This window comes from Nelumbo lutea, chromosome 5 (genome assembly GCF_056320005.1).
Source record: "Nelumbo lutea isolate HS-2025 chromosome 5, American lotus-T2T, whole genome shotgun sequence".
Classification (NCBI taxonomy): domain Eukaryota; kingdom Viridiplantae; phylum Streptophyta; class Magnoliopsida; order Proteales; family Nelumbonaceae; genus Nelumbo; species Nelumbo lutea.
Window position 1 is genome coordinate 34,045,302 of NC_142688.1, and position 70,785 is coordinate 34,116,086.

General features: G+C 37.8%; 6 protein-coding genes and 1 long non-coding RNA gene across 9 annotated transcripts; 2 read left to right on the forward strand and 5 right to left on the reverse strand.

The window, feature by feature from the left end:
• The first annotated feature begins 9,245 nt into the window (after window positions 1-9,245).
• Window positions 9,246-14,550, forward strand: LOC148851595 (WAT1-related protein At5g64700-like). The gene is made up of 8 exons (XM_088942789.1): window positions 9,246-9,458; window positions 10,367-10,566; window positions 10,775-10,837; window positions 10,933-11,049; window positions 13,263-13,515; window positions 13,617-13,775; window positions 13,871-14,022; window positions 14,143-14,550. The coding sequence occupies exons 2-8, from the start codon at window positions 10,394-10,396 to the stop codon at window positions 14,303-14,305; spliced, it is 1,080 nt and encodes a 359-aa protein (XP_088798915.1). The 5' UTR covers window positions 9,246-9,458; window positions 10,367-10,393; the 3' UTR covers window positions 14,306-14,550.
• Window positions 14,551-20,845: 6,295 nt separating this feature from the next.
• LOC148851596 (thionin-like protein) lies at window positions 20,846-22,633 on the reverse strand. Its single transcript, XM_088947322.1, has 3 exons — window positions 21,747-22,633; window positions 21,376-21,432; window positions 20,846-21,101 (listed from the first exon to the last, which is right to left on the reverse strand). Exons 1-3 carry the CDS (start codon window positions 21,871-21,873, stop codon window positions 21,061-21,063), a joined length of 225 nt encoding a protein of 74 aa, XP_088803448.1. The 5' UTR covers window positions 21,874-22,633; the 3' UTR covers window positions 20,846-21,060.
• Window positions 22,634-24,303: 1,670 nt separating this feature from the next.
• Window positions 24,304-28,641, reverse strand: LOC148851597 (uncharacterized). The gene is made up of 6 exons (XM_088945694.1): window positions 28,453-28,641; window positions 27,901-28,110; window positions 26,779-27,207; window positions 25,841-26,487; window positions 25,028-25,175; window positions 24,304-24,834 (listed from the first exon to the last, which is right to left on the reverse strand). The coding sequence occupies exons 1-6, from the start codon at window positions 28,639-28,641 to the stop codon at window positions 24,304-24,306; spliced, it is 2,154 nt and encodes a 717-aa protein (XP_088801820.1).
• An 8,866-nt stretch (window positions 28,642-37,507) lies between these two features.
• On the reverse strand, window positions 37,508-40,531 carry LOC148851598 (WAT1-related protein At1g68170-like). 2 transcript variants are annotated; one of them, XM_088947488.1, is made up of 8 exons: window positions 40,201-40,531; window positions 39,985-40,056; window positions 39,600-39,662; window positions 39,264-39,380; window positions 38,901-39,156; window positions 38,657-38,815; window positions 38,427-38,578; window positions 37,508-38,172 (listed from the first exon to the last, which is right to left on the reverse strand). In XM_088947488.1, the coding sequence occupies exons 1-8, from the start codon at window positions 40,395-40,397 to the stop codon at window positions 37,881-37,883; spliced, it is 1,308 nt and encodes a 435-aa protein (XP_088803614.1). In that variant the 5' UTR covers window positions 40,398-40,531; the 3' UTR covers window positions 37,508-37,880. The 2 variants fall into 2 exon arrangements, with proteins under 2 accessions (XP_088803614.1, XP_088803615.1); XM_088947489.1 differs by lacking the exon at window positions 39,985-40,056 and having other exon boundaries at window positions 40,201-40,530.
• Window positions 40,532-47,281: 6,750 nt separating this feature from the next.
• On the reverse strand, window positions 47,282-51,324 carry UMAMIT22 (nodulin MtN21 /EamA-like transporter family protein). Its single transcript, XM_088947490.1, has 7 exons — window positions 51,116-51,324; window positions 50,947-51,009; window positions 50,662-50,778; window positions 50,301-50,553; window positions 49,757-49,915; window positions 48,394-48,545; window positions 47,282-47,730 (listed from the first exon to the last, which is right to left on the reverse strand). Exons 1-7 carry the CDS (start codon window positions 51,316-51,318, stop codon window positions 47,589-47,591), a joined length of 1,089 nt encoding a protein of 362 aa, XP_088803616.1. The 5' UTR covers window positions 51,319-51,324; the 3' UTR covers window positions 47,282-47,588.
• A 3,529-nt stretch (window positions 51,325-54,853) lies between these two features.
• Window positions 54,854-59,709, reverse strand: LOC148851600 (uncharacterized). Of its 2 annotated transcripts, none has more exons than XM_088942790.1 (2): window positions 59,151-59,709; window positions 54,854-55,590 (listed from the first exon to the last, which is right to left on the reverse strand). In XM_088942790.1, exons 1-2 carry the CDS (start codon window positions 59,382-59,384, stop codon window positions 55,192-55,194), a joined length of 633 nt encoding a protein of 210 aa, XP_088798916.1. In that variant the 5' UTR covers window positions 59,385-59,709; the 3' UTR covers window positions 54,854-55,191. The 2 variants fall into 2 exon arrangements, with proteins under 2 accessions (XP_088798916.1, XP_088798918.1); XM_088942792.1 differs by having other exon boundaries at window positions 54,854-55,587; window positions 59,151-59,571.
• A 5,665-nt stretch (window positions 59,710-65,374) lies between these two features.
• LOC148851601 (uncharacterized) lies at window positions 65,375-67,941 on the forward strand. The gene is made up of 3 exons (XR_016099723.1): window positions 65,375-65,520; window positions 65,657-65,826; window positions 65,920-67,941. It is a non-coding gene; the product is annotated as an uncharacterized LOC148851601 (long non-coding RNA).
• The last annotated feature ends 2,844 nt before the right edge of the window (window positions 67,942-70,785 follow it).

The window sequence follows — 70,785 nt, forward strand, 5'->3', positions numbered from 1 at the left end:
AAAAATGTAAATTCTTATTTAATTTTGCTTTGGATTTTATTTTTTTCTACTTATTCATGTCTTAATTTACTTTATTTGTACCGCAATTAAGCAAAATAAGTTAAAATTTGAACAAAAATAGGTCAGAATTTACACTCAAATCATTTGCACTGCCATGATTTTGCATCAACATAAATGTATTTGCCTTGCAACCAAACACAACCTAAATTGTAATTAAGGTGAACTTTCTGCTTGTAAATATCTTTCTTCAATGTAAATATATACAAAGAGCCTAAATCGAATAGGCTAGGTTGATTCATCGAAATTCTTGTTTCGTTATATGGTATCAGAGCCATGGTAAGAGAAGAATAACTCTTCTTCAAGATTATGGCATCTTCTTCTTCCTTTTCCTAGGTAGGAGTGACTATTTCTAGGCGGCTATTTGGCATCGTTGCTGTTTCCTAGAGCAACGATGCCACATCAACGCCACGTAGGAAAAAATGGTGCTCTAGGAAACAACCATCTGTTTGGAACTGTTTTTCCATAGAAAATGGTGCTCCAACCCATGCCTTGGAAATCGAGAAGGCATGGCTTGGAGCAAAGCCAAATTTGGCATTTCCTAGAGCTGCAGCTCGTTGCTGTCAATAGGGCAGTGATATGGCACTAGATAATGGGAAGAAGTATAGAAAATGTTTCCCGGAGCATTGATACAAAATAGAAAAAGTTGTTGTTGCTCTAGGAAACGTCCTTACCTGGCAGCAACGATTCCAAACAAAAAAATGCACCATTTTCTCAATTGCACCGTTTTCTCAACCCATACATCAGCAGCACCGTTTTCTCAAATGCAACGTTGATGCCAAACATATACTAGAGCTACCACTATCCTAAATTTGAATATGCCAACCACCATTTGTATCATAGCTGTGAAACTAATAGTAATTCATACCCATACTGAAAGGCTTTCAAATGGGCAATGGGTTTTGTCGATAAAACCATTTATCAATCAACCAGGTTCTCTACTGAAGGAAGCACTACTCAATCGTTGAACCCAAATTATGCTCTTTGGGAACAACAAGATCAACTCATTTTGAGTTGGATTCTCGCATCCTTAGGAGTAAGTGCTATACATCTAAATTTACTTGAAACACTCTAACTCGATTGTTTACTTCTAAGGCTCCATTCGTTATTCGATAAGTTACTTACCTGGGTAAATGCAATTATCTGGGTAAGTTTTTTCCTGGGAAACACTTGTATTGGTAAGTGTATTTATGCATGTTCTTTTATTTCCCAGGTAAATAAGGTAATGACCATTTTAGCCATAAAAATTCATTATTAAAAGGAGCATTGTTGTCCCTTTCAAGTGTTAACAACTTTCCGGGGTAAGTGATACCCAGGAAAATAAACTTTTCCTAGTCCCCACATAAATCTAAAAATGAACATGGGATTCTTGGTCAATGGGAACCAAAATCCTATTGACCAACTTTCCCCCCTCTCAAAATCCAAAAAAAGAACGCCCCCTAAATCTTGTGCTAGAATCATGAAATTGAGGTTTGATCTTTCTCACCTAAAGAAAGGAAATCAATGTATGGTTAACTAATAGAGTTGTAAATCGGGTCATGCCGCCTACGGCCTAGTGTGACAAGGCTGGGCCCGGCATAGCCCGCCACTGCATCATGCGGGCCGTATCGGGCACCACACAAAGGTGTGGGCCGTGTAGGGCTTGAATTTTCCATTTTATTATATTATTTTATTCCAATTATATTGTAATTTTTTAATTTCATTTTATTATTGCATATATAAACCATTGTATACATCAAAATTCATATAAACAAAAATTTTAAGATCTTTTTTTTATTTTTTGTATTTTTTTAAATATACCTCTCATGGCTTGGCCTGCGGACCAGCCTGACCCGTGGCATGGTATGGCCTAGGCCCACCTGGCCCATGCCATGGACCATGTTGGGTTGAACCTCTGAAACATCCCAGAGGTAGCAAGCACAGCCTGGCCTAGCCCGCCAACAGCATGGGCAGTTGCATGGCCCGATTTACACCTCTGTTGGTTAAATTCAGAAAGATAGGATGATCTCTAAGAATCTTATTACCATTGGTGAAGTTATTGGTGTTCAACCTGATGACTATTCTTTTGATGAGGTTTAGGCACTCTTAGTGAACCATGAACCAGAACTGAACACTAAACTTCTCTTTAATTTGATAGTTTTCAATCTGTGGTCAATGTTGCCTCCAGGAATGATATTAAGAATCAATGCAAAGTTCACTAACAATAAGAGTTTGAATCCAACAAGAGTAAGAACCAAATCCTTTTCAGGGAGTGAAGTGTCAAATCTACTACAAACTTAATCACACTATAGCTATATGTCGAGAAAGATTTGACAAAAATTTTAAACTAAAGTTGAAATCTCCACTAGCTTTTTCCGCATCTAACAACTCCTTTGTCCTTAATAGTAACTGGTACTAGTTATGTTAAGGCTCAGTTTGGAAGGAATATAAATACATACAAAATTACATACAAAATATATAGTTTTGCACTCTACATATTTGTATTTATACTTCTTCCAAATTGAGCCAATAAATTTTGTTATTATGGCTCAGTTTAGAAGAAGTAAAAATACAAATATATACAGTGCAAATGCATACAAAATACAAGGTTTTACATTCTACATACTCTTGGCATGCATGAAATCACTATGGAAAATTTTCTATCAGACCAAGCCAAAATACAACATGTTAAAGGTGTTTGGGGGTATGCCTACTCTCCTCTACTTGGGCGTTACAATCAAAATGAACAACAATATCCATCTATCAGATGTGTTTTTATTGGTTATCATGATAATTTCAAAGGCTACAAATGTTTGTATCTTGATTCTGGACATATTTATTTATCTCGTCATATTCATATTCAGTTCAATGAGAATTATTTTCCCTTCTCCATTGCGCGCCATAATTGCTTCACAGAACCCTTTCCCTCTGCCTCCTCTTCTCACACTCCTTTGTCTTCTATATCTGCACCTTCCTCACCACCTTCACCATTGCCACTGCCAACTCCACTACCACCACCTACCAACATTCACCCCATGATCACAAGAGCCAAAAGTGGTACCATTAAACCCAAGACCTTCTCTACCACTTCTCATCCTTTTTTCTCTTGAGGAGCCCACTTGTTACTTTGAGGCAATTAATTAAGGATCCCAATTGGCAGTTAGCTATGGCCAATGAGATGAATGCCCAATTAAATGGTAACACTTGACAATTAGTTTTTTTTTTATATGTCCATAAATCTTGTTGGTTGTAAGTGGGTGTTTCCCATTAAGCATAAACCAAATGGTTCAATTAAACTCTACAAGACAAGGCTTGTAGTCAAAGGGTTTCATCAATGTCTAGGGTTGGATTACAATGACATTGTTGTAGAAAAATTCAAGAAAACAAATTCGAATGACATTCTAAATGAAAGTAAAACAGAGATAAAGAGAAACAATCACAGAGAACACACATAGATTTATGCCGTTTGGCTTATAGCCTATGTCCATGGGCGAAGGAGGAACAAAAATTCACTATAAAGTTGGTAATGGAAAAGAAATATAGAATGTGCTTTCACATAAAACCCTAAGCCCCAAATACATCCAATGTCTCACTTGTCTCTCACAAGACTCAGACACTGTATACAAAAGAGAAACCCCCTGAAATGCATAACTCTTCTATTCGGTTCGGACCTATAAAATGAAAATGGGTCGGTTTTTTACCACAAACCACTATTAAAATTGCTTTCAGATTTTTCTCAAATTAATTCAGAATAGATTCATGAAACGGATCACCACAAAGAATTTAAGACACAAATAAAACACACACTTTCAGTCCTATAGTAAAATCAGCTATACTAGGGGTGCTTTTCTCAACTGTAGTTTCTCACAATTGGCCGATTCATCAGCTATATATTCAAAATACATTTTTGCATGGTACACTTCTGTTTACATGTGTCAAACTCAAGGCTTCATTCATCTAGATTATCTTGATAATATATGTAGGTTGTGCAAATAGGCTTAGACAAGCTCCTCGACCCTAATATGAAAAACTAAACTCCTTTTTATTTAATGCTGGTTTTCAAAGAGATAAAAGTGATTATTCTCTCTTCGTGCATGATGACACATCTGGACATCTATACATTCACCTATATGTTGATGAACATTATTGTTTTAGGATCTCAATTCTCTTTAATTAATTCTTTAACTACTGACATGAGTATTTAGTTTGTTGTGAAGGACCTTGTCCTTTGCATTTTTTTTGGCACTAAAGCCAATTGAACTACTTGTAGACTTTTCCTATCTCTACGCAAGTATGTGGCTGATTTACTTTGACAAGCCAGTTGTAAGTGTAGGGGTGTCAATTGATCGGTTTTGGATTGCATCCAATCCTATCCAAATTTTATTAAATTGGATTTGGATAAATCCGTTATAATTATTGGATTTGGACAAATCCGTTATAATTATTGGATTTGGACAATCCGTTATAATTATAATCCGATCCAAATCTTTTTGGCATTTTTATAAAAGTAATTTTATGAAAAATACTTTGACGAAAGTATTTTTATGAAAGCACTTCAAAAGGAACTTTTATGAAAGCATTTTTATACAAGCAGTTTTATAAAAGTGCTTTTATGAAAGCACTTTTATAAAAGTACTTTTACATTAAAGTACTTTTACAAAAGAACTTTTATGGAAGTACTTTTATACTTTTACAAAAAGCATTTTTATAAGAGCATTTTTACAAAAGTACTTTTATAAAAGCACTTCTACAAAAGTACTTTTATAAAAAAACTTTTATAAAGCACTTCTACAAAAGTATTTTATAAAAGAACTTTTATAGAAGTACTTTCGTTAAAGTGCTTTTACGAAAGCACTTTTACAAAAGTGTTTTTTCAATGCGTAAAGGGTATATTTTTGTATTTTTTATATAATTTTTTATATTTCATTCGGTTTGGATTGGATCCAATACAATCCATTTACATTTTAATGGATTGGATTGGATTTGGTTTGTATTGAATTTGGACTGGATTGGGTTTAGTCCATTTGTAAGCGGATTCACATCGGACTGGATCGGATTGGAGCAAATCCAATTCAATTGACACCTCTAGTTGTAAGCTAATCTCTACACCTATGACAACTGCATGCAAATTATCTAAAGATTTCGGTGATAATCTTCTTAACACCTCAAAATGAAAATATAAAAGCATTGTTGGAGCTCTCCACTATCTTAGTTTTACACGAGCACTTCTCAATGAATAAAGTTTGTCAGTTTCTTGATTGTCCTACAATTGAGCATTGGGCATCTCTAAAACACATACTGCATTTTTTGAAGCATACTATATTGCCATGGTCTTATGATTCGCCCCTCCAATTTCTAACTTCAAGCATTCTTTGATGCAATGCTGATTGGGTAAGACGCCCAAATGATCACAGATCTCAAGAGGTTTCTAGATTTTTCTTGGGTCGAATTTGGTCTCTAGGTCCTCTATGAAACAAACAATCGTTTCTAGGTCTAGTACAGAAAGTGAATAATGTAGTATAACTCTTGCATCAGTAGAAGTCATCTGGCTACACTCTCTTCTCAGTGAAATTGTTTTCCCTTAATCCTCTTCATGCATCCATTTTATGGTGTGATAATCTGGGTGCTTCCTACTTCGTATCCAACCATGTTTCTCATGTTCGGACAAAACACATCGAGATTTGTTTTGCAATATAGGCTAGCTACACTCTTCTCAGTGAAATTGTTTTCTCTTAATCCTTTTCATACATTTTATCTAGGTGCTACCTACCTCATAGCCAACCTTGTTTCTCATGCTCGAACAAAACACATCATGATTGGTTCACTTTGTTCAAATTTGATTGCGAGGAAAATTCTCCAAGGCCGGTTTATTGCTTCACAGGACGAGTAATTTGCTGATATTTTTACTAAACCACTATCCCGTAATAGGTTTCACATTCTTGGTACCAAATAAACCTTGGTCTTCTACCCAATTAGTTTGAAGGGTGCACCCATGCATGCAGCAATGAACAAAGAAGAAAGGCCATCCTTTCATTCTGAGGATTGAACTACTAAGGAAATTGGGTTCAATCAACTCAACCAAATATAAGAATTTCCTCTCGGAGTAATTGCCAATTCTAGAAGGATAATTGCGATTTAGAGTTCAGAATAGGGCCCACAGAGTGCACCCGACACGCACGTCTCCTAATACATTGGGAACATCTTCTATACTTGTCATGGTGTGAATGTGATACATACTTTCTGGGGTGCCGATGCAAATTCGCAGATTTATTTTTGTATATATTATTCTTTCCTAATTTCTTTATTTACTCTTTTATATTCTTACTTCAATTGTCACTTTCCACCTTTAAAGATCTTTCTTCAATCAATGGATGTTCTTGAGTCTTGACCCTAATCCAACTAGATTTCTTTATTTATTTTTGTTTGGCTATGCAAGCATTAAAAAAGACTAAGGTTGCATTTGGATATACAAGTCTTATATTAGGATCCATGCCTTGGGATTTAAAAGTGTTTGTGGCTTTAGATTGTTATGTTTGTAAAACTTACTCCTACCAAATACTCAAAACAATTAGCGCATGTTTGGCACCGATGTCCTTGCTCCAGAAAACAGTTGATGCATCAGTGCCACATTGAAAAAAAATGGTGCTTCAGGAAATGTCAATATGTTTGGAACCGTTTTTCTATAAAAAATGGTGCTCCAAGCCACGACTTAGAAATCGAGAAGGCATGATTTAGAGCAACGCCGAATTTGACATTTTCTCAGATTGGAGCTCGTTGCTGCCAATGAGGACATGATGTGGCAGTGGACGTAGAGTTCTCATAATGGGTACTGTTGCTGTATACATATATGGAGCACTAGTATCAAACAGAAAGTATTATTATTGTTCCAGGAAACGCCTTATCTAATAACAACGTTTCCAATAAAAAAAAAGCATAATTTTCTCAGAAAATGATACTTCCAACCCACACATCAGCAGCACCGATGCCGAACATACATTAATACTGTAGATACATCACCGCTTGTTTCCTGTATGGTGTCAATGCCAAACAGACTTTTAATTGGTTCGTTTTTGTTTACAATAGCCCAAAGCTCGAAAGGGAAAACCTTATCTAAACAGAGCCTAAATAAGCAAAAACAAAAATATTAGGCATCTATACAAGTATATAAGTCTAGAGACCACTGAGGCCAGCTGAGAACCTAATCAACAATAATGAGTTTAGCCTCCTAAAAGCTACCTTTCTAAACCGGAAGAACAAGTACCAAAGATGTCAAGCAATTATCAGCTGGTCTTTCTCTGGGCGTGGTTGAATCTGATAAAAGTGATTGGATCGGTCAGATTGGGTGTATTGAGCCAATTCCCAAACACATGCACAAATCTTGCACCCAAATTCAAGCAAGTTTGACATTGTATCATCAAACAATAGTAATAGGTCTCTCTTATTCCACTCATATGTACAAGGTGGTTTAGCAAGTTTCCCTACTAGGGTATTAACACAAAAGAATTTTCCACGTGGCAACTTAGTTTGGAGTTCATCAAAGGAAGCCTTCATGTTTGAAACTTCCAAGTTAGGTTATATGCACGATCGTTTTACATATAACATTTCCAACGTTTGAACATTCTGTACTGTATATGACTGTAAAAGTTTACAAGATTCAATGAATTCCTGACGGTGTGATTATTTCTGATGTGAATTCAATCTTTTTGGGTGCACTAGCAACAGAAACGGTGGTACTTTTACTGCAGTCTACTTAAACATATATAAGCTCCTTTTCTCGCATGCTGTCTAGCTCTGATTATTTTACAAGCTTACGTACAAGAATATATGGAAGCCACGCTCTTCCATTCCATCAAAACCCAAAGTGAAATTGCTTTGTGGGAGAATGCTTGGGACTCACCAATCACGATGGTCGGAAGAATCCCTCTACTTAATTTGCTGAGAAGAATCCCCGAACCATCAGTCTGAATATGCTTCTCCCACTTTTGGCGTGTTAGGAAAATTAAAGGCCATGTGTAAGCACATATAGTTTGTCTCCATTGCTTTTGCGTAAAACCGGACCTCAGCCTATCAATCATTTTGCTTATAATGGCCTAAAATGCAAGTGTGCAATCAACATCTCCTTCTCTGCTTTAAAGATCAAAGCAGTTCTGTAACATCAGAAAACCTGACCTCGTGAGAAAAGCATTATCGATGCGCTTGTCTCTTTTCTTGGGCATACAATGCAATGGCCTCTAATACAACTGGATTTCTTCTCCATTTTTATTTCTATCCAAAAAAGTTGATGGATGTGGTGAAGAATGAAGATCAGGAACGTCCTTTTGTGTGTAAAAGGCGAATCAACTTTTTGTTACAAGACTGCCCACAATGCCAAAGGTCCACTGGAGTCTGGTCGTAAGTAGCTCTTATAATTAATATCTGCGCTTCACAGATGTGCAATGGTATCTGGGTTTGGGTGTAAATGATTCTATATATATTACCATTAATGTGCACATAGTTCCATATTCATTAGCTAATTATGGCTGTGAATATATCTGGGTTGAGCTAATGCTAGAAAAATATAATGTTACAGAAAAGAAAACGTATGAGAATGATTCGGGTTTAAAACAATTTGGGTTCTAGAATTCGGAAGGAAATGGTTAAAAAAATAAAGAATAATGAACATGCTTCAAGCCAGAAATCATGTTGGATTATATGAATTATGAAACTTAAGTGCTTTGGCTTCAAACCCTCTCTCTCTTTCAAACAAGTATTATGTCTTCTAATATCTTACTCCCAGTTCCCAGCCTGTATGTCGCAACAAAGATTGGTCAATGGTTATCAACAAATTAAATTACTTTAAGTGAAAAGACAATTTGCTTCCGTAAACGGCCGAACTGCCTTTCTAAAGTAGTGCTTAATTGTTCTCAACAAATTTGCAAAAGTATTTTATCTTCTGTCATGTAAGCCAAGGGACCGAGGTAGCTGGAATATTGTTGTGCTAAACTGCTAATTAACTAATGGTTTGATTTGTCAATTGACGTATACAGATGAAAGACCCAAATAGCTTGCACTTAGTTTCTATATCAGATTAAGCACAGTTAAATGAAAGTGAAGTGAAGTTAATTACCTGAACTATCAGACAATTAATTTGTTTGAAAAAGCAGTTCAGTTTAAGCTTAAAGGTGGTCATAGTTATCAATATATTCAAGAACAAGTCGAGACCTATACCTGCTCTGCCTTTGGAAAGTTTACTTCTGCTACTTCATGGAAGGGAGGGAAGGAGGAAACCGCAGGCCACATAACCCATGTTGATCAGGTGAAGTTTTAGATTCATTGAAACATGGGCGGCGTAGCTTTGAGCTCCAGCTCTTCCTCCTTCCCAGAAGGAACCAGAGTTTTGTTCACGTTTGAACCCCTTAAACCATGATTAAGGGCTTGAGGAGGTATACTATACAGTTCCTATCTTCCTAGCTACATCCTACATTTTCCAGTCTTTAATTAACAATCAGTATTCAAAAGCCTAAAGTCCCAAACAGTTGTGTTTTCAATTAAAAAAGAGATTCATCATTTCACTTTTATCTGTGAAGCATGAATATTAAGTAATTTGAGTCTTTCCTACTCCGTATTTTATTGTCTTGTGGAGAATTTTTGGGAGGAATAAGTGAAGTGATATAACTCTTGTCTTTGAAGCCTCATGAATAAGGGATCAAACATGACTAAGAAAAATGCTTGGACAGTGTCCCAGCTGTGGCCTTTCACTTATTAAACTATATATCCCACTAAATTAAAGCTTTTATTGCAGAAATCAGCGATTTAGTGAACCGCAATTAAAACAAGCACCATGAAATATATACACATATATATATATATAAGTTAAAAGTAGACTTGTAAAGCATGCATTCATCAGATTAATGAAGCATCATTTCCATGTCAGCCATCACTAACCGTCCCTTTGTTTTTTCTTTTTCTTTTTTCCTTTCAGTAATGGATAGAACATGCTCAATAAGAACGTTTGGCTCTGATATATATCCCGTGATAAAACTAAAGTGGCAGTCGGCCATTTTGTCAAAAATATAGAAAGAATTTGCAATTCCTACATAGAACATGACTTGTGGGGAGGTGGTAGGGTTCTCACAATTTAATAACTCAATGAGACCCTTCCCATAAATTAATAGTCTTCAAGTTCAAGATATCGTAAACAACCCAAACACCTCCTATAATTAAACCATCTACCCTTAAAGAGGTTATGATCCTTACCATACACGTGACAGAAACAGTAGCTACGACTTTTCTCACGAGCTCACTAAGGGAACTTGTATAAATACCTCTAATTGTTTGATCTAATTTGCAGAAGCAGTTGAAACTTGATCCTATAACAATGGATGAAAGGAAGCCTTATCTGGCTGTGGTTCTGGTGCAAATCATATACGCTGGAATGTTCTTGATCTCAAAAGCTGCATTCAATACAGGCATGAACAACTTTGTGTTTGTCTTCTATAGACAGGCTGCTGCAACCATATTCTTACTCCCTTTCGCCATTTTCTTCGAAAGGTAGAAGCTCCCTCTTCCTCTTCTTCTTCCCCCTCTTCTAGTTGGTCGTAGTTTAGGGTCATGCTCATTTTCATGTATGGTTCCGTTATGAGTTGAAAAGTTCCAACCACAAACGAGAGAATTAATGGGCAGACCTGATGACTGACGACTTGTATTCAAGTTCCTCTACTACTAAGGGGTTATTCTTACTGATCTCTATGTTTCGTAGAAAAAGAGCACCTCCACTGTCATTCCCCATCTTCTGCAAGATTTTCATGCTCTCTCTATTTGGGTATGTCTGCTGATCAACTAGTGAACCTGGTTTCTTTATAGGTTTGATCTAAGACAAAAGTTTTCAGAATCTGAAGTTGGGTTTTTTGATTTCAGGATTACTTCCAGCCTGACTATTTATGGTGTCGCCTTAATTTATACATCTGCAACTTTGGCTTCTGCAACTTCAAACACCCTTCCTGTTATCACCTTCTTCTTGGCTGTTTTGCTCAGGTATTTTTTTTTTGGTTGGGTTCAATTATAACTTTTGTTTCATTGTTTCCAAATAACCCTAGAATAAAAACTCGTTGCATTTCTAGCTCGAGAATTTAAAATGAAAATGGAAATAAGAAGGAAAAGGAAAAAAAACAAATCAATGAGCCATAGTTGAGTTTGAACTTTGGTTCTAGCTCTTCGTTACGTTTTTGGTTTCGAAACTTCAAAGTCCAGTTTGACAAAAGGCTAGATGTTTTTTTCCTACAAATTACGGTACAAAGTAGAAACTTGGAGATGGAAGCAATTCCAAAAGAGGGTGGGGTTTCAAACTTGACCTCATGAAACACTATATGGGATATATGATGACCTCTTTCTATAATGGTCAAGTGGCTATGGCATCTACTCTATTCCATATTTCCATAAAGCAAATCAAAACCAGTTTTGATCCTGTAGCTAGAGTAGTTGCAGAAGGTTAATTAATTACATTTTTGCACCTAACAGACAATTTACCCATGTGACATTCGGTTGGTTCTAGAAATTACTAGGGCCTAAAAGAGAAAGAAACATAGTAGAAACACTGTGAAAGCTATAGAGTATGCTTCTTCCCTTTTTTTAGGTAAACAACTGTGATTCTTCCACGGGTATGAATATGATTGCAGAGGTTATCATTCACTCGTGCATGTTTAACAGTTTTAGAGGGAAAATATATTAATTAGCAACCAAGGATCGATAATGGAGTAAACGGGTATAGTACCCGGTTATCAATTACCAGGGTACCCGACCCATTAGTAAGTTTTGGGTCCAAGGTGAAATCACAGTTGCTGCAGATGCCCAATTGGGGACCAGCAAGTCTTAACTATGACCACGTTGATATCAATCAGAGAGTAGGCTCCAGTGATGATGATCGGACAGAATGTTCTCTTTGTGCAATACATGAAAACCCTACAGTCTAATAATCATTATTATTTACTTGGCTTTTAAAAAGCTACTTTAATAATATCTGTTACCTTAAATAAAGGTCATTACCCAACATTGGATTCAGCTATATCAAAGGGTGTTGGGAGGGGTGGACTGGATACGGTCCTACCTACAATTTATAAAGGATGACATAATGCCCCATATAAAGTTAATAAGATGGATTTTTATTTTTTCACATGATTAAAACTGTAACCAATAATCTCTAATAACGAATTAACAGAGTTTCTTTCCACCGTCATTAGTACTTATTAGAGGTGCAACTGTAATTTGGACTTAAAAAGAACAGAAAAAAAAAAGGAGCAAGAGGGAATAGGGTCATAATTAGGTTGTTCTAAGAATTATAAGTAGGCTTAGTTTTGTGAAGGCCAGGTACCCAATTTGAAGAAAAATCTTCATGTTTTCTAACATGTGCATTGAGCTAGAATGATTAATTTGGTGGTTGGTGCTAGACGATCATTATGGTTCCACACCAAATTGATTTAATTCATGATCATGAAATGGTCAGTAAATCCAATTAATGTTGCTATTTATGTAGCTATATGATCTGTACTTGACTTTGAATAATAACTATAATAACATTGAAGGCACTAGAGTGACCCGGTAGTTTGCTTCAACATGAAGGCTCTAAAAACGACAAAGAAAATGACAGAAGGAATTTGGGTTCAAATTGTGATAAAAGATTTGTAATGTGTCTTTTACAGGAGAGATGATCTCACATTGAACAAAAAGAAAAAAAGATAGAATGGAAAGGAAAAGATTTGTACTACATTGTCTCTAGGGTGTAATTCCAAGCTTCTCATCCCTATGAAGCTCTGCCACTACAAAATAGGTAATATGCATAATGCATGTATATATATAAGTCCATATCATATGTCATGCATATCACCCATCATCCAAGCCTTATCCCCACCATATATATATATATATATGTGTGTGTGTGTGGGATTCAGGCTAGGTCATCGTCCTACGCTTAGCGTGGGCCTAGTTCCAGACCAAACCCTAAGTACTAGGTAGAAATATTTGCCTAGCCATAAATTTGAGAACAAATAATTAAACTAGGATATGATTTACCCAAACAAGTAACAAAGCAAATGCATATTGAGTCGAGAAATGACAACAAATTACTCGGAAAAGTGGTTGCCACACATTAGTAGAAGTTCTTCAGTGAAACATCACTTGTTTTATGATCCATCGTCTAATTAATTAATTAATATCCTTAGTTATATATCTATATATATCTACTTCTGTGACAGGATGGAAACTGTCAAACTGAGGACCCTCTCAGGGAAAGCCAAGATTGTAGGTGTGACACTCTGTTTGGCTGGTGCCATGATTCTTGCCTTCTATAAGGGACCACATCTGAAACCCTTGATGAATCATCACCCTTTTGGAAAACGAAACAGTGAGGAAAATCTGGGCCTTGCACACACCACCAAGACATGGGTGAAGGGCTGTTTCCTCATGCTTACATCAAACACCTTGTGGGGTTTGTGGCTTGTATTCCAGGTACGCTAGTCATGATGTCTTTAACTCTTACTGTCTTACTTATATTTCTGTAAGCAAGGTTGGAAATGAGCGACCTTACTCTAAAATCTGATATTGGACAGGGACGGGTTTTGATGGCTTACCCATCAAAGCTTCTCCTCACAGCGCTTCAGTGCTTTTTCAGCACCATTCAGTCGTTTGTCATTGGCATTGCTTTTGAGAGAAACCTCAACCAATGGAAGCTGAGCTGGGATGTTGGGCTTCTTGCTGTGGCCTACTGTGTAATTACACTAGACACCCTTTTTGTTCTCTGAGATTGATACCGTTTTTCTTACGTATAAAGTTTGAGCTTGTTGTATTCATATATCAATGGTAGGGAGTCGTGGTTACAGGGATTACGTTCTACCTACAAGCATGGTGCGTTGAGAAGAAAGGGCCCGTCTTTCTAGCCATGTCAACCCCTCTTTCTTTTATCATCACCATTATCTGTTCGGCGTTTCTCCTAGGCGAACTAATTACTCTGGGGAGGTGATGATTCTTTCTAATTTTTGATAAAACCTTAGAGATTGAGTTTCAGTTAAGAAATCTAATCCACTTAGTTACGTTACCTAACGTATATAATTGGGTCGTTACTCTGCATGTTTGCAGTGTGCTAGGCGCAACTTTGTTGGCTGGAGGCCTTTACAGTGTCTTATGGGGAAAGAGTAGAGAAGCAGCAAATGGTCAGAGAAAGCCAACAATTGCCGATGAGAAAGAATATTGCCAAGACATGAAGGAATCAGACGGACAACATGACTCACTTTGTGTATAATTAAAGCATTAGTTGATCCAAGGGAGGGTGTTCGATAATTGATAATTCAAGAATAGATTCCTGGTTGAGCAATTTGGTCATTGAAATTAAAAGATAGTCATGAAGCTAGTGATTACATGACCGATATACACATTTCCATGGTAGCTATATATAGCTACTTGTGTAGGCTGCATATTTTGTACTTGGAATCTTGTTGCACCACTTACATTTAACATAAATTGAAAACTAGAGCTATTATTAATTAATTTGTTGGGTTTGGAGCGGATCAACTTCCCATACGATATGTAAATGTAGGCATCGTTCTTTTATATTGGAGTAGGGTGGGGAAATTAAAGTTGATCAATGGACATTTACTTTCTTTGTTTTTTTTTTTTTTGAATTTTGAAGATAAAAAATAAAAAAGTTGGAGCAGACCAACTATGTTTTTAAGCTCAACGAACCAACTTCCCCCGCGATGTTTTGCAAGCAGCTGTAGGGTTTACATAAAGTTGAGTTTTCCTATAGGAAACTTTTGGCAAGGGGAGGTTGGGGGTATTTTAAAAGACAGGTGTAAAAAAATTTTCAAGTGCTCATTTGACATGCTTACCATATCGTACTTACCTAATGTGCACGTAGAGAAAGTGAATAGGAAATCTTGATTCAGGTTTTGGACCATATTCCTAGGTAAGTATAACACCCTTATCTTATTTATTCAGGTTTCCTGTATAAATACAAAACTACACCGATGGAGTTTAACATCGATTAGATTTCTGAGTGTAAAAAGAAAAATGCCTTTATTCTCGTTTTACACTCTTGTGTGTTTCGACGATCGTTGTAAAATCTTCTCCCTTTGCCGCTGCCTTTCCGATAAGTGGTGTGTCTTCTCTGGCCAGTGGCCAGAGGCGATAAGAAGACGAACTCGCTTCCTTGTCGAGCCCCATCTTTTAACTGCACGAAAATGCAGCAGAAACTATGGGTTTGATGCTGCAAGATGGGAAACCCTAGCTGCTGTGATTCGGTTAAGAGAACGCGGCCCGGTTATGATTTCCCAGCCCCCACAGTGAATTGAGTTCGATGAGTGTGCTGGCAACGACTGATTGACGAGGACGATGATCGAGATCGTTGTTTGAGGCAGCCGCTGTTATCAATGATGGCGCTGATGGGAAGACACCGAGAGAGACAAGGTGAGAGAAAGTAGGAGATAAGAGAGATGGAGGCGGCGAGTTTGCTGTATGGAGGTGCAGCTGTCGTAAACAGTGATGGTACTGCAATATCAGGTGGTGCTCAGTGAAGTTGGGTGGTGGGTGGCCAGATGAAAGGAAACTAGAAGAAGAGGGGAAGGGGAGGGGAGGGGAGGGAAAGGAAGAAGGAAAGAAAGGGAGGATTGACTGGACTGTTTCTCAGGAGAAAGCAAGAAAGAAGGGAAGGGGGAAGTAGAAGGAGAAGAAGAAGAGGGCGGCTGATTGAGCTGGCTGCAAATAACGATGAATGCAACGGGTAGAGTAGATACCACATAATGTGAATAGAGTCAGGTAAGGAGATGCTTCCTTAAAACGAGTTCATCTTCACCGTGACTATTGATCTCCTCTGCTTCGGTTTACAGTAGGTCTTCAATGGCTGAATTTGCTCTGATAGAGACCACCAGCTGTTAAGAGAGAAGGAGAAGAGAGAGAGAGAGCGAGCGAGTGAGCGAGAGAGAAGGAGAAGAAGAAGAAGTGGAGAAGAGAGAGAGAGGTGTTTTGATGTATTTATTACGTCGATTATCGATGTAATTAAATGGTAAAATATAATTTCACACCGATTTTACCCCGGTTCCATTTTACACCTCTACCAAACGCAGCCAAAAGGAAAATTTTGACCATACTGTTGTTGTGAGATTAAAATGCCCTTTTTAATACAAAACATGCAATTGTTTTAGGCTTATTGTTAGAAATATGAATACAAATACAAATATATAGAACGCAAAGTCTTATATTTTGTATTATTATTTTATATGTATTTATATTTGTGCTCATTGGAAATAAATTGTCTTTATTTACCCGATTAACATTTTCTAACAAAAGAACACTATTAAATGAAATGTTTTCGGCAAATTAAAAGAGGAGGAGCATGATCAGAGATGGGGTCTTTACCAATGTTTAAGTATTGATTTACACTTTGAAATGTGGTGTGGACTATGGACTATGGATAAACATATACAATAGTAATCGATGAGCCATTTGCTAGCTTTAGGCCATTGAGGCAGCATCTTCTTCCTCTTCCCCAAGAGTTCAAAAGTTGGAATCTTTGGACATTGCAAAACTTTGAGACATCACTCGTCCCAAAGCTTTAATTAAGCAAAATACAAAAATACAGTTATGGCATACTTGCAAAACCATCAATGACTTCACGACACCGACACGGATGCAATAGCGTCTGAACAAAGCCGAGGCGCGCACCTGCATCATCTCTGCTCAAATTATTCTTGCAAGAACCCTTGCTTTTTAATGAAAAAAAACTAAGTCCAAAGAAATTAAGATTTCGAACTCTCTGAACTGAAAGTGGTACGTGCATGTTAATTTCTATGTGAGCTACGTGTGACTACTGTAACCTGTTAATTAAAGCGGCCCTGTGCATGAGTCTTGAAGTTTCAAAAGGGGAGTATTTAATTTAAATGTTAGTTGAAATTGTTGTTAGTGGGTATGTTATATTAGATTTTTCTTTTTTGTACTAATTAGAATTATATCGCCTCATATCCTATAGATTTAGTTCACGAAAACAGTACTGAGACAAGGAGGCTCCATGAAGCTGGTCCATCAGAGCTAAAGTACTTTTGAAAAGACTAAGACTCACAGCTTGCCATTTACGACTCCGACAAGATTTGAGGGCTGTGATAGTAGACAGGGAATTAGATTCAACCGCAGAATGCGAATTAGTCTGTGAATCCTTAATCCGCCCTGAGAAAAGACGAGGAAGGAGATAAAGGTGGTAACAAAATACATAGAAAGTGCGGTTGGCAACACGTCAACTTCTGTTAATGGTGGCGCATTGTCTTCCTGATCACTATATTATATTATGGATGTGAGGCATCTTATTGTTCAACAAGCCACATCTTCTTATTACCTTCTTTTCCACCGGCACAGGCATGGTTCTCTATCATTGCTCCAAGCTTCTTAACATATTATGCGGCAACAACAATGAAGATAGCAATGGTTGCCTATTGATGGATGATAAGCAGTTGATGAGATGGCATTTCCAGATAAACCAATGAAGATAACAATAATCCAACCGGGAAAATGAAAATAGAATTACTCAGACAACGTACAACCTTATCTTTGTGATAGAGCAGTTTGGAAAAGGATGCAGCATCGTCACAGATCATAATAGTCGCACATCTGAGCATTATTATGTATTTGTATTGTTTTTTACTATAGTTTTTCAAACTGAGCCTAAAAGTAATTTCCAGGAGGAAAAGTCATTCAAGATATCAAATTTGAGTCTGGATCACCTGCCATTCTGCCAAAAAAACACGGTAAATGTGGTGTGAAGATCCAGGCCAACTCATCAAATTTAGGTGTTGAAGAGAAAAGAGAGACTTTATTTACAACTAGGTCCAGGATGGTTATAAAGGTAAATGTGGTGTTTTAAAGGAATTTTTGGACTGCGCCCCCTCCTAGTATATTAGTATTCACATCCTGCCCGTGAATTTGGCATCAATCCACAGGACAGGATCTGGACTGAATGGTAAAACCCCCTATTTTTAAAAGTTAATTTGAATAACAATTATAGGAAATGTTATTAAAACCTAAGGGTGGACCGGAGGTTTATATGATTGTGAGAAAGGTCATGGGAGATTTCTCTCTCTCATTCACATGTATAAGAATTGGGAATGAGAAATAAAGTAGTAATAGTAAGCACCAGTTCTCAATGTTATACCATTTGCATTTTGGGTAGAAAGAATATCATGGCAGAGTAGAATCTGGGAAGTAGTGGATGTATTTTATTTTATTTTATTTTTCTTTTTAATTTCAACTAGTGGGCTTAACTTTTAACATCAAATTCAGTGTAAAAGTGGACTTATTTTTTTCTTTTTTTACATATAACAAAGTATTATCTTCACGTGCCATGCACATGAACAAGCAAAAGGTAAAAAGATGAAAAAACATTTAGGTTATAGAGAATACCTAGAAAGATGTAGATACACACGGTCTATTCCAAAAAAAATGAAATCAATATTTTAAAAATTGACCCAGAACTAGAAGGACTTTTGCCATTGGTTTTCAGGTCATCAGTTTTACTGTTTGGTACGAATGGATGGCATGTTACAATTAAAAAAAAAAACATAAAAAAAAAAAAAAACTAAAAACTATTGTTCAAGTCAAATGGATTAATGGTTTGACCATCCCGGTCAATGAATTGCTGACAAATCATTGATTTTTGGCACAAAAATGGTTCAGGAGTGAAACAAAACTGATTGCGTGAATGATTCCCGGGCCAAATGATCCGATTGTCCGGTTCAACACCGTGAATGAATTCCTGGTGACCATTGAGTAATAAGGTTCCTTATTGTAATACTCTGGGTGAGAACCGAGAACTCTACCCCTTTTAATAAAATGTCAACTTTATCACAAAGATGAATCACAAATGACTATAGCACCTGATCCTCAGGTGATTCACCTGGCACCAGGCCCAGTGGCCCAGTGGCACCTGGCACCAATTCCTGGTGCCAGATCGGTTAATGTGCTCCCATCAAAAATCGGATCAAATTCATACCACTATTTGAATCCTATCTTATTATTATTTTTTTTTAAAGACATGTATATATATGATGAAAATAATTAAAAATGATTTAAAATTTTCATTTTTCTTTATATAAATTGTTATGTATTTTCAATAATTTATTAAAATTTACAAAAATTAGATCGTATTTGATCAGTTTCGAATATTCCATATCCTTAATGGATTCAAAATTAAATGGACATTTGCAAGATCTGATCAGATCTTAGGATTGGATTGGATTTAATATATATATTATTCGACTATGATATGAAAGAGAGATGATATCCAAAAAACAACTGACCAATAAACTGGAATCATAAACATGATAGTCAATAAGGATTTATTTATCAAAATTCATAGGTGGATTTTGATTGATCAAAACTCTTTTCATATCATATCTTTTCCACACCATAGATTTTCCTAATATTGAGTTAGTATATACATCCGTTGGCATCCCTAACCAGGTTCACACTCTATCTGCTCTACCATGGAACGACCAGGGTAGATAATACCTATTTGTTCATCCAAGATAGCAGCTTACCCTTCTTGTTTGAATGACTAATAATGTGTCAATTATATATTGTCCCAAAAGAAACATGGTTCCTTTTGTTTAGCGTATTGCTATCCAATTTCCTTTATTATGGAGCTTGACTGCTTAGTTGAAGCAAAATGGGTTTTACTTTTTATATGTAGTGACCTAAATGATGCTTTCTTCACCATGGTCCATGAAGGACGTGGGGTAACGTGCACATATTAAGTCCCGACCCCCACCACATTTGAACAATGTCTTCAACTGGTTTCACCTAGGGGAATTGACAAATCAAATGGGATAATGTGTCGTGTCTCATCTCGTATGTAATATCTCTTGTATTTATATGATTATATTCGTTATTATTTGATGATGTACAATCTGATGCTTTCTACTAAAGGATAGTATAAATGTTGGGTTAGTGAGGTCGAGTTGCAAGAAAAGTAGGTTAGACTGTTTGAGATGTTTTATCTGGTGTAGACACTCTAATGCTTATATTAACAAATTATCGGTTTTAGAGAGAGCTGAAAATAAAATTGCTAGTGAATTTGATAATTAAATTACACATACTTTGTGAGGCTGGAGACAAAGCCTTTATATAGATAATCTACCGTAAACTTCACAATGCATATTTGAGATTCTCAACCCACCTGATCTAGAATCAATTTCACACTCGAAGACAGACTCCATATAAACTGATAAAACATATTCAGATCCACCCAAATGGAGCAATAAGAGGGTTAACTCCATTGAAATGATGCCATGATTCCAAAGAAATCGAAGATGACTTGCTTTTAGATAGAATTTAACACCTCGACATATCGGTACATATGGTTGAGCCGTTCGATTCTCGGTCTAATTAGGTGACCCGAGATTTGCGAGATAGCTGGGATATATGTGGGCACCGAAATCATTGAAGTCACCTCGTGGTTTTATGGTAGATATTTCTAAATTCCAATACCCCAAGGATGGCTGTGAAGTCGGTGCGAAGAGCGTTGAGGAGCAGATCCCAAAGCAAAACCTTTCCCGCCCATCAGATTCAGAGTTGACAAGTGGGCCGTCATTTTGACCTGATTCGAATCCAAATCTAATGTGTCTAAAGATGTACTCATTTGACCAAAATATGATGTGTTCGTTAATCTGATTGCAGATCGAATTAATTATTAATATTGCATCGTTGACATCAAGAGTCTCAATCCGCGTTGAATACGAAATGGGAACCCGAAAACCTTCCCGAGAGTCTCAATCCAGGCGAAAGCAAACGAATCAGATCGTACTACAAATACAATTATCTATATATCAATTCAGTTCAGCAGTTGCTCCGCTTCACTGAAGAGTGAAGAAGGAAGCGCAATACAAAGTACAGACTACAGAAGGCCCCGTTTTAAATGGGACCCATTTATGAGAAACATTAACTTCATTCCAGAACTTAATCTAGATCTTCGCATTCCAATTGTCAAACAATTTGGAATTTGCTTGTTCTTCTAACCTAACCACGTCCCTCCATGGCAGCAGCACCTGTAACTGCAACTGCAAGAGCGCACACATTCAATTTAGAGGCTGAAGTGAAAGGTGTTGTTGATACTTGAAATCAGGCCGGCCGGCCTGACCCACTTGGACCGGTCCTGTCATGGATATTTTCTTTTCCGATCTATGGTAAAGGGAAAGATCCCATCTCATCGAGTTGTTTGCTAGTTCTGATCTCTCTGTGTAGAGTTGTTATATCCTTTTCTGTTGGCTTTCGCAATTTATCAAATCAGAAAAAGACAAAGAGTGAGCGAGCTGAGAGTTTTAGTGGTATTACCTTTTTTTCGATCGCATTTTATGGCGCATTTGCGATCACAGCGAAGCATAGTCCTCACTGCAAAATGGAAATGCCAAAATAAAGAATTAAGCAAGACTGCAAGAGAAACCCCCTCCCCCCTGGCAATTCTATCTTACGCCGGTTTTGTACATGATGCTATCAGGCTCTCAGTACAAGATCCAAATTACAGCAGCTGACAGCGGTGAGAAAGCAAATTCATGAATCAGAGAGAGAGAGAGAGAAAGAGGAGGGGTGTACTGATCGATTTGGGGTTACAGCTAAAGTCTCGAGATGTAGTTAGGTGGTTGAAAAAGCTAACGTGAGAAATGAAACAAAGAGAAGCTACAGAGAGTTGAGATGTGAGTTGTTACCATCTCTGTTAACACATCCCGTCGAACAAGCATCGTAACAGTCGAAAGCATCGCCCTCGATACTGACCATCTGCAACGACACTAGAAACAGAACCAACAGCACAGCTGCTACCTTCTTCATCTCCATCTCTCCCACTCTTTGACTCTGCGTTTCGACTCTACTCCCTGCAAGTCTGGGATGGACCGATCTGAAGTTCTGAACCACTCATCTCCTTTAAATGGAAAGGGGGTTCACATCAACATTACCGAAATGCCCCGTCAATAACATACTATTAACGGAACGGATAGATAATAAATGACGAATTGACGATAGAACACCCAGTTTGACTTGCCTGTGGCTAGTGACCCGGTAACCGCCTTCCTTTGAAATCCCACAGTTTCCAGTTTCCACTCTCCCATAGGAAACTGTGGCAATCGAACACGTCGTTCTTCTTATATAATTTCAAAATTAAAGAAGTAAAATTGACGGCAGTTTAATGTCTGGACTCAAAATACTTATCAATTATGGTTTAAGCGCCACCTCCAAAGTTTCTCTTCTCCGTATTCGTTCGACATCCATTTCCCTCCCCCACATAACGAAAGTTCGCCCACACTAACATCATCGCACACCGCCATTGCAATCGAGCCACCGTTGTTCATCCGTTGCAATAGCCGGAGTCTTTCTCAACCACCGCTCATTCCTCCGCTGCAAGCTTCCGGAATATTTTCACTGCTCACCCCTGACGTCCAAAGCCATCGGTGATTCTTTTCAGAATCTTTCCACTACAACTCCCTGTTTTGTCTTCTTAAACAGTTTCTACCAGAGTGCCGATGAATCCTGATGATCATAGAAGAGAAACAACGATGAACCTGATGATCAGAGAAGAGGAGGCTACCAAGTATTCCCTTTTCTTTTCATTTTAGCAGCGCTTATTTTGGTTTGTGATGAATGAAGATTTGGCCCAATGTCGTAATTACGCAACACGTGGCAAGGGCAACAGCTCCGTAGAATAGCACGTCTAAGGCACGAGCACCAAAGGGAGGAACCAGCAGTCCAAACTCCCTACCAGTAATCCGAACTCCCTACTAGGAGCCTAAACTTCCTACAAGGAACCCGAACTCTCCCTTATGCCCTGAGTCAAGCACAAAGGGCAATAACCCGAACTGGCCTGCCCCATGGCAGTTTGGGACACACCTCTATCCGAACTCAAGACTTTACCTCGCTCACCATTCCAGTGCTTCGCTTCCAGGACGCCGAACTGAATAGTCGTACCATGCCTGACACAGAGGAAGTTCATATCCAGGGGCGACGCACCTAACTGACTTGGGATCTGACGCTTGACAGCCACACTTCAAACGGCCACCTGCCACCGCCACCTGTCACCGCCATCTCCAGTTACAGAGACGGCTCCGACAAGGAGCAGTGGCGGTTCTGTCCCAGTAGAAGGGATGACACCCAAACTGGCAGAAGCACAGAAGTAATCATACCCGACTTGACAGAAGCCTCGGAGTGAGTGGGCGAAGTGGTTATAAAAGGCCCCCTACCCCCAACAACAAAGTATGTGAACTTTACGCCATCTGGTTTTATCTTGCCTTTGAGAGAATACTAACTTGAGCTTCGGAGCAATCTCACCGGGTTCCCCCGGAGTTCCCTCATCTTCTTCGTTTCAGGCTCCCTGTTGCTCTAGTCGGAAACAAGATCGTTGACAGTTAAGACCAACCGGATTGTGCACCATTAGCTTGAAGTCGTTTCTTTTTTTTTTCTATATTTATCTTCCTTTTTCCCTCTATCTTCTTATTTGGAAAAATTCCGCATTGTAAAGGTGTTTTAGTTTTTCTAAAATTCCTTGTAAATTAAATGATTTATAAACACAAGAATCTTCTCTATAAGCCTCTTTCTATAGATGGAAGAAGAAAGTTATATGAGTCTCTCTCTTGCGACATATGAATTGCAATAATGGATTGGTGAACATTGGAGATGATATTCCATGGCTTGCTAATAATAGATAGAAGCTTCCCTTGAAATTTGTAATGTGAAAATGTAAAGGTGTGGTGAGGTTTTGCATTCAATCTTATCCCTCTCTTTCAAAAAGACTTGTTCAACTATGTCTACCTCAATCGAACTCCCTCTTGCGACTTTTACCAAACAATTGAGATAAACTTTTAGATCGCATATAACCATACCGATGTTAAGCATATCTATAGAAACTAGAGGCGTAATTTATGTCATTAAATATATACACCAGTTAATTTCTTTTCTTTGCAATACTTGAATCCACGAAGAACTGTCAATTGTGATAGATCTTCTTTTTAATGCAAGAAAATAGCCTGTAATTTTATTTGATTTCAATTTCTACCTCTTCTGTACAACCCCAGGTTTAAATACAAAAGCCATTCAACAATTTTTCCTAAATTCAAGGCCTCAACGTCTAATGCTTCCTTAAGTTTAGCAACTCCCTATCACTAATGCAACTATTGTGAGATATTTACTCACTTATTTGACTACTTCTTATGCACCAACAGCTAACAAATATGCATATGCCACACGTCCTGCAAGTCATGCAACGTAATCTCGATATCATGGGTTCTTGACTTGGGTCCTTGTTGACCTTCTCAATGTATCATTACCCTCCCTTTGAAGTGGAACCTTGTCCTCAAGGTTCAGATTAATGAATTGGTTCTTCAACTGTTGAGTATTTTCCCATGTCGCATCTTCCCTTGGAAGATTCTTCCATTGCACCAAGCTTTCCTCTACCAAGCCAGACCCTTTTTGAACCCAGCGTGTATCCAGGATAGCCTCAGGTACCACCACTACATCACCATCATCATTCATTGGTGGCAATTCAGAACCAATAGAGTTGTCATCTCCCGCATATTTCTTGAGCATTGAGACGTGGAAAACATGATGGATATGGGCATCCTCCGGCAACTTAAGCTTGTATGCAACTCTACCAATCTTCTCTTCCACTCGATACAGCCTGAAATACTTGCTGGCTAGCTTTTGATGGGCTCTTTTATAAGCAGTATGCTGACGATATGGCTGAAGCTTAAGCAATATCAAATCACCCTCTTGATAATCGACTTCCCTTCTCTTCGAATCCACCATTTGCTTCATTCAATTAATAACAACATGCAAGTGAGACTTTAGTTGCTTGAGGATGTTGTCTCTTGTCTCCAAAGCCTTATCTACCTCATTAACAGGTGATGTGCCAATTGAATAATACGGAATTGCCGATGGAGTCCTCCCATAGAGTGCTTGGAAGGGAGTCATTCCAATTGAGCTATGGTAAGTAGTATTGTACCAGAATTCGGCCCAAGGCAGGTAAGTGCTCCATCTTTTCTGCTGCTAGGATACAAAGCAACACAAATACTGCTCCAAACATCGGTTGACCACTTCGGATTGTCCATCCGTTTGGGGATGGTAGGACGTACTCGTGTGTAGCTTGGTCCCTGACAACTTGAAGAATTCACACAAAAAATGGCTAACAAAGATGGGATCTCTATCACTGATAATAGATTTTGGCATCCCGTGAAGTTTAACTACTCTTATAAATCTGTTAGCAACAGTTTTAGCCGTATATGGGTGGGATAGAGGCAAGAAATGAGCAAACTTACTCAAGTGATCTACAACGACCATGAATATGCTTTTCCCTTGTGAAAGTGGAAGCCCTTCCACGAAGTCCATGGTTATGTCATCCCACACTTGACAAGTAACGGGCAATGGTTGCATGAGTCCGGTTGGGGAGAGGGTTTTCGACATATTTTTTTGGCACACTGCACAAGCAGCAACATACTTTTGAATCGATTGGTGCATGGATGGCCAATAGAATTATTGCGCCAAGCGTTTGTACGTTCGTAGTACTCCAGAGTGACCTCCATAGGGGTTGTTGAGGAATTCATGGAGAAGTTTTGGTATGATTGGAGAGTCCGATGAATAGCTACGCTATTCTTATAAAAAATCAAGCCCGTTGTGCCACATGTATGGAGCTCCAAGTTTGTCTGTAGCTTGCTAGCTGATCCGCAAAATATAAGGGTGCTATTGTGTCTCTCTTTTAATCTCGTCCCATAGAGAGTCATGAGAAGTATATAAAGTGTGTAAGCTAGGACTCTCTAACCTTCTTGACAAAGCATTTGCGGTTGAATTTTCTTTCTCCAACTTGTATGAAATCTCGTAGTCATATCCTAGCAACTTGGACACCCATTTTTGTTGTTCAGGCGTGGTGATGCGCTGCTCAGTCAAATACTTAAGGCTTTGTTGGTCTGTTTGGATATAGAATTTGTGTCCCAGAAGATATGGTCGCCATGTTTTGATTACTTGTACGATGGCTGGCATTTCCTTAGCGTAAGTGGACCAAGGTTGCTTTGCAATTCCTAAGGCTCGACTCATATAGGCTATGGGCTTCCCTTGTTGGCTTAGGACTGCTCCAATGCCTTCTCCTGACGCATCCGTCTCTATGACAAATGGTTCATCGAAATTAGGCATGGCCAAGGTTGGGGTCGACGACATGGCTTGTTTTAAAGCTTCAAATGCATCTTTAGCTTTCTTGCCCCCTGTGAACTGGCCTTTCCTAAGTAGATTAGTGAGAGGTCGAGCTATACTTCCGTAGTTTTGCACGAACTTTCGATAGTAACTTGTAAGGCCTAAGAAACCATGCAATTCAGACACAATAGTAGGTTCAGGCCATTCAATCATAGCTCTCACCTTTCCAGGGTCTACTTTCACCCCTTGTACAGAGACGGTGTGACCCAAATATTCGATCTCCTGTTGTCCAAAGGCACACTTGGGAAGTTTAATAAAGAATTGACGGTGTCTCAATACTTCGAAAACCTTTCGAACATGCTCAAGATGTGTTACCCAATCCGAACTATAAATGAAAATGTCATCAAAGAAAACTAGCACAAATTTTCTTAAGAATGGCCGAAAAATTGAATTCATAAGAGAGTAAAAAGTTGAGGGGGCATTACACAGTCCGAAGGGCATGACCAAATATTCATAATGACCATTGTGTGTGCGGAAAGCCGTCTTGTGAGTGTCATTAGGGTGGACTCACACCTGTTGATAACCAGATACCATATCAAGCTTAGTAAAATAAGCTGCTCCATATAGCTCGTCTAGCATGTCTTCCACAGTTAGGATTGGGAATCTGTCTTTGATAGTAACAGCATTAAGGGCCTTGTAATCTGTGCAGAATTTCCACGTCCCATCTTTTTTCTTTACCAACAAGACGAGCAAAAAAAAGGGGCTGGTGCTAGTCTTGATTATTCCCATGTTGAGCATGTCTTGTACTTGTTTCTCTATCTCGGCCTTTTGAAAATGAGCATACCGATAGGGATGTGCATTAACCGGCTCGGTCCCTTCCTTGAGGTTGATTTGATGGTCAATTTCTCGTGAAGGAGGTAGCTGCTTTGGTTCCTGGCACAAATCCTCAAATTCTTGCAATAGTGATCGCATCTCTATAGGAATTCCCTCATCTACAGTCATCTGTAAACAAATAGCAAATAAAGAATTCCCTTGCTTCACTTCTTTTGATATGGTTCTAAGTTCGGCAGGTTGGATCGACTTATGATCAATTTCTTCTAGGCGATGGTGACGTCCTTCCCACATGAAATCCATTGTCATTCTTTTACAGTCACACATAACCGTGCCTAATTGTTCGAGCCAATGGACCCTTAGCACCATATCCAATCCAATTAGTGGTAAGAAATAAAGAGTTAGGGTGAATGGGATACCTTGTAGCCACAATCTAATATTCTCGAACCTCCCCTGACATTTGAGGGGTGCACCATTGGCCACCTTCACATTGAAAGGTTCAGTTGGGATTGTTGGAAGTTGCAATAGCTCCGCAACTCTATCGTTAATAAAATTATGTGTCGACCCACTATCAATGAACACAACTAGCTCGTGGGAGCCGACTCTAGCCATAATTCTCATGGTGCGAGAAGTGGACCATCCTGTGAGAGCATGAAGCAAAATTTTGAGGCCTTCTTGTACCTCCTCATCCTCCTCCAGGTTTCCTTCTAACAGCAACAACTACGGACCTTTACACTTGTGTTTAGGAAGGAATTTCTCATCACAGTTGAAGTAGAGTCCTTGTGCACGTCGTCTTTGCATCTCTTCCCATGATATCCGCTTCATTGATGAGACTGGCCTAGGGTTGGTCAAAGTCGAACTCACCACAGCAGCAGCAGGAAGCCTAGTCACCTTCTTTTGCTGGCTTAATTGATCATCCTTCATCCTGGCTAGGCTAATGGCTTCTTTAAGGGTCTTTGGCTTAAACATTCTAATCCCATCAGCAATTTCTGTCTTGAGGTCACCCATAAATGTACCTACAAGTGTCTTTTGAGTCCAATTACGAACCCTGTTTCCTAATCTTTCAAATTCTCGCTGGTAATCCCGCAAAGAACATGTCTATTGAATCTTGGATAAAGATTCATCGAAATCTTCGCAATCTGTTGGTCCAAATCGCGATCACAGCTTCTCTACAAAGACGTTCCACATAACTTCTTTTCCTTCCTCTTGGAAAGCTCAATACAACCATTGCCACCATTGATCTGCTTCCTTTTCAAGATGGGAGGAGGCCAAGGACACTTTTTGTAGCTCTGTAGTGCCTTGAAACCTGAAAAATTGCTCCGCCTTATGGAGCCATTCATTGGGATCTTCTCCCGCAAACTTGGAAAATTCCAGCCTTGCGAGTTTTGAAGAAAACATGGGGCAGTCTCCTCCTACGTGCTCATGACCTCGATCACTTGATGAATATCCACTTCGCTCAAAAACTTGGTTGGACTTGGGTTCCGGTAGTATCATGGCAGCTTCAGTGAGATTGCTAATCGCAGCTTCCAGTCGCTGCAACTTCTCACCAAATCCCAGCTCCAAACGAGTGAAACTTTCCTGCAAACTTCCAACACTTGACTCCATACTCTCTATTCGCTCCTTATGGGTTCTCATTATAAACCTAGCTCTGATACCAAGCTGATAGATCTTCTTTCTAAGGCAAGAAAATAGCCTGTAATTTTATTTGATTTCAACTCCTACCTGATTCTATACAACCCCAAGTTTAAATACAAAATCCATTCAACAATTTTTACTAAACTCAAGGCCTCAATGTCTAGTGCTTCCTTAAGTTTAGCAACTCTCTATCTTATACTTTAACAACACTCCTAGCCTATTCAACTGCAACTAACGCAACTATTGTGAGATATTTCCTCACTTATTTGACTACTTCTTATGCACCAACTAACAAATATGGATATGCCACACGTCTGAACGTATCAAATTGCGAAAAGGTTAATTCATTAGTACAGGGCCACTGGGTAATGTAGATATCGTCAAGTCTTAATAGGACAAAATGTTTCATAGTATTTGTTGTTTTTATTGAATGACAAAATTTTAAGCTGAGATTTTTTGAATTGGGTGTTCTTACATTTGCGCATTTGGCTACTTATCTAATTAATCAAGAATTTATTTCCCATGTTTGATCTGCAAACTGCAATATGCCAACAATAACAAACATACCTGGTTTTTAAATCATCTAGAACAGGCAACAAAGCTTGTATTATTTGAAGAATAAATTACAGAAACTAATAAATCCAGAATGACATCTGTTTCATTACCCCTTTTCATGAGGTGTTGAATTTTGTATTTACATGCATATTATATGGTGTATTTACACAAATAAAACACGCAGAATCGGCAACGCCACCTATCCCCCATCTTCCTCTTCATTATCATCAATCATCATAGTCATCTATCATCTCTCTAAGCTCTTCTTCCATGATCTCCTCCACTAGGATCCTCCCATCATTTCAATCGGCAAAGACCAATCCCAACGATATAAGAATCATGAAAAAGAAGTCTATCATCATGTTTGTCATACCATTTCCTTCACCTCTTTCCAAAACACTAGGGGCCCAACAATCACTCCTGCGACTCCAAATCCCAATCCTGTTGATATAAATTCCCAATCAAACTTAACCCCAGATTTTTTTGATAATCGCTCCTGTGGCAATGAACTCTCAAAGAAAGAGCGGTGAAATGAGAGATGGTTGAGAAAGACTCCGGCTATTGCGGTGGACGACAGATAGTTGCTCGATTGCAATGACGATGTACGATGTTTGTGCAGGCGAACTTTCATTACGAGGGAGAGGGAAAGAATGCAAAACGAAAATGGAGAAGAGAGACTGGGATGATCCCAAAGGGTGCTTAAGCCAAAATTGACAAGTATTTGGAGTCCGGACTACCGTTAATATCTAGACTCAGACTACCGCTAATGTCTGGACTCCGTTAATTTTGAAATTTTCTAAGAAGAACGATGCGTTCGATTGCCATTCGAGGGGACAGAAAATTTTTTATCCCCCAGGTACAGACGATGCGAGCTCCGTCTTCACATCATTTTGTTGGATTTTCCTTTTATATCATTCAAATTCAAATATTTTATTAAATAGGGAAAATTCTATATTAATTTCGTGTATTTTGGGTTTAGTGCCACTTTGGTCTCCAAACTTTAAAATGTAACAATTTAATATTCAAACTTTCAAAATGTGTCAATCTAATACCTGCCATTAATCAGTCGTTAAGTGTCATTTAAAAAAATAGAAATATCCTTCAAGCCTCATTTAATTCTCTTTATCAACTGTCCAAATATTAACAAAAAATGAACAACCCAAATTCTTGCATCTTTTGTTCAAGAAAGTTGGGATCACCAGAATGTCTACTGAGATGTAACCTAAACTTTCTTGAATAGAAGAGGCAAGGATTTAAGATTATTCAGTTTTTATCAACATATGAATAATTAATAAAGAAAATTAGATGACACTTAAAAATTCGAATATTGAATTGTCGCGTTTTAAAATTTGGAGACCAAAAAAGCACCAGGCCCAAAATACTGGGTATTAGTCAAAAAATTTTCCTATTAAATATCCAATTTGAATTGGATTTGAATAGACTTATAATAAAAAATTAGCGGGGCCTGTATGATGCACGGAATGGGCACCTCTTTTTTCTCCTTTGCCCCTGCCCAATGATGGGGCAAGTTCGGGGCAAAGCACCCATTTTCCATCGGGATAAGAAATCTCCAAAATTTTTCCACCATGAAGAAAGCACCTAAAAATGTATAACTCCCGTACCAAATGAGGCATAGGCCCAGCGTCCACCATTTCCCACCGTCCTATCAATATATAACTCCCTTAGTTTTGCAATCATAGAGTTGGCTTGTTTGACTACAATTCTGCTGCATTGTTGTCTCCGTTAAGGTCGTTATCAAATCGCATTCCGATCGGATCCAGTTATATCAACACTCGATCCAATTATAAAATCTAGTCCAAAGTCCAATTAGTCAGAATTTAATCGAGTTTGAATTTAATCTACATCAACCTTTTGTCTTTTAAATGACAAAATGTTTTAATCTTTAAAATATTATTATTTTTAATATATATATATATATATATATATATAATAAGTGATGTGGGTCAGGCCTAGCCCACTAATGCCTATTAGCGTTAGCAATAATTAGGAAGCCTGTTGCTTTTGTACGGAGCCTATCACATAGCTGTCTGACGTATCCACCAGGGCCTGTAGCCTGATCTCGTACGGTTCTCATCCGGGGCGTTCATCTTCATCTACCCCCAACATGCACAAGTATAAATAAGAGGTAACTGCCCCATAAAAGGGACTGAAACAAAGTTACTCCAACATCACTCGGTCATTTACTTCCTGCACCTACATTGTCTACCTAACATTAATTCAAGGAGATTTGGTGCATCCGAGGACTCTCTCCAAGAGCTCTTTTGCACTCTCCCCTGCTTTACACCTTGTACTAACTTGAGCGTTGGAGCCTCTACCTCGGGTATCCACCTCAAGGCCTCTGACACTCATTGTCTTGTAGTATCTTTGATCACCAGGGATTTTGCCTCGACTTACAATCCTCGGCTACCATAGTCCTCGGAAGGAACACTTCGCCTCGGCTTGTGGTCATCGGCTTCGGTCAACCTTTTTCGAGGCCCTGGGGTCCTCGGCCAACACTTGGAACCTGAAGATTGAATTTACTTCGTTGCCCCGGCCAATCCGCACGACAATAATAAGTATATAAATAAATATAAAATATTAAATTTATTAATTATAAACTTTAATTATATAGTATTTATCTATATATAATTACTAGGGATAGCAAATGGGTGGATTGGGTTGGGTGAGGGTTGAATACCAACCCACTCATATATGACCCACCAACCTACCATGACCCATCATCAATCATTATTAAAGGGTCATAACCCACCCTAACCCTAACACACCTGGACCCACCCATATTGACCCACTTGACCCATTCATATTGACCCTTAATCACCCTCACCCATACTAACCCGCCTACCCTCACTTATTAATACAAAATGAGTTGGGACGGCCTGTATACCCAAAATAATAAATTTTGAGAGAATAATCTCTCTCAAAACTACTACATGACAAAAATAAGTCAGGTCAACCCATATACACGAAAATGCAAAAATTGTAGATAAATGCAGAAAATGCAAAAAAAATAAAAAATTGTAGAAAAATACAAAAATAACAAAATATTATGAAAAATACAAAAAAAAATAAAGGAGTATAGAAAATTGAGAACTTTTGCAGAAAAAATTAGAAAACATGCAAAAAATACTAGAACATTGTAAAAAATGCATGAAAAACACAAAAAAAACTGCAAAAATTATATAGAAAAGCACCAAAAAATTGTAGAAAATACCAAAAAATTTTAGAAAATATAGAAAAATACCAAAAAATGTGAAAAAATAAAAAAAATACAGAAAATGCAGAAAATAACAAAAAATGCAGAAAATGCAAAAAAAATGCACTATTATAAAAGTGCTTTCACAAAAGTACTTTCACAAAAGTGCTTTCATAAAAGTATTTTTACGAAAGTGCTTTTTGTGTAAAAGTACTTTTGTAAAAGGACTTTTATAAAAGTGATTTTATGCTTTCATAAAAGTGCTTTCGTGTAAATTACTTTTGTAAAAGTGCTTTTATGCTTTTATAAAAATATTTTCGAAAAAATACTTTCATAAAGTGCTTTCGTGTAAAAGTACTTTTATAAAAGTGCATTCGTGTTAAAGTACTTCTATAAAAGTGCTTTCGTGTAAACGTACTTTTGTAAGTGTGCTTTCGTAAAAGTCCTTTTTCATAAATTGCTTTTGTGAAAGTGCTTTTGTATAAAATTGCATGTGATTTGTAATCTCAAAATGAAATGTGGCATGGTTTCATGGGTCGGGGCAGGCCGAGTTTTGTAAATGTATTAACATAATACACTCAAGCCCACGCTCAAGAACCCTTATCCCGAAGTCCAGACCTGAGCCCGTGGGCCTAAAATTATGACCAAGCCCGACTTAATAACCGGCCATGAACATGTCTATTTGGAAGTCTAATGAGATGTGGACACAATAAGAGACATGAGTTCGGATCACTACAACTTCTAGTTTTAAAATTTGGCGAGTATAGATAGAATTGACTTTGACCCGACCCATCTTGACTTGTGCGACCCAACCCATCCTGACCTTAATGGGTACCCTCGACCCAACCCACCCTGACCATTTTCCAGTGACCCTAATAGGTTACTCGACCCATATTGACCTACTAATAAATAGAGTGAGTCAAATAGGTTAGGGTCAAGATTGCCAACTCTATAATATTACATCACATATATACAAAAGTTAATCATTTTAATCCAATTATCCGATGATTTGAATTATAATTAAATCAGGTTAAATCTACATAAGATCCAATTATTAATGAGATGCAAGTTTTAACATAAAATATAAGATAATGAGATTTGTTGTCGTCAATCTTTTGAAGTCTTTTGACAGTCCTGAGGACCTGAGCTCTTAGCCAATCCCCACCGCAAATCCGCAATAATATAAAATATAAGATAGGCTAAAAAACAAAATAAAAGGTTTTACACTCTATATATGAATATATCTGTATTTAGATTCCTTTCAAACTGAGCTTTAAATACAACTCTTTGAATCTTTATCAAAGATTACTAGCAAGAAAACTATAGGTTAAGTCAAAGAAACCAGTAACAAGTAACCGCTATAACGTATAGGGTTCTTAATATTATGAAAAGAGAAAATTTCACTTTAATACCTGAACTTTGGTGTAGTGTGAAGTTAGTATCTGAACCTTCAAAAAGTGTCAAATTCATCTAACGGACGTTAAATATCACGTAAAATGACAAAAAGGCCCTTCACCCCATTCTCGACAGACCGATTTCTCATGGACCCCAACTCTTTTGCGATAAAACGGAAAATTACAAGCATGCTCATTTGAAGCACCACGATCCATAACAATATCCAAATAAATAGTGCGCCTTTTTGTCTCTGTTGACGACATCCAAAAACCAAAGCCTCTCCTAAATACCCAACTAAAGCAAAACCTTTTAAATATCACCCCAAACCAACTTCCATCTAATTCTCTGTTGAGTTTCACTTTATTACCTTTAGGAAAATGTCGATACGTCTTATAAAATTGAACGTCCTTTTGGCTGTCTCGTCCGAGAAAAAAAATAGGTATAAGCTTCCAGCCTTCCATTGGCTAAATTCACGCCTTTGTTGAGACCAACCGGTAATAGATACTACAATAGCATCAATCCTACCAAAGACTCGAGTAGCCCTAGCTGAACCAGTAGGTAACTATTTACCTGAAAATGATAAAGCACTAGTCTAGCAAGCACAAGAAGTTGATTAAGATTGTTGTATTTATCATTTGATCTGAACTTTGATGGACGGGTGTTGTGCAGGGATATGGAATCATTTTCCCACAACAAGGACAGTGCAATAGATGATGGACGATGGACGATCCTTTTGCTTACAGCAGCACCTGGCCATCGCCGACAATAGCTACGAGAGGGAGGGGTTACAATAGCAAGGGGTTCGAAAATCCGATTTCAAATTCGATATTCGACATAATCGAATCAAATTCAGATAATTCGAATATCTAATTGGTTAGATTCGGATATTTTATTCTTATCAAATAGTTAATCAGATTTGAATTCGGATATGACTAGATTCGATTTGATAAATAATCAAATTTGACCGATTATTTAATTCTTATATATAATATATAAAATATTTTATATACTTTATACCAATAAAATATGTATTTTATATATTTATTAATTATCTAAAATAATTAATTAATCGAATTCGAACTGAATCGAATATTCGAATATTTAATTGGATTCAAATTCAGATATTAATTTTTAATATACGTCGGATATTGAATCAAATTCGGATATCGGATTTTCTAATCGAATTCGAATTCAAATATTGTCCGATCCGATTCGAATTCAATCCGTTTACACTCCTTCCGGAGACACCATGGGAGTTATAAGAGGAAGAGCAAGAAGAGAAAGAGGAGTGATCTCCCAAGAACTACAACAGGTATAGCATCCAAATTGCTTTGCTGGAGAACGTAGAATTCGAGAAGATCAAGGGAGAGGTCAAAGATGGAATCTTGTATATAACCATTCAATAGCTTTTCTTTTCTGTTTCATTGTATGCGGTGCTTCTAAAGTGTAATACAATCAATATACACCTTAAAAAGACAGAACATTTTAAAACCTGTGTAAACACTTTAAGACCGTGAGTGAAGGTTTGATACTAGGATATTGCATCAACTTCGGTATAATCATGAAGTTGGATCCCTGAATCAATAGATTGGTACATTTTCACTAAATCTGGAAAATGGTGCCAATGATTTACAGGATCAGAGATCATACATGACAAGGCCGAAGAAAGAGTGTGTCATGGGTGTTCTCCAAATTTCATATTCCATGGTTATAGCAAGAGGGATGATCATTTGGCAGGACTTACCATGGAACACTGCACTCGGTATCATTATCTGATTCAGCAGCATGTAGAAGTTGGGCAACCCAGTGCAGGAGACTGCCAATGCGAGGTCTAGGAAGCAGATGCGCTCAAGCCGATGAATGAACTGCAATTGCTGCCAATATACATGAGGAAATTGATCTTCAAAGAGAAGAGAAGAAAAATGGATGAACCGATGGTCGATTAACACCTCAACAGGTTGACTTTCAAGTAGGAGACACTGAGCAATGATGGATAGTTTTGATATTTTCAAAAACTTTAAGTTTCACATTTGATCACGTGATGATATAACTGATGATCCGTTAAACACCGATTTGAAACTTTTTGAAAGTTTAGGTATTAACTTGACACTAACCCAAAGTTTAGGGTAACAAAGTAAAAGTTTCCCTAAATTTGAGTGTAGGTCTTATAAAATACGAAAAACTAAGGAGTGTCTTAGTAAACCCAAAGATATATTTTTTTTGGTAACGAAGACAAATCTTTGGAGTGAAAAGGCAAGTTCCATATCGTATCTACATGCGAATATTTTCTGAGATTTATTTTAGAAGCTTTTTCATGATCTATAGAAACTTCCGTATCTCTTCACTCTCTCGCCTCCCTGCTATTAATATTATGGGTACTCTATAGTGTTATTTATTGGATTTCTTTTGTTGATGTGTTCCTAACAGGTTCGAAAGAGTGTTAGAACGCAAGATGGGTCGAGGGAAACTCAAATTGGAGTTCATAAGCAAACAGTCAAGTCGAAGAACTACTTTCAGAAAGAGAATGCTCGGGTTGAAGAAGAAGGTAAAAGAATTCTCGACGCTCTGTGGCGTTGATGCTTGTCTGATTGCCCATGGACTCGATCAAGGCGACCGCCCGGAGATATGCCCGGAGAATCCCGACGATGTCCGGAGGATCATCAGTCGGTTCAGAGAGCACAGAAGGGAGGAAATAGGGAAGCGAAATCTGGGTCTCCGTGACATCTTGGAGGACAGGAAGAAAAAGATGGAGGAGGAGCTTGCCAGGCTGCGCCGGAAGAACAATGAAACAGAGTACCCCACGTGGGACGACCGGTTCAACCATTTCACAGTGGAGCAACTTAGACAAATGGGGTGTCGCGTGGGCGCCATGCTTGAAAAAGTGAAAGCCAAAATCGATTGGATTCAGGAAAACCAGCAGAGCGTCAATGGCGAACTAACAGCGTTGATAGAGTATCCTCTCCCTCTCCCTCTCCCACCACCCAATCACAACCCTCCTCTTTTTTTCAGTGACGAACACCTCCATTGCTTGCCAAGTGTATGTGGAAAGGGCATGATGGATGCTATTCCAACATTCGAGCAACCACTAGCCTATCTGGGACCATTTGATCGGCCTCTGTCCATAGAATACCCATCCACTGCCCTGTCACATGTATTCGAACAGAAGGGGAACCCTTTGATGAATCATCAAAACTGTGATGATTGGTCCAGTGGGGTCATTCAGCATCCACTATTTTATGATCCAACAGTGGTTGGTCCATGGAATGATATGGTGGTGCCGTCAACCATGCAGCCACCTGCATTTTATTTCCATTATGATCATTAATTATCATCGCCTTTCAGAAGTTAGAGGAAGTTTCCAAGCTTGAAGATCTTCATGAGAAGCAGTTTCAGTTTTAATTTTGATGATCTGCAGGTCAGTGAAGAAGGTTAGGTATGGATTGGTTTCGTGTAGAGTTGAGTTATTAGATGTAATCGAGTAGATAACTTGCTAATATCAGCGTAGGTTCAGTTATCTGGTGGCGTTGTTTTAATGCAATTTGTAGTGCTAAATCAAGCTTCTTTTCAAAAGAGAATCATGCTTTCTTTAATGGAGGATGAACGTAGCTAATACGCACCACTCACTATCATGGTTGAATCTAGAAAGACAATGTCTGTAAGTAAAGCCCAACAGGAGCAGAAAAGTAGGAAGTGAATTCATTCGTTGAGAGGTATTAATTCCTTATTTACATAACGTTGTTCTTCTACTGTTCTACATTATGATCTCATCTAACCATTAACAAAAAAGAAAAGAAAAATACAAACAACAAATGAAATTAATCTCGATCTATCCTGCCATACAAAACTGCCCGCACGAACGGGCTGTTGTCTGTCGTGATCAATGGGAAACTACCGCCTCTCTTTCTGCTAAGACTCTTCTTATTTGTAAGCTACGTTTCTTATGTGAAAACCAATGGTGGTCGTTTGATAATGCGAGTCTGGTCACTTCTTCTCTCTTCCTCCTCTTTTTAATCTTATTTCTTCTTCTTCTTCTTCTTCTTCTCCTTCAAGCATCAGAAACCTTCGCCGGCGAGTTGGTAGCGGGGCCACTGGACGAAATTTCCGTTCTGGGAACGTCACCGGGAGCAGCAGAAGTGTCAGCTTCCGGGATGGTGCCGTCGATAGTACTGTTGTTCGGAGTGTTGGTTCCGTCGAAGGAGTTGGCAACGACGACTTCGATGGGTTCGGACTCTCTGGAGCTCTTCGATGGCATCAACCGCGCCATTCTCTTCATCTCCTTGCCTTTGCCCCACAACACCACGTACAACCCACAAACTATCAGCGCTGCTCCTATTACACTGTGTTCACACACCGAAACAATCAAATGAGAACCGATTCCCCCCCGGCTTACTCGTGTACCCACATCACCGATCCGTTTCCTCTTTCCTCTTTCCCAAGAAATGGCAAGACAGTCATGGATCTGCCTCCGAATCGTCGGGAGGGGAGGGTGGATTCTGATAATGGGGATTGGGGACCAGGACAATGGCCTAACAGATTCTTAAATTACCAAAATACCCTTTGACTGGTTTTGGTTAAAACTTAAATTACTAACCTGCCCAGGTGAAGCTTCTCGTTGAGGAGGATGGAGCCCATCAACGCCACCAGCACCAGCATCAATGGATTAAACACCGATACAAAAAGTGGGCCCCTGACCATCACTCCCCACGCAATCAACGACACCACCAGCCCTGAAGCAAATATCCCCTGGAACATCGACACACGTATTTTTTTAGCCCCCCAAACCGAAGACAATACGTTAACACATCATATATCCATACGTACCGAATAGGCTACGGTGAATAGCCTGATGTTCCAACCGAGCTTCCACTGGGACCAGTCCCTCTCCATGCAGAGCGCAAAAACAACGGCCTGGATCGATCCCATCACGCACATTAGAGCCGTGCTCGAGTACTGGCACGGGTATCTCTCGCTCATCTTCGTCTACAAACGATCATAAAAGGGGGGATTTTACAGTTTAGTCAAGGGTACTTCGGGTACATCGAGTGAAAAGTCGTTATAAGATCACCTGGATAATCAACCAGATTGCATAAGAAAAGCAGCTGGCAACAGCCAGTAATGAGCCCAATACGCGATTACCCGACTCAACGTGTAATGCCGCCACGTGTCCGTGATGTATCCGATGCGTCAGGTCCACCTTTGACGACCAGAGGTTGATCTCCACGCCTTTGTAGAACGTCAGAATCATTGCGCCACTAATACCCAGCAGAGTCCCCACCACCTTGGCTTTCCCCACTATCGTCCTGATGTTCAACCTCTCCAACCTGATTATCAAGTCAAAAAGTCAATTGATCAGACCCTTCATGTTTGCATTGTACAGGTCTCAGTTGGTACTCTACATAGTTAGTTCACGTGGTTCCCGTTAACTTACCCGAAAGCAACAGCCATGATGAACGTAATTGCCGGAATGAGGTTAGACATGGCCGAAGCAAAAGTTGCCGACGTTAAAGCCAGACTTGCCACGTATAAATTCTGAGCCAATGTTCCCCTGAACAAAAATCAATAACAATAATAATGATTTTTAAGAAAACAATCAGTAAATGTCGACCGTTGGAGATGTATATTTATGAATCTATATCGGAAATCGGAAGCAAGAAACAGAAAAACCAGAGATGTTTTGAGTTTCCATTTAACAATAGAAAACTACTATATCGATTTTGAATGTGAAGAAGAACAGGTGGCAGTGAATTTAGGTTGAAGCATTTACCCGAATAATCCACAAAGAAATGCTTGGAGGAGGACCATCCGTGTTAATTTTGGCCTGGTCTTCCTGCAATTACAAATTAAGAACAGATTAACCAATTCGGCTATTAAGCTCCAATTGATCAGCGATTCGAAGGACATTTTTATCAATCTATATCTTTGTTGGTGGGTTTTAAGCAAACATATTTTTTTTTTCTTTTGCTTTTATGAGCACACGAATTCACAGTAACAGTTTCTATTATTTTTCATTCTTTTTTGAACGCTGTCAATAAAAGTGCGTTGCAATAAACAGACGCAAGTTTGATCTTTTTTATATTTTTAATGGTTTCAGTCAGAGTGAATTGCATTAAAGAATTTTAAAACAATATCCAGAAATGGACAAATTGAACCTTTGCCAAAACTTGGTTGACTCTAATAAAAAAGACTTTTCGATCTGAGCTCTGCAAGTGGATTTCATCTGACTGAAAATTAAGATGAAAAAAAAAGGACATAACCAACCAAAATCCAGAAACCCTAAAGGCAAAAAACGACGACCCAAATCCATAAATCTTCTTTATATCAATGGGTTTTGATCAAATCAAATAAAGAATGTAGAAGAAATCAACCTTTCTACAAAGAAAGCAAGAGGGGCTAAGAAAACTGTTGCGAAAAGATATCTGTAAGCAACCAACACCCTCAAACTCATGCCATCAATGGCAGCTAATTTGTAGAAAACGTTCACTCCTGCAAATACGACCTGAACCAGCACCATCACCATGGCTGGCTTCAATCCATGAACAATGTCGCAGAAATCTTTAGCCATAACAACGAAACTCTGTTTTCCACCAGGAGGAAGAAGTAGATAGAGAAAGAGTGACAGAGAGAAAGCGAGCAAGCAAGAAGATCGAAGGCTTCGTCTTCTCGCTCAATCGCTTTGGTTTCAATTGGAATGAGAAGGAAGACGAGAACTCTGTATATATATAAGGCAGAGAGAGAGAGAGAGAGAGAGAGAGAGAAATAAAGACCGAGTCGCTTGTTGGGTTCAAACACGAAACAACTAAATGAGGAGGGAGAAAGTAGTCTAGAAGATTCTTTCAGAGACAAATTAGGGGAGTAGAGGGCCAGGTTGGAGGGGTAAATGGCATTGATTGTAATTTATGGAGCGCCAAGAGTGCGCTGGTTCCCAATGTGTGTCACCACTTACGTCTCTCTTTGCTTCCATGAACGAAGTGTCACCGCTCGCATGTTTTTGTGCACGTGTATTGTTAACTTGGACACGTGCGTGATATCACTGTCAATTTCCTTGACAGGTGGCAAAAGTTTTCAAATGGGTTTTTTTGTGGCTGCGGATCTCGAGAAGCCATTCCAAACAGGCCCATGCAAGCTGGGAAGTGTGAGAGCTCGAGGAGAGAACGCTTGGCTTCACGAGTTCCATCACTCCATGTTAGGTAGGCCTGACTCCTGATCGAATGGTAGGAGAGAAATCTGCGACGTTTTGTTCAGAAAAGGAGAGAGAGACCACCAACTAGCTTTTTGGACTGATTTTGAACAGAAAACCAGGAACCAGAAACAGGGGGACATGGCCCAAAGTGTAAGCGATATACAATGCGCAAGAAACGTGCATGGGCCATGCACGTATCAAATTCTTAGTCCTAATCACTCTCATGTTATTGTATATTAGGCACGACTCTCTTATTCAGTGCGGGGCCACTAATATGAATTAATTTTAAATTTTTAAATTATTTATATTAAAAATTTAGGTTAGGTTTGTTTTGATAGATTTTTATTTAATTTAAGAGATTTATCATATTTTATCTAGTATGTGACTTAGGGCAATCACATATATGTATCATTTTGGTTTTTACTCTTTTTTTTGTTTTCTATAGTAATATTATTTTATTTGAGTTTTTTTAGAAGATTTTATTTGACATTCACTATTTGTCTAATAATTATATTTGTATTTGAAATTCAAATTAAACAATCTATTGAAATTGCTGTGTAGTTGTTGTAGGCAAAAACATTTTCTGTATTTTTTTTAGGAATGAATGAGAATGGGAGTTTCCCGCTTTTCATGTATTTCTAAAGAACTATTATTGAATGTATGGCACCTGTCTTAGAGTGCCATTTGTCCGAGTTCAAAAATTTAAATGTGGTTAAAAGCAATTTATATATATGAGGAGTGAGTTTTCTCTTTAAAAATATGAACAACCAACTTCTGAGATTCTTTTTCTAGAAAGTTGAGATTGCCACATGTCTGAATGATGGGGGCTATGGCCTGAAAACCTTCCTTTATTATATATATATATATATATATATATTTTATTAGATTTGTATTATTTATCCTTGTGCGATAGTCCTCAACATGGTAAGATAGGTCTTATCCCAGATAAATAAACTCATCTATCCTAATTAGATTGGAATCAATCTTGTAATCTTATCTCTTATACTCCATTTAATCAAATTACTCTCTCCTAGAGGTGTAAAGTGGGCCAGGGTGGGTCAGTATGGCATGGCCCATGGGCAGTCTGCATAAAGTGCGGGCCGTGCCGTGTTAGCATATGGGTCATTATAGGTCGTGCCACCCTCCCCGATGAAAAATTTAGGGGTTGGTCCGACACGACCCACAACCCGTGTTGTGCCATGCCGTGCTGCGGGTCAGTTTAATCCATAAATCAAGTCTTGGGCCAAATTGGACTGTGCATCGAGCCAAAACTATTTATTTAAAAAAAAATAACAAAAAACTTAAAATTTTAATTTTATATGAATTTTACATATATAATTACTTATATATAATAATTATGAACTGTCCCGCAGAACATATTGAACTGGGCTGCAAAATGAGCCATGCCGATCCATAGACATAAAACCCCAGGCCTAGCACCGCCTGCCGTCGTGCGAGGCCGCGAGCGGTACTATCTGATTTACACCTCTACTCTCTCCTTTATTCTATTACAAAATTACCGTATTTGGTTTTGGTTGTACGATCAAGAAGGTTTTATGTCCAGTTGTCCACTTTATGGATGTTGGTCCTCTATTTAATGCTCAAGAGAGAGAGAACGAGGTCGGTCCTTCATTAATGTCTGTGAAAGGGAAAGAGGAAGAGTGAAATGGGTGATTGTAGGTCGTGATCCCCTTTGTCCATCTGGCTGTAGAGCAGGCCTCTTGAAATCCAGAAGTCCAAAAACCCTGGTTCAGAAGTCAGAACCGAGGATTTTTCAGAATTAATTATAGTTGAGGACTGAGGAATGAACCCTTTGAAACCCAGATGTCCAAATCTTCGATTAAGAAGTCAGAACGGAGGACTCTTCAGAATTAATTATAGTTCAATTTCTTATGGATCTTCTTCTTCTACTGCTCTTTTCTGGGTTTTGCCTGAAATTTTGTAGATTGTGGGGAGGTGAGCTGATGAATGGGATCACATGCTGTGGATCGAGCCAAGTATGTCATATGTGAAACCACGAAACATGTGATGGAGAGGAGATACATTTGGAAGGCTTGAGACGTGAGCGTTTGATTTGATATTTGTGTTGTTGGCAGTTGAAAGAGCTGAAATTAGTCAATCGACCCCTGACCGGTGCCAACTCAATAAATCAAGTTAGCTAATTAGCATGGTTCATGAGAACTTTTCACTTTCGGCAGTGTTAAATGAATCATAGTTAGGGATGCCAAAAGATCGGGTTCAGTATGGCTTTGCCTTAGCCCATACCCGACCCCAAGCAGCATCCAAGTTAAACTGGACCCAACCCAACCAACTCAGTGCATTTATATGGTCAGTTAAGCTTATATATGCAAATATTCCAATGCAGCAATGTCACCAAGTCGGGTTATCACGGGTTTCACCTCAACCCAAAGCCAATCATAGAGCTGAACAAGACTGATCCGACCCTAACCCGATAGGTCAGATCCACTATCCAATAACTGTGTTGACTGAACAACTTAGAGCTTTCGGAGGTTTTGAAGCTATCAAAACTAGCTTCACCTGAAAATAAAATTTTCAGTTCAATGTAAGAATTCATGAGCTTTCGGAGACTTTCACCAACATAGCTCTACGGCTGTCCTTCCAAATAAGTACTATATGCTTTGCCAAATTTAAAATAATGAAATTGGGTTTGTGCCCACAAATTTGTGTTTACACCGTTCTCACAGCTTTTTTTTAATCGTGTATTCAGAATATTTTATTATGAATAAAAAGATGTAAGTATGAAAATATCTTATGGACGTCGGGATGATAAGGTCATCTAACCGAGCTGCAAGAAGATAGTATTAGAGTGTCTAAGTTGCTTTATTCAGGTGGGCACTCCGATGTTTAAGTCAATGAAGTGTGTTTGGAGAGCTGAAAAGTAAGTAAGCTTGAGAGCTATGAGAACTAAATTGCACATACCTTTTCTAATCACAATGATGCTTTTATATAGGTGTAAGTTGCTGTGGGATTCATGTTGCACGCCCAAGATCTCTAGGGGAAGTAGCTTGCCATCCCACCTCGCTCGGAAGCAGTTTTCACGTAAAGCAATAGAGCTCATCTGGTTGCTTCCAAAGCAGGCAGGTGGCAATGTCACTAAAGGACCAAATCGTTCCTCATCAATTCCCAATGTATGATTGAAAATGACCGTGAGAACAGTATGAGCACAAATTTGTGAGGACTAAATCCACCCTCACTCAAAATATCTGTTATTCTATTGTAGCCCATTTTCCAACCCTCTTGCCTTTCGGAAGATGATGTCTCATGTGTTGAATTGAATTTACATAAGCTTGGGTTTGGACCTTTGATTGAAACTGAACTTACATCCCGCGGCCTGAGTGTTATGGGCCAACCAAATCATATATATTGTTGGGATAAGTTGGGTCCTGGCTCAACCAAAATTGCTACTGTTTACTTGGGTTGGGCTTTCATATGGGTCAAAAGCATATCACCTTTTGTATAGACTGGGCTTGTTCTCAAGAAGTTCATTCCAAGTCTCCAAGATCGCCCATCTACACCCTAATTAGTGAGGGTCCATTATTTGGGAGAGTAAAACATATCACCTCTTGTATAAATTGGACTTATTCTCAAGAAGTTCATTCCAAGCTCGCCCATCCACGCCCTAATTATCAAGGATCCATCTGGGAGAGGAAAGCCGAAGATAAGTTTTAGTTCAGCTCTCCCAAATGTGCTTCAGCCCTCCCGGAGGGGCTAAGCTGAAGGTTCAGCTATGTTCGTCCAGCTGCTTTGAAGCACTCCGACTGAAGCAGACGATTCCTTACATGGCGAATGGACAGCTGATAATTTAGGCTCTCAGGATTTTTCACCAAACATAACTTATAGGCAATATGTGTGGGGCCCATGGGGGAATAGTTGACAGATGCATCGTTATCAGGTCTCAGCCAAAACCAACTGTGAGGCACTTGCAACACCAAGCGAAATGTTTGTCCAATCCAGTATTTTAATTTCAGTCCATCTTCCTCAAATTGCATTGCAACGTAACTGGGTCTGGGTTATTGGGGAACCGATCTCATCACAGAATGCTCAAATGTCAAGAGGCTCAACACCAGAAACTCAACTGTCTAATCTTGAAAACTTTTTCCTCTACTTATTAAAAAAAGGGGTAAGCTAGTTAATTATATAGCAAATAGGTGGCATTCGTTTATGAGAGGAGCAAGGATAAGATTTATTTGGCTAGTGCTAAGTCTCCACTCAACTGAGCTGAGCTGTCTGCATGCTACCTTTTCATCCTGTACCATTTGGGCTCAGTTGAGCTATTCTCTATCAGCATCATCATCATCATTTAATTCCCAGTGGTAAATTACTTATCTGCTCTCACTATTATATCATGTATATGTGGGACTAAATTTATTATAAAATGAGCTAATCCGAATCTTACACGTTGTAGCAGCAGGTCTAAATGCTTGTTGGCCTTTGTAGGATTCATCTAAGTGGCAATTGTCTGGGATGCAATTATCTGCACATGCCAAAACAAGAGACCGACCAATCCTCCCCTATTTGATTCAAATTATTAGCTGGGAAAAGTGGCAAAAGGTGGTTATTTTGAATTTTTGATAGGGATGTGCTTCAGTTGATGTTGAGAATATGGCACCATGTGTGTAATGGTAATAGGGTTTGGCCTTCTTTGAATGGCTACATACAGATTGACACAGGCTTTGAATCAGTCATCTTCTTCTCCACATGGCTGAAAAGAAAAGTGGTAGCCTCTACTCTGTAAATTTTTTTTTTTCTTCCTGCAGATGGTTGCAGTTGCACCACAATCTACTTTTTCTTTTCTTGCAGAGATTTGTACTTCTTCTATTTTTAGCCCTTGCATGACCATCTAATTCTTAGTCGGGTCTACCCTCTAAAGAGGCAAACGGATTTCATTGAATTTTGATTTATTAATATTTGGATTTCAATTGAATCTTATTTATTGGATTGGATCAAATTTAAATATTGAATATGTATGCATGTTTGTATATTAGACGTGTTCATGAATCGGGTTAGGATTTAGTTTTGCCAAATTTTAAATGGTTCTAAGCCCGAACCTGATAGTATAAAATCACCGACCCGTGAACAGGTATAATGTATATTACATCAGAGGGTAATGTATTAGATATTTAGATTCAAGTGGATAGAGAATCAAATTTGGATTGTTTTAATCATCCTGATAAACCAATATCAATTGCATCCTAAGATACATTTAAATTGGTTTGACAGGAAGAATTTGTCTCGTGAATGAACAGGTGACGTGACAAATTGCATGGCATCCATAAGATGAGCAAAATCTTGGACTAGCAACTTCAATAGTATGTTTGTCCATGTGAATTCATATCCTTTTTCTGTTCAAGCAATCAAGACTCGAGAGGTGAAATATATATATATATATATATATATATTGGATTAGGTTTAAACTTGCTTTATCAAAAAAGAACAATGATTCTTTGTATGTTTGCCATAGAAGGGAAAAAAGAAACTAAGATAGTGTCACACTTTTATGAGTGCCTGTTTTAACTATTCAGCCCTAGAAATATCTAACCAAGTATCAAGCATTTCTGTTAAGCATCTTCACATGATATACCACTTTATATTGATTTGCCCCTTGGTCAGAGTTGACATGCAATACAAACCAATATTCAAAGTATCTATCAATACATGCAATATGAAAAAGTTGCCATATTCAAAGGGGTTATACCATCGTTTCCAAAACCAGAAATCAGTTAGGTAATCGGTTTTGTTTCACTTTAAAGTCATTTTTTGATAAAAATTGGTTGATTTGATCAATGATCTGCTGATCCGAGTAATTGAATTGTCGAACCATCAACCTAAACAACATTTTTTACCGTTATTTATTTATTGGTTTTTTAAATCAGAATGGGTCATTTTTTTGAATCTGACGATTGAACCATTTAACCTGGGAACCAGTCTCCAGAACGGTTCTGTATTTGGTCCAATTTTAAAAACCTTAGGTTATACTTTCTTTTTTAACTTCAAAAAAATTGAGCTAGGACATAAATCTATGGAAAGTTTTATTAACCTTCAAAAATGGCCAAATGTCTTAACTCGTAGTATTTAGCATGTAACTAGACTCAAAAACCGATATATATCAAAACTTTGAACCTTGATACAAACACTTTAAAACATAATATGACCAAAGGGCCCCAGAATTTTGCACCAAGTTTTGTGCTCTCTCTTTCTCTCAAGCATGCAGCTCATTCAAACACTCTGATAATCTAGAGTTTACCAACTGAACACCAAACAATAAGATGGTTAATCATTTATAATGCAAGGGAATGGAATTGAAAACCCTGATCATGTGCTTAATTCACTAGAATTACCCATTTAACAAATAGCTGAAATGATTTTTAATTCTACAACGATGAACTTGCCATGAAAATGTTGCAATTAAAAAGCCGCATATACGGACAGAACAGATATAAAACAAACTGTACAACAGATAGATTGGTTGGTTGCTTGACCCTTGTTGCTCTCCCAAGTGTTTATATCTGTTGCACTAAATCCTTATTCTACCAATACTTCTTCCATCATCACTTACTGATGTGTAATGCACTCCAATTGGATTTGCTCTTTAGCTTCTTCTCTTTGCTCGCTTCTTTCACTTAAGCCTTCCTCTTTCCTCTTGCCCCACAAGACGCTGTAGAGGCCCCCCACTAAAAATATAGCTCCACCAATACTGTCAGGACACGACCCTCGTCAGAGACAAATATTAATTTCATATACCAACCAAAGTTCTCAAAAAGCCTGTCACCCACTAAGGTACAGGGTCTAATCAGGAAAAGTTTGATCTCATGAAAGTTTTGATAAGAAAAAGTAAAAATAACTAGGAATATATTTATGTTTTTTTAGAACAAGATTTTAAATTATTCGCTAGAATAAATATATAATATTGAATTTCCTTGCCAGGTGTCTAGGTCTGCCCATGAAAACCGATACTTGATACTAGTATTATTAACCTGAGATGTTAAATTTTGTTTTCGATGATTGAAATTTCGCAACATATTTATTAGTTTGTATCAATCGATACATATGAATTATGACCCCTATTTAGAGCTGTAAAATGGGTTGTGCCTCTTTCCGTTGAGATATTTTGGGGAATGGGCTCAATATTGTTTACATTCTGAGCTCGTGCAAACTCGTATCAGGTCTGTGGGTTAAGTCTTAGGTCAAATCAAGCCGTGGACCGGCCAAAATTATTTATTTAAAAAATTTAAAAAAATCTTAGAATTTTTATTTTATGTTAATTTTGGTGTACCAGCCCGGCCCGTTCGGTGTAACAGCCTGTGTCGAGATTTAAGAACCTTAACATAATTTGAGTAGGTAAGTATGGAGTATGGACCTTCCCCAATGCAGTGTCTCCTTCCACAGGAAAGCTGAGAAGATGGCTGTTATAAGCAGCGCCAATGGTGTAAAGATGGCTGTGAACACTGGTCCTTTCTTCTCTATGCACCATACTTGCAACCAGTATGTGATTCCAGTGACAATTATACCCTACAATTTGTATCGAGCATTTAGTCTTTGGACAATATTTCATGTCAAGCATTATTCAAATAAGAATAGAATAAAAGCAGAGAAGAGAAACTTCTCAAGACTCTATAACTATACAAAGTTTCTAAAATAAGTGGAGTGATTAATTGACCAAACTTCAATAATTAAATTGGTAGGTTAAAGTGGTGGCAACCTCAACCATTTGATGCACTTATTCAACCCCATTTTATTTTGTTTTAGGATGAAATACAGAGTCAACTATGCCGTTAACAACAGAATCCATGAGGCCTGTACCCCCTTTCAATGCGTTCCCAATAAGATGGGATTGGAAGGATGGGTGACTGAGCTGGTGAAGCTGATTCTCCTTCCTAAGGTTGGATGTTTGTGCATAATAATGGATATGGCACTAGAGCCAACGGAATTCAATGAGACACAGGAACCATGTAGCCAGCAACCGATAGGTCCGATATTAGTTGGGACAAGGATTAGATGATAATGAAGATGTGCATGTTCATTAATGAGACTAGACAATATTTTAGGTTAGGGTTGGACCAGGTCAATGGTTCACCCAGCTGGGTTAGTTAGTCTTTGACCAAGTCAACATTTTTTACCAAAAAATATGAGTTTAACCATACGAGTCAATAGTGGTTTGAAAGGAGGTAACCAGCCGGTCACCCATGACCTGACCTGACCTAACCGGAATTCTTTTTGGGTCGGCTCGGATTGTCTTAGTTTGGAACACTAGATAAAGAGCCTGGCCCACTTTATTGGGTTAGGTTAGCGGGTTGGATCAACTTTTTGCCAGGTCTATTTCAAACTAAAACGATCTAAACAGAACCAAGATTACCAGTTTCCCACTATATCTAAATATATGTCCATTTATTGAAGGTAAAGTAGCTGGAAAATACTATATAAGGAAAGTCTAATAGGTGATTAAATAAGGTGATGAAAGATTAAACCATTTATGGTCTACAAGATAGATGTACAGTGACAGAGATCCATGGAAACATTGTTGCTCATCACCAGCCCTCAATCCCCTGTTTTAGTGTTTTAACACTTACAAGGGGAATATGTGAGTTTGAGTGATGCTTCAATTAGTGCTGATGAGGCTATCAGAACTTTCTTTAACAGCAGCTATATTCGAAGGGTGAGAGGAATAGAAAAGACTACTTCAAACATTAGAATATGGAAGTAATATGACTGAAGAAACATACACAGTATGCAACGGAAAGAAGACTAACATCCCATCCAAGCTTCCATGAGGATGGGTTTCTCTCCAAGGCTATGGCCAGAATAGTTGACTGAATGCAGCTAAAAAAGCATTGCATCGTAGTTAGGGATAGTTTAGCTGGATATATCTTCACAATAGAAGCCTGCAAACAGAAATACAAATAAATGATAAAGAAATAACAAACCCACCAAAAGAATAAGGAAAAGAAAAAAGAAAATTGGCTTCATCTAGGTCCTCAGTTTCATAAATATACAGAATGCCAGCTACTATCTCCTGGAAGCATAATGATTATATAACTATTGTCAAGTGTTAGTATATATTTGTTAGTGATTTGGTTCATGTATTATACTGAAAAGAAAGCCTTTGCCTTACTTAATAATGATGCCATTTTCTGCAACTCTCCTGTCATATTTTGGGGAGAGAGACTGTAATGGCTATGGAGCCTTGCTTTGTTTTCTCTGTTTTTTTTTTTATCTTAATATTTTGATTAGTCACAAAGAGAAGCCAAATTGCTTATGATGGTGCACCTGCAAAATTAGCCACAATGACCAGGCTGTATTTGCTGAAAGCATGACAAGAGAGCCTCTTTTCCAATCTGTACTGGAACTATGCTTAATTGCAGACTGGCCTGCAGCTTCTCCGTGAACTGATGGATACCAATTCATGAACTTTATGGGAGGACCCTGGTATAAAGCAACAACCAATGCTCCTCCAATACATATTACAGAGCCCACCACCTTGGCCACTCCATAGAAATGCTTTAAAGAAAGATTTTCCATCCTGAAAATTCAAAATGACAACATTATGGAAAACAAAAAAGAAAGAATTCTGTCTTCTGTTTTATCTCTTTATCATGGAGAAAGTTGCAAGGGCTATTCTTTTATTTACCTCAGAAAAACAGCCATGATAAAGGTTAAAGCAGGGATTACATTAGTTGATGCTGCTGCAAATGTTGCCGAGGTATAGTTAATGGCAACATAGTATAGGTTGGAGCTCAATGTGATCCTGAAATTTATAGGTATAGATAATATATATTATTGACTCTTGCTCTCATCAGTTCAGTATACCGTTGAAGATAAAGGTGATATTGAATAACGACCTCAGTTCCAACAACTAAGTTGAACCACTAACTACTACTACTAGACACAAAAGAACAAAACAAAGGCAACATACCCACATAAAGCAACCAAGAAGACCTTGCACAGTAGAGCGTATGATATGGGAGGAGCCTTCTTCCTAGAGAATTAGAAGGGACAAACAACAAAAATAAACAGTAAGAAAACCATATTCCATATTGAAGAGCTGATAGAGTGAACGACGAAAGGGTGCGAGTGTTAGGAACCTTTCTAGGAAGAAAGCAAATGGAGTCAATGCAAGTACAGCAAAAGCTTGCCTATAAGCAACAAAAATGAAAGGATTCATTCCTTTTTCAATTGCTACCTTGGAGAACAAGGCCATTCCTGCATATATAAACTGTATGAAGATCATTACAAAATAAGGTTTATTGGTTTCCATGAATATGAGAAAACCAAGTGAACCTTTCATTGTTTCTAGGCCTTGAAGACAAGGAAGGTCGTCCAATATTTATAATGAAGGATAGAACACAAAAGATGCCTAATCGACGGTTCAGACGTTAAGACAAGTCTTTTTTTCTTATTTTCTTCTTTTTCCCTTTTTTGTTGGCATGGGAAATCTAGACCCTTTGGTACCCATTAAAGGAAATTATGCATGGAATATTTCTAATCAGGAAGGGACCAATTTTCCCAGAAATCTACTGTATTTTGAATAGTTTTACACACAAACATCTTGTAATGATTTTGATCACTATAACTGGAAACCAAGCCTTCATTGGCCGAGGAGAATTGAATATCCATCTTAATTGGTTCATAGCACATAGATATGTCCTAACGGTGTTTTCTTTTGTATCTTTATTTGAAGATTTAATAATTAAAAGTTTCTGTCATTAAGCTGTCCCATCAACTTTAGTACTATTGAGAGCCACTAAGGTGGTTGAGTGGGTATGCACCATAATGAAGTTTCAGCTCATCTGTAAACCCCATTAAGGATAAAAGCTTCACAGATGCAAAGCAGGAAACGGCTTTTCTTATTTTCTTCTTTTTCGGTGTGGCTGGTGCATGGGCGAAGAAATCCAATTCACCATACCTTTTCCCTAGATGACGGCTTTACAACTAAAGATGTCGAAAATTTTGTAGTTTTTGGTGGAGACGAGTTCCAAATAGGTTTTTCTCTCAAGAAACTGAAAACGGTTACTCTCAAAGGGTAGCCTTTGGCATCTAAAACTTATGCCCTCTGCGGCTGATCATTTGAGTATTCTAACCACTGGATGGCCTAGTATCCAGTCATGACTCATGACTATATATTCTCTGATAGTACAAATGGATCCGGTTGTTTGTCTGGAGACACATTTCATGTTTCTGCAAGGGTAGAATGGTGTGCCTCCTTGGGATTTTCAGCTGTTTGACAAGTTATCTTGCCTAGTTTCCTTAGCAATATGTCTGTGACTCTGTATACAAATTTCTAAAACTAGAGTTATGCTGCAAATTAACTCTGTGCAGAGAATTATAGTTCTCAACCTTCATACTGGTGAAAGATTGCTATACCATCTCAGTAACTACATAATGATTTAAGTATGACGCTGTGCCGGATTCTTTGAGATGGATTCCATTGACTGAGATGTCATTTTCTTGCAAATTAAGCACGTTCTTTTGTTGAATAGTATAGCTTGATAGTAACAAATGAAATGTCTTCATAAACCCATTACTACCAAGCATCCAGATTGATAACTTCCTATCTTTGAAAGATAACCTAGATGGACTTCACTGACTTCCTGCAAATAAGCACGTTCTTTTGATGAATAGTTAATACTTGATAATAACAAATGCAAATGTCTTCACAAACCCATTACAACAGACTATCCACATTGATAATTTCCCATCTTTGAAAGGTCTCCTTCCTGTATATGCTTGTCAGGTCATCACTTGAGGTTGTCTTGCCATTATACTGACCTTGTGATTCACATGTTATGTCAGCCGTTCATCGGATCATCCAAACCAACGAAACAGATAAACAGAGTAATAATGGTTCATGAAAAATCAGAGCACATGTTTTGTGGTTATCTTCTAAATGTAGACTAGCAATCGTCTGATCCCTTTCCATAAATCATACATTCACATCAGTAAGCCATTCACAATGCGGGATAAAAAGCCTCCACTCTGAAAGTTGTTCTAATTGTGGAGCCATGCGTATTCTAATGTTTGAGTCTAAATCTGGAGATGCAAGCCTCCATCCTAGTGGACTTTCCTTTTTTTTTTTTTTGTTTGTTTGTTGTGACATGAGGTAGACAACAAAACAATCTATAACAGGTTCAGTGAATTATATTTACATTCTAATTTCAGAAGGACGATTATTTAGAATCACTGTTAAAGCGGCGGCAATTGAATTCTGTATAGTTACTACGCCGAGGAAATTCGTCGATGTTAGTTTCTGCAAACTTCTTCTCTTTTACTCTTGGGAGTGACTTTTCTTTTCCCCTTCTCCTCTCCAGTTGGTAAGTTGGATTGAAGTTCTAACATCCAAGTGTTAAGATTACAATTAGGAGAACCATCCAATAAGGCATTGTGGTAGGACCCTGATTTGAACATTGTCTCATGAAAATCAACTTAGAACTTGTGGACATCCTGAGACTGCCATCTGAAAGGCCATCACTGTGAATGGAAGTGAACGCTTCATCTTGGCCATGAATGGTACCTCGGAGAATTTCTTCCCAGCTTCACTGTGCACTGTGCACAATGTACTATTTTTGCTCATACAGCTGTACTTAGTTTGCGTAAGGAGCCATGTGGAACAGGATGAGGCACAAAGATAAAGTGTAACCTAGAAGAGCACAAGGTGTAACTTGTAACAGAGTCGGCCTTTCCATGACATTTTTGAAAATGGTGGTGAAGGGTTCTCTGCTTCATATGAGGAAAAGGAAAATGAAAAGGGCACAATCCGTCCCCTAGTCCACGCTGGCCTGCACTTAGATTTGGAACATAGCCTACTCTAAGAAACCTAGGTTTTCTTTTTTTTCTTTTGGGGTGTCTAGATTTCATAAAAGGAGCAAGCCAGTACAAGGCCATAGGAATGGGCTGTTTCCTTATCATCACTCTGTATATATGTGGGGAAAATATCATACCATCATCTAATTATTTGTACTCTCTGGGACCAGCACCCAATACTGCTCCTGTGAAGCATGGAATCATGCATGTGCTAGTTAATCTAGGACGATCTAAAAGACTTTCACTGGTTCTATACTTCTATAATATTCTCATCCTGTTTTCAGTGTTTTTTTCGGTAATATAGCAGCTTTGTGGCATGTAAAAGAAGATAGATTTTTTTTTCTTTTAATTCCAAATATTAAAAAATAATAATTGTTATTCGTAAAAAACAGGGTTGATGTGGCTAAGATATCATGCTGACATCAGAGACCGCCATTCTGTATTGTATCAACTGTACTGTTTAACTTGGGGATTCATTTTTTTGCTAAGCACTTATCCTTACTGTGCATTTACATGTGTTCTTTATATCATATTTCATAAATATTACCGAAGTAAGATAAACAATCGGTCATTTTTACCCATGGATTTCATTATTGGAAGGGGTAATTTTGTCCAATAATCCATTGATAAAAAAGTTATTTATCTACTTGGGAGAAGAATATACTACAGATATTTAGGAAAAAAAGAATGGGGCCTTGAAACCTTGTAAAGCTGGGTATACCTACAAATACTTGTCAAAAAACAAAGCCTTTTTTTGGTATTCGACTATTCGGTGCCATGCACCGTTATTAACTTTCCCCTTGACCCTTTTTCCCATAGTGCTGATCGTGGGATTCAATTCCGCGTTAACGCTGGAACAATCCAACTAACACACCAGCGATCCAGCCCTCGTTGATTAAACAAACGGGGCCTTAAAACGTTATAAAGCTGATGTTAAGGCTGTAACAAGAAATCTCCCGGAATTTTGATTTACAATGAATTCAAACTATGTGATGATCAGCCAACTTCAACATGGAATCATAGGCACTGCAAAGCATCAATTTCATTATTAATGTATTGAAAGTAGAGTTCTTCAGTGGAGAGAGAGTTTTCTGTTTTAAGTAAAAGAAACAAAGGATAGCTATATATGTACAAGTCCATGATTATATCAATTCATCTAACAAACCCATTTGAACCAAAAGGGGTAATATCAAAATGAGACATATCCAAGAGAATGAAATCTAGTCAATGAATAGATAAAGGACAGATAGAACACATCATATACTGTAGAGACAAATGTAACGAACACAAACGCTTTAAACAACTATTGACAAGACACAAATCCTTTCAGTTTCCATCTTTACTTGATTCTTGCAACTTCTCAAGCAGAAACCACATCTGCAGGTGACTCCAATGGAACTGGTTCTTGTGGTCTGATGTTTTCCCCTGAAGGTTTCTCTGTTAACTTGACATCCTTGTCAGGACCTTCTTTATTTTCTTTCTTTGTTTTCTTTTCATCGGATTTTTCAGGTTTTTCAGTCTTTTCTGCTTCTGCTGGTGCAGATTCAGAAGGCTTTTCTGTTTGGACTGTCTCAGAAGCAACAACCGCTGGGGTGACTTTTTCCTCAGCAGGGCTTTTGGCCTTTTCAGCATCCACAACGTTGACAACAGTTTCCTTGACAGTTTTCTCCATATTTTGATCTTTTCCTTTCACTGGTTCAGATGGGACGTTTTCTGTTTGGGTTGCCTCACCACTCTCGGTTGAATCTTTCCCTCCCTTCTGCCAAAGAAATGTATGAAGCGGTCAGAGATTTTCATGTGTCAACGAAAAAAAAGGAGAAAACTACTCAGTAACTCAACGTATTTAAGGCATCATCGTTAACAAAACAACTCAGATTGACTTTCTTTATTATTTTGAGTTCTTTTTTTATGTTGTAATTTGTAAAGGAGCACAAGCATCTCTTGCTATGCGGCTATGCCTTAATGGAGTCATGATTGTAGAGTAGCCGTTTTGTTTCAGTAATAACTGTTTTCACGTTGGGTGTTGGTCTCCTCAGTCCTCACATTAAAGCTATCCCATTCTTGAGAATTATGGGAAATACTGCAAAATAATGCATACTTTTAACGCGCAAAACTATGCATTAATCTTTAAGTTTTCAGGGGGTTAAAAAGAGAAAGATGACCACAAATTCAAGCATAGTTGTTCATATATGGTCTAGCTTCCCTTAATGTGTATGATATACAATATGTGGTCTAAATGTGTATGATATACAATATATGGTCTAGACCGCCAAACCATACTAAATAAAACCAAAATTGGTGGTTTGGTCTGAAAATCGCTCAGACCATAAATTTCTGGTTTGGTTTGGTTTTCTAAATTTATATACCAAATCAAACTGTAAATTAATATTTATTGATGTATATATATAACATGGGTCAATATATTTTATATATTATTGTTATTTTTTCAAATTTTAATTTATAAAGTGTGAATATAATTTATATAATAGTCATAGGTGGCACTTGTTATCATTTCAAATTGATAATTGAACTATATTTGCTATTTATTTAATTATACATATTATTCAGGCTTTCTAATTGGGTTAAGTCAAATAGAATATGACCCAAGTATTAAAAATTGGATTGAGGTGATTTGGGTCATGTTTGGTTCACTGCTCCGAGGCTTGTTCTTTTAATTCTTGCTCATTCTAGGTAAAAATGAATAGCATTAGAGTGTTTGATTACAAAATTCTTGGCATGGGTTACATTCTTTTTTGAATGAAAAATCAATCCATTGCTCAAAAATTAAAGTAGCCATGAAAAATAAGCATGCCCCATCTTTTTCATTTTCATTCTTTAAGGAAACTTTGCTTACAAAGCTGCTGACATAAATGTTTACTAACTGACTACTGTAGAAGTACTTTTGCAAAAGCACGTTCATAGAAGTACTTTTACACAAAAGTACTTTATGAAAGCACTTTACGAAGCACTGTTACAAATGTACTTTTACAATGAAAGCACTTTTATGAGAACACTTTATCAAAACACTCGATAAAAGCACTTTTACGAAAGCACTTCTATAAAAGTACTTTCATAGAAGTGTTTTATATAAAATATTTTCGTAAAAATGCTTTTACAAAAGTGCTTTTATAAAAGCACTTTTACGAAAGTACTTTTATAAAAGCACATTTGTAGAAAGTACTTTTACAAAAACACTTTTATGAAAGTACATTTATCAAAGTATTTTTATAAAAGCACTTGTCAGTTTGAAAAAAAAAATCATTTTTAGGAAAAAAGCATTTGGTTCATAGTAATATTTTTTCATTTTGCCTATTTTTACCTATTCTTGTCCATTTTAGAATTTCATCTTGGGTACAAATGAGAAAGAATGAAAAATGAACCAAACATGGCATTGATTTCTGTGATAAAATGATTTTGGTTTGATATGAAAACTATAATTTACGGACTTTGATTTGCAATCCTCTCTAAACCAAACCGTTAAACACTCTTATGTGTAATAATGTATTGAACAAAGGAAAAGTCATCTTAGCCCCAAGTTAGACAGATAGGAATGGGAAAGGTGCAGGGACGGGGAGCCTCTCCCCATTCCATCCCTGCGAAAATCCCTATCCTTGTCCCCATCTCCATCCCCACTAATAGGGACAACGTTATCCCATTCCCATTTCTACAAGGATTTTCATTCTCACACATCCCTATTCCCTGTAATTTTTTATAATGTCAACTATTTTGTTTTCGTTTTTTATTTTATTTGAAAAAGAAAAATAAAAATAAAATAATAAAAAAGTGTAATTATTTTAAAAAAAATTCAAACCTATTCAATCATATTATTTTTAAAAATAGCAATATATTGATGCATGTATAAATATATGCATATATAAATATGTATGTATACATATAATAGCGGGATCGAGGTCTTCATGGGCGGGGCGGGGAGGGGAGTGATCTCGTTATCCCAGCCCTAGCCTCATTCCCACCGATAAGAATGAAAATTTTTCCATTCCTATCCCCGCCCCATTCAGAGCGAATCCCCCACAGAGGTTCGGGAAAAGGGAAAAACCTGTCATCCCTACCTACTCAGTATAAGGTTTTTATGCCGAAGCAAAGTTAAGCTGAACGCTTTGGAATTGTCATCCCGACGTCAGCTCATCCAAATTTCCGTTGATCACACAATACATTACTGGCTACGCTCATCCAGCCGTTCGTCGGATGTTGTAAATGTGCGGCTGGGTGAACGTTACCCAGAAATGTACTGTGAAACTCTGCGTCGAACCCAATTCTCCGACTCTCCAGTGATCGTCGCCGACAATGTCGGGTAATGGGGCACCCGCACCCCATTCTCCGTCATTCTGACAATTCCTTCGTTGGTTACGATGTTGTCATTGCGTCCACCAGTTCCGCTCATGAATGCCAGCAATTTCAAGGACAAGCTACATTTCGAGGCCGACAGCTACTATGTACTACCTCCAAATAAAGGAGGAAAAGATTGATCAAGTAATATAAGTGCCCAAACGAACTACATTAAGGGCCCCAATTGCAAGTTGCAACAGGTGGTGGGTCCCCTCCTTACCATTTCAAGTTTCAAACGATGATGTAAGTGGATAGCTACTATGTACTACCTCCAAATAAAGGAGGAAAAGATTGATCAAGTAATGTAAGTGCCCAAAAGAGCTACATTAAGGGCCCCAATTGCAAGTTGCAACAGGTGGTGGGTCCCCTCCTTACCATTTCAAGTTTCAAACGATGATGTAAGTGACCTCTACTGTTTTATGGTGCAACAATTCACACCATATCAGACCGTAAAAGCTTTACCTGCTGTTCATAATTCGCAAAGCTCAAAGGCTAAGAAGAGCTGGTCCAGCTCCTAACAATCAATAATTCTTACAAAATTAATTAAAATTAGTGCACAAATCTTTATCTTGGGATCTAGATCTTCCAGGCACGAAAAAGAAATGAAGAAATGAGAATCTGCGTAGGAAATTCGTAGCCATTTCATAAGCTTCTTCAGAGAATCAAAGGTCTAGGGTGTTTTAATTTCAATCAGAAGCAAGAAAAACACAACAAACAATACTAGTTTCATTCAGTGATTCGATAGTTTCATGGATGAATTAGGGAGAAAGAGTATGTAATTTAATTCATGAATCATGCAAATAGATTAACAAAAGGCAATCCAGAATTAATTGAAGGAAGCACAATCAGAACCAAAGTTCATAGAAAACTTGAAATGAAAAACGAAGATTCCATTAAGAAGTCCAACGATCAGGAGAGCTCAAGTGTTCGAGTTAATCTATATAATAGAGAAAGGTTAAGAAAAATGGCTACCTCGTTGAATAGAGCACTAAGAGATCTATGCTTGTTGCTCTGCTCATCAACCTCGGCATTCTCCACCTTTTCTTCCTGTGCTGCCTCTGCCGTCCTGGCTGCTTCTTCTACAACGGTCTTCTCTTCGGAGGCCGTGCATAGCTCCTCCTTTTCAGGATCTGCTGCCGGCACAGGTTTTCCAGAATTAGCAAATTCAGCCTTGAATCCTTTCGGCCTGCTTGCACAGCCTCCCATCTGTGGATTTCAAATCTTCAAACGAGAAACAATTCCCACCTATTATATATATATATATATATATATATATATATATATATATATATGTATGTATATCTCTCCCTGTCTCTCTTGATATCTCTCCCCCTTAACTGAGAGAGATGGAAGAAGGTGTAGAAGAAGAAGAAGATCAGGAAGAGGAAAGAAGGAGAATGGACGGTACAAATTAATGGGCGAAATTGTGTTTAAATAAGGCGCGATTTCGGCGTTTCAAAGCTCCGACATTCGTTCCACGGCGAAGAAAATTTTCAGGAGGACAGACGCACAAGACAGACAATACAGACTCGTCTTTTTCTTTCTAAGTTATGAACTTATAAATTATGAATCACAGCCTGTAAATTTTCTTTTCTCGATGGTTTCTTTCTACTTTCTAAATTTGGGAAACTGAATCCATTTTTTTCTTTTGGACAGCCAAAATTTTCTCGAAGTTTTCTTCGGAGTCTTTTGATTTTGGGAAAACCAACGGTTTTACCGGAAACGAATTGCTCTTTTACTCTCATCCTTTCATCTGCATGCATGCTATTTGCCGTTAGATCTTAAAGTTCCTTCCGATTTATGTCAGCATGATTAAAAATCCAACGGCTGGTAATGGTATCGTATACCGATTATCAGATTATCACTACCCTAACGGTCGGATCATCGCGACCGTCCGCTTGATAAGTTTCAAAGCGCATCATATATCAAGAGCTGGACATTGCCACACAAGGTGCAATTTAGCAGTCAGGCGTGAACGTGATGATGATTGATGACTACGGTCTACGGTAAATTCATGATTTGCTGGAGATCGGACCGAAACGGTTTCTGACAACACGAGTGGAGTAGGGTATAAAAAGTTGATCCGTTAACCGACCCTCTGTTAAGCGAATGAAGCAGAGGAGGTCAAGTCCACATTCTTTATCCAAACCCGACGGGACCGGACCCATTTGCAATGGACGCTGGGCTAGAGGCCAAAACTGCTTGAAAATTTAAGGAATGCATGTAACATTCTAATGAGATTCCAAAATTCTGCTTTTACGCCAAACAAAGCTTTAGGGAAAAGAGGTGTAGTTCTCCAAGGTGACCGAAAAGCTCATCTCATCCGTATGTCTGACTGGAAAGCTAGGTAACCCATCATTATTACAAGCATTAATTAATTATAATTAATTAATCAATCCAAGTAACTTAAGTTTGATGCTTTCAAGCTTGAACCTTTGATCATCTTTTTCACTCTCTCTCTTCCTTGGAGTCCATCATTTTAGTTGGAATCCAATCCTTTTCAACCACATATTTTAATTTTAATGGGTGGAGTTGCCTGGCTTGCACGATTGAAACCCATCCACCAAAATTGTAGCGTGTTGCAGGCCCAAATTTGAAGAATTCAAAGGTATTTCATAAGCCGTGATTCATTCAACAGCAACGTTTATCCAAGAACCAAGATTATGACTACATAAATTAATAATTAAGGTGGCCTTGTAAGTCTGAAATGTTGCCATTAATAACTGAAATTAATAAAAAATAATAGCTGTTTATGATATTGGTGGGTCTTGCGGAAAAAGAATGATTCTTGGGTTCTGTTTATTTATTTGGGGAAGTAATACTCTTTTCAGGTTTGAATAAATTATTTACGTATAAGCATTGAAAGTTTCTATTATGGGATGGGATAATATTATTCCTTTAATAATGTTTTTTTTTGATAAATCGGTAATTATACACCTTTGCATAGGGAATAAAAGAAAACCAGTAGATACACTTATTCAAATAAGCATTATCTAAGAGACACTTACCCAAATAATTGCACTTACCTAGATAAATTGCTTATCAGACACAAACGAGGCCATATATGAATCTGTCAAATCTGAACACTTCCCAATTTTGTTATTAATGGGCATAGTTTAGGCTCCATTTGGTTTGTAGGAATGGAATCTGGAATAGGAATTTGGTTGGGTGGAATTGAAATCCTATTCTCATTTGTTATGGCAATGGCATTCCCCCATTTGAAGGAATGGCCATTTTCTCCCCCACCCTTGAGAATGAAATCCCACTCCAGCTGATTCCAATTTTGATTCTGATTCCCGTATTGACCAAATAGACTATGGAAATAAATCATTTCAATTCTAATCCTGATTCGAGCTGCAAATCAAATGGACCATGATTATCAATAACTACAAGACATCCAAATTGGTGCATTGGGAGGACCAAAATCCCACCCATCAAACTTTTGCATCAACAATCATCTAATTTCAATGTATCATTGTTTATTTATAGCTTTCTAAGCACTAAAATAGCACATTCTGAAAAGCACACAATTAGAGTTGTTCATCAAACCGATGAAACTGACCAACCCAATCCAATCAAAATTGGTTGATTTTCTAATTATTCTGGTCGGTTTTGATTTAGCTTTTATGGTAACCTAAGAGGTTGGGTTGGTTTTGGTTTGATCATTTGTAAATCAACCAAAACCGAATTCACCTGACCAAAGATATATATTATTTTTATATTTTTTAATATGGAAAAAGTGAGAAAATTCTCATCTTTCTTAGTTTAAAACATTTTATATTGTAATTTTTATTTTTCTTTTTAATTTACTTTTTAGTAATACCATTACAATTCTTTAAATTTAATTTTTAACTTTAAAGTTAAATTTTTTGAATTGATCAATCAAATTAAGAATTGATCCAAACCAATACAACCTGAGTTGGCCTATTTTCATCATTATTCGGTCAATTTCAAGTGACTAACTTCCCAATGAAATAGCTTGCAATCGAAACGAACCAACCCATAAACACCTCTACACATGATGTGCTAAATAACTTGCAAGTTATTGTATCAGAACCATCTAATTTTGGTTCCTATTATGTGCTAAATATAAGACTCCTCATGACAAGTTCTATTATTGCCCGCTTAACACTGGCCACATATTGTGCCCAATGTGCGGCGGCTGTAAGATTCGGTGACCAGCATCGTGTGCTCAGCAGATCTAGACTCATTGCAAGTAAATCCAAACAAAATACATTTTCGGAAAGGTTTAATAAACAATTGATTAGGCTTGTTTTTGAATTGTCAATACCAGTGTGAAGGACATGATGAAGCCTATCCACGCTCCAGACCACCCATTAAAGAGGAAACACTATAAGATTGTCTAGATGTCTATTTCCCCACTTTATGGCAGCGGGCCTTTATATCCTATTATCACACCACTTACTAATACTTTCCAAGTGGTGGAAATGAACTAATGAAGAGCCCCCATCTTTTTTGTCCAAAATGAAAATCAGACAAACATCAACTTAAACTGAGAAAGTGCCCTTATAATATAGGGTAGAGAGGGGGAAATTAAATTAGACTTACAAAGGTCCTCCAATCACTTGTGTTTATGAGGGAAGGATGTGACTTAATACTAATACCTAGATAGTTGATTATTTATTCGACTTAGTGACCAACCACCCTTTGAATTGAGCATTCTTCACCCACTCAATTCTATGCTACATTTCAAAACTTGTATGAAGGGATTGCAATAGGAAGAGATGGTCAACAAGGAGAAACAAAATCAGGAAGCAGGTGGTGTCCCTTTTTGGGCACCTAGTTGTCTCCCACTTGTTACAATGTTCTCTCATTATTATGTGGTGAAAGGTCGAGACTCGAGAGAACTTTGACTGCCAAAATTAGACAGTCCGGACTGTAAACAGGGCTTTCCCTGCATGACATCTTAGTTCACATAGACTTGGTGCTAGATGGTTTGTAGGGTGGAGCCAGACAAGGAGAGCCCTGTTGACAGTCTAGGCTGTTGAATTTAGATAGCCAAATTCGCCGTTTCATGTAAATTCGGCATCCAATTTGAAGAATTTACAGCGCATCGAGTTTTCAAGCTGAACCCATTCTTTTTTTCTGTTTTTCTTTGGTAAATTATAAAGACCCGCCCCTACGGGGTCAGTGACAATTATCACCTGACCCCCTTCAATTTTCACTTTGCAATCAATACTCCAAAGCTTGGTCAGATGGCCCTTTTCTCTTAGACCATAAATCCTAAAATACCTCCAATTTTTTCAAATTAATAAGCCAAAGTAACAAGAATCATTTCACTAGCATAGTAAAACAAGTTTCTTTAATTTTTTTTTTTTCATTTCACTCCTTTCTTGTAAAAACCAAGTGAAACCTCAACTTTATATTTATTAGAAAGAAACCACTACTTTAATTTGAATATTGAATCTGGCCAAAAATCTGCAAGGATCTATTATTGGAGCAACTGAGAGGATTTTAATATTATATTTAGAAAACTAATGCTGAACCATAAATCATTCAAATAAATAAGGAAATGATAGTTTGATGATTTAAAAAATCTTAAACAATTGAATGAGACTTTTTTTTAAATTAATTGATGGAATTCTAACGAATGAGGTATTTATAACAAAATGAAAGTTCAAGAGCTCTTTGTTGTAAATGAAAATTTGAAGACATAATTGTCACTGACACCATACTAAGGGGGTATTTAATTATAATTAAGACCTATTCAAATTTTAACAAATGCTCAATCATGGAAGAAAAAAAAAAACTCAATTCGAGACTGCCCAGGATGCATGCATAAACTCATGTTATTCAGTATTGCAAAAAAAAAAAAAAAAAGAAGAGGTAGAATGCCGTGATGGTAATTTTTAATACTATTTTTTAATCAGGATTGAGATAAGCTAACAAGTACTAATTGCTTATTTTTCTGGTAAAGCCCAATTAAGACACCTCTCTTGACCTTTTCACTTGTATAGAATTCCCACTTTGCCTTGTAATAAGGATTTAATTTTTGTCTTATTACTTAATAAAGGAACCAATTAAAAGAGAAACTACACAAAATGAAACTTTGATCCCTTCAACTGTTGTTGGCTTGTAGCGTTCACACTTCATACAATTATACCACATCGTCTAATCGAGCAGCTTCATCAGATTCCTTCTTCTGCGGAACAGGGAAAAGATAGTCAAAGTGCATACGGCATCTCAAAGGATAAACAAAGCTTTGGAGGAGATCACATCTCCGCCCCACAATACATCCTTGTCATATTTGGAAACATTTCTCTATGATGATATTATCAGAACTGGTATTATCCTCAGGAGATATTCTCAATACACGGCGCACGTGTATTATCGGGAATTGTGGGGTGGAGATGTGAACTCACTTTGAAGCCCGTCCCATTGATTGTTTCCACACAATATCTTGTCTCTAAAATCAAGCCACATAAGAATCCACCCTTCCGTTTCTTTTAAAATCTCAACCATGGCTTGATTGTTGAACAAGAAAGATTATTTAACGCATTTTAAAAATGGGGTTAGCTATATTCAGTGCAAGACCTCGTCATAGCCTACTTCATCCGAGTTTGGATGAAATTGGAATCTGTTCCTCACCTAGAGTGCCTTGCTCTAACCCTGGGAACATCTGCTCAAAAATAATAAATACAAATGTAGGAAATGTTCCCAGTGTACACTCAGAACATACCATAAGGTCAGTGTGGGGCACGCTTTGTGAGGAATAAATTGGGACACGTTTAGATGGACATCCTTATGCATTTGAAACATCTTTCCATAAAATGTTATGGGGGATGTAAGCGTGGGACACACTGTGGAGAGCCCACTCTAATTCACTTCTTCAATCCAACTTTAGCTTCAATAAATAAGGAGCTTCAGTTCTTTATTCTAGCCATTATGGGGGTGTTCGATAATATGGTTTTGTTTTCCAAAATAAAAATAATTGCCACATCAGATAAAAGAAAACAATTATTGATTTGGCAGTTATTTTTAGGGAAAATTCTCGATTGGTGGTATTCTGTATTTTATATTTTAGGCCGGGTGCTAATTTAGTATTCAAACTTTAAAATGCAACAATCTAATACCTGAACTTTCATTTTGTGACAAAATTATCCTTGAAAATAAAACACTCATCATCATCTTCTTTCTCAAGAAAATAAAACAATACTCCATATATTGAGATGCATCTCTTCTTTTGGATGACAATAATAAATCCATGAGAGGATTTGAAGTGATCGACGCCATTAAAACTAAACTGGAAACTACAGAGTGCCCCGGAGTTGTTTCTTGTGCAGACATTCTAGCAGTAGCTGCTCGCGACGCCGTCATTACTGTAAGCAAAAGCTGCAATTGAAGTTTCATTTCACCATAGAAATTCTTCGAATATCTTTTAATTTATAGCAATGTTTGGCGGTTTTCTTTAGTATAGATTTTGACACTTTGTTTTCTTTGCAATATAATTATCCCAGTTGGGTGGCACTTCATGGACAATGCAGTTAGGTAGAAGAGATTCAACAACTGCAAATTTTGCTCTGGCTGACAATGGTGGCATCCCGGTTTTTGACTCGGATCTCAGTACCCTCATAAAAAACTTTACCAGACAAGGAGTTTACTGAAACTGAGTTCGTTTCTCTATCAGGTAGCTAGAGCTCCAGAACCAGAATTAATGGCACTGTTTCTAACTGCATGTTTATTGATCTGCTTAACTTTTGTCTTCTTTTTGTTTTTGAAGGAGCTCATTCAGTTGGTCTAGCCAAGTGCTCCACCTTAAGAAGTCGTATTGACAACGACGCCATTATAGACTCCACATTTCATGGATTCCTAAAATCCACCTGCGATAAGGAAGGTGCTGACTTCTTTCACAACCTTGACAACACAACTGATAGAACGTTCGATAATGCTTATTTCACCAACTTGTTGAACAACAAGGGTCTGCTGCACTCAGATCAAGAGCTCTTCAGTGGTGGCTCCACTGACGCTCAAGTTAGAGCTTACAACACCAACTCTGCAGCTTTCTTTTCCGATTTTGGGAACGCGCCATGATCAAGATGGGGAGCCTTGACGTATTGACTGGAACTGTTCGCCATCTCCTCATCGTCTTCAGGAATACCCCCAGCGTAGAATACCGAGTTCCGGAACAAGTACGTGCCTGTCAATCTCCACCTCGGTTCTTCTCCAGTGCTCCCTCCCCTGGTTGTCCCTCACCAACAAACTGCAAAATCTTGGGTGTTGTATCATGATGGAGCTCTTGACTTGTTCTTTCAAATAGTTAACATCGATGGGGTTCTTTAAGCCCAGTGCGCAGTTGACCACCTGATCCATTTCTGGCCGCAGGAAAAACCGCCAAGCTTTGCATACGGTGAAAGGCAGTCTTATAGCCGTCCGTCGATTTTGATATCGTTGCGATAGTTGATTGCTCATTTTGAAAGCACCAAGTTTTGGGATTCATTTATTTTTATTTTTGAAAACAAAAGCCAATCAAGGGTAGAAATTTCTGACAAACTCCCTACGGTTTCATGGAGATGGCAAAGTTTGGTAGCAGGTAGAGGTAGAGAGGTCATTCAAAAGGGGGCCTGGTGGGCTGTAAATTCTGGTAGGGGGAGATTGGGAGGATAAACTGAAATTAACCTTTAATGCAAAAGGGTTTTGCACAGTTAAAACTGGGTAATATGCCTTAGGGACAGCATCCCTTCTTAATGCAATAAATATGGGGAAAAAGTTGTGGGCTGAAATCTGAAAAGCAAAAATGGACCAAAAAATAAAATACTTTATTTGGAAATGTTCTCAAAATGCCCTAGCAGTGAGAAAGCTCTCAAATGACAACATGCCTCCAATCTGTAATCAACAGACTCAAACTATAATGCACTGTTTTTTTAAATGTGAGCATGCAAAAGTTACCTGGTTTGACTCTCACTTGAGTTTTATGGGTATAAGAGGTGGATCAAGCATATCCTTCAGTTGTTGGTTTACAAATTGGGTAGATTTATGCTTAACAAACAAAGACAAAAAAGATGAGTTGCTTGCTTTCTCTTTTCTGTTATTACGGAATAACTGGAAAGCTAGGAATAGTAAAACTTTTGAGAATGCTAACCCAATTCTCAGAGTTACACTTGCAATTTCTTACAGGATGTGGAGGGAGAGAGTGATGACTACCCTGATAGGATTGCAAGATTCTTCTCCTCAACATCCAAACCTGAGTGAGATCAAATCTTCTTTTTGGAAAGCACCAAAAGTAGGGAAGCTCAAGATGAATGTGGATGGGAGTTTCTTGTGTCCTGGTAGTTCAGGTTTTGGTGCAATTCTAAGAAATGATGTTGGTGCAGTTATAATTGTAGTTTTTGGCAAATCAACAGCTTTATCTCCCATTCAGGTTGAAGCAATGACGATCCTCAACAATCTTGAGGTTTTGAGTATGTACAAAGAGGAACATATAGAAGTGGAGTCGGACTGTCAATTTCTACTGCAAGCTCTAAAGACGGGAAACTTGGACTTGGTCTCAGATGCAAACTTTCAATGCTTTGACATTAAGTTACTAACTGAAGATCTAACAATTTCTCTTAATCATGTAAATAGATCTTGTAATGTTGCTGCACATATGCTAGCCAAGAAAGGTCTAAAAGAGTCTAGGTTGTTTGTCCAAGATCCGCCTAGGTGGATCCAAGAACTGGCCAACAAAGACTTAATTAGATTTTAACTGTTATCTTTCTTGTAATTTGTGGTTGTTTCCTTATTAATGAACTCATCTTGCTAGTTTTTACCTGCCTATGTACTCATATGTGCATGCCACTTTAGATAAATCATGTAAGCTTATGTATGTTATATATCATGCATATATCTATGTATATATGTTTATGGTAAATGAAAAAAGAAAAAAAATATTGATCAAGTATGTAAACATTGCAGTTTTTATGATATAGGAAAATGTATGATATATGAAAAACTTTTGCCAATCCGCCTCCCACTGCCGTGCTTAATCCCAATGGACTAGAAACAGGCCGAACCGGTTAAAACCTACAGGCTAGGAAGCCTAGCCAGCCTAACAATTCCAAACAGGTATGCAGGCCCAAGCACAGTCCTAATGTCCTACAAGCTAGGCTTGGCATGGGCCTAGATACCTATCTTGATGGGGATTACCCATTTCTATGTCCAATAACTTGGTTAAATTTCTCAAATATTCAGGGGCTTCTGCAACATGAATTGTTTTTTTTGTTGCCCGTTCCAAAGTCTAGTCAGCTTGTTTCTTAAAATAAAAACACACCAAAAAAAATGTTATTGGGTGTGTGTTATTTTTTCTTTTCACAACTGAAATGAATAATGTGTTCTTGAATCCGGTTTTAAAAATATGTTTTTCTTTGATTATTTAACATCATATTTCATAAATCATATAATTTTTATATCAGAAAATTTGGTTTTTTTTTAAAAACCATTATTGTATTGGTTTTAAAAACATGTATTAGTTTTTGAAACAAAACTAACTTATTTTTCCTTTTAAAAACAAAAATAGAGTTCAATAACATGTTTTTTTGTTTTTTACTGATATGGCCATTCGAAAAACAAATGAAAACAAAAATATTCATGTAGAATGCCCCTCAGTTATTGAATTAGGAAAAGGCTCCGTAGAGCTGTTAGAATTCGAGCATGCCCCATTTAAGAAGAGGAGTGAAAGAGAGATGAGAAGCCCTTCTGTACTGAATGATGCAGTACTGCAGAAAACTTGACCCGTGATTCAAATGGTCTGAGGGTCCAAGACTTAAGAAAAACTAAGCCCATCTTCAGATAAATAGGCTTCCAGAACAAATCAAAGCCGAAATGCTTTCCTCTTTTCCTAAGGCTGTGTTTGATTGCAAATTGCAATGCAAATAATTTTGCACTGATGCAAAATCATGACAGTGCAAATGATTTGAATTTAAATTCTGACCAATTTTTGTTTCAAAATTTGACTTATTTTGTTTGATTGCAGCACAAATGAAGTAAATTAAGATATGAAGTAGAATAAAGTAAAATCCAAAGTAAAATTAAACAAGATTTTGAATTTTTTACATTTCCATTCTAAGGCATTTGTACTAGTGTGAATAAATTTGCACTGCAATCAAACACAGCCTTAGGGAAAGAGGAAAGTACATCGGCTTTGATTTGGGCTGGAAGCATATTTATCTGAAGATGGGCTTTGATTTGACTGGTCCTTTTTGAACGCCTGTCCCCCCACATACAACAAAACCTGTATGTGAAACAGTGGGGAAAATCAAGGGAATAGAAGTAAGGGTGTCAATGGACCGGTTTTGGATTGGACCATGTCCAGTTCAAAATCGATTTGAACGGATTGGACAAACCAATAAAATATATTGGATTGGACCAATCCGGTCTAAAATATTTATTAGATTAGATTGGACTTGGTCCGCCCGTAACAAATTTATATTAGATTGGGTTGGATTAAGCCAATATCTGATCATTTGATATAAGATAAGAATATATGTATCAATGAATCGAGTTTGGGTTGAAACCAATCTAAATCAAAATGAATTTGAACAGATTGAATGGTCCAAACATTAAATTGGATCGATCCAAATTGGTCCAAAACATTCATTACATTGGATTGGACCTGGTCCATTTATAATAGATCTGCATTGGACTGGATCGGATTGGACCAAATCCAGTCCAATTGACACCCCTGAATAGGAGGAAGAAAACTACTCGTTTGTTATCCCTCTTATTCTAGTTCGTTTTACTCTATTTTACTTTTTCGAGTGGTGGCTCGGTTGGCGTGTAAACTGTGTAGTCCGAGACAAAGATGCGATTCCACCAGCTTTGCCAAGAGTGATTGAAATGTTGCTGGAAATTAGTGTACTATGCCAAAAATAATATAAATAATTGAAATATGGCTCCTGACTCCTCCTGAGGGGGGATAAAAAAAAGAGAAACATCTTAAACTCTTAATTCTTAATAATTAATATTAGGTTGTGTTTGATTTAAAAAAAAAAAAAAGGCAAAGGTAGAAAAATTTGTACAAACCTTATATACATTTTTCCCTACTATTTATTAACCAAACAAAGAATTCCTATTCCTTCTGTCAATGTTCTTATTTCACTTCTTTCCATTCAACACCCGCGTCTGCCGAGAAGTCTATGGCGATTCTGAAAGCTGTTGTATTTTGCGAGTGGTAGGGGGGCTGGCAATATCTTATGGTGGAATGGATCAGATTCGAGAATTGCCATCTCTGCTTTGAATGGAAATACTTATATGACTGTAATCTTTCTGTTCTCTAATGAATTAGTTAGTTTGTCTATCAAAATAAATGGAAACCATTCAGTTTCTCAAATTCATTCTGTGTTTTTTAGGGAATTTTATTGGTCAGTTCTTCATATTTTGGATTACCGTTGTAGGTTTCTTAATTAAGTTCTTAACTGAAATGACTGCTCTTAATTTTTTTAAATTTATTATTGGTCAATTACTTTAGATTAAGGTGGTGTTAGGGATGTACCAGGACAAAGCTACATCGGAGCCAGATTCAAAAAATCACTCATTCTTTGGTGTTTGGTTGGCCGATTTCCGAGAAATCAGCAAATTGGTCAGAAATAATTTATTAAAATCGTGACGAAAA

Coding starts and splice junctions, on each gene's coding strand:
- LOC148851596 (XM_088947322.1), bottom strand. CDS start 21,873: ATGGAGATGAAGAAGGTAGCAGCTGTGCTGTTGGTTCTGTTTCTAGTG. Junction 21,433..21,746: donor GGGATGTGTTAACAGAGATG/GTAACAACTCAC, acceptor TCCATTTTGCAG/TGAGGACTATGCTTCGCTGT. Junction 21,102..21,375: donor AAAATGCGATCGAAAAAAAG/GTAATACCACTA, acceptor GCGCTCTTGCAG/TTGCAGTTACAGGTGCTGCT.
- LOC148851600 (XM_088942790.1), bottom strand. CDS start 59,384: ATGGGAGGCTGTGCAAGCAGGCCGAAAGGATTCAAGGCTGAATTTGCT. Junction 55,591..59,150: donor TTAGTGCTCTATTCAACGAG/GTAGCCATTTTT, acceptor TTTCTTTGGCAG/AAGGGAGGGAAAGATTCAAC.
- UMAMIT22 (XM_088947490.1), bottom strand. CDS start 51,318: ATGAAAGGTTCACTTGGTTTTCTCATATTCATGGAAACCAATAAACCT. Junction 48,546..49,756: donor TTCTTTCCGTTGCATACTGT/GTATGTTTCTTC, acceptor TACAAATTGTAG/GGTATAATTGTCACTGGAAT. Junction 47,731..48,393: donor GAGACACTGCATTGGGGAAG/GTCCATACTCCA, acceptor GTGTCCTGACAG/TATTGGTGGAGCTATATTTT.
- LOC148851598 (XM_088947488.1), bottom strand. CDS start 40,397: ATGGCTAAAGATTTCTGCGACATTGTTCATGGATTGAAGCCAGCCATG. Junction 40,057..40,200: donor CTTGCTTTCTTTGTAGAAAG/GTTGATTTCTTC, acceptor CTTAATTTTCAG/TCAGATGAAATCCACTTGCA. Junction 39,157..39,263: donor ATCATGGCTGTTGCTTTCGG/GTAAGTTAACGG, acceptor CTTGATAATCAG/GTTGGAGAGGTTGAACATCA.
- LOC148851595 (XM_088942789.1), top strand. CDS start 10,394: ATGGATGAAAGGAAGCCTTATCTGGCTGTGGTTCTGGTGCAAATCATA. Junction 13,516..13,616: donor GTTTGTGGCTTGTATTCCAG/GTACGCTAGTCA, acceptor GATATTGGACAG/GGACGGGTTTTGATGGCTTA. Junction 14,023..14,142: donor GAACTAATTACTCTGGGGAG/GTGATGATTCTT, acceptor GCATGTTTGCAG/TGTGCTAGGCGCAACTTTGT.
- LOC148851597 (XM_088945694.1), bottom strand. CDS start 28,641: ATGGAGTCAAGTGTTGGAAGTTTGCAGGAAAGTTTCACTCGTTTGGAG. Junction 26,488..26,778: donor TGGTATCTGGTTATCAACAG/GTGTGAGTCCAC, acceptor TTTGGACAACAG/GAGATCGAATATTTGGGTCA. Junction 25,176..25,840: donor GCAAATGCTTTGTCAAGAAG/GTTAGAGAGTCC, acceptor TCAAGTTGTCAG/GGACCAAGCTACACACGAGT.